General features: G+C 42.0%; 2 protein-coding genes across 2 annotated transcripts; one reads left to right on the top strand and one right to left on the bottom strand.

Moving 5' to 3' along the window:
• Positions 1-7,965: 7,965 nt before the first annotated feature.
• On the bottom strand, positions 7,966-27,414 carry LOC139465551 (cyclin-O-like). Its single transcript, XM_071247272.1, has 5 exons — positions 27,307-27,414; positions 19,979-20,281; positions 17,222-17,407; positions 15,619-15,824; positions 7,966-8,248 (listed from the first exon to the last, which is right to left on the bottom strand). Exons 1-5 carry the CDS (start codon positions 27,412-27,414, stop codon positions 7,966-7,968), a joined length of 1,086 nt encoding a protein of 361 aa, XP_071103373.1.
• A 4,634-nt stretch (positions 27,415-32,048) lies between these two features.
• LOC139479391 (cartilage oligomeric matrix protein-like) lies at positions 32,049-67,371 on the top strand. The gene is made up of 24 exons (XM_071262248.1): positions 32,049-32,342; positions 33,537-33,704; positions 38,619-38,833; positions 41,889-42,291; positions 42,917-42,996; positions 45,204-45,264; positions 45,969-46,145; positions 48,182-48,405; positions 48,912-49,052; positions 50,074-50,148; positions 52,498-52,653; positions 53,482-53,586; positions 55,508-55,615; positions 56,214-56,379; positions 56,506-56,624; positions 57,658-57,710; positions 57,980-58,065; positions 58,830-58,925; positions 59,097-59,275; positions 60,371-60,419; positions 61,939-62,210; positions 63,457-63,554; positions 65,491-65,630; positions 66,974-67,371. The coding sequence occupies exons 1-24, from the start codon at positions 32,261-32,263 to the stop codon at positions 67,030-67,032; spliced, it is 3,312 nt and encodes a 1,103-aa protein (XP_071118349.1). The 5' UTR covers positions 32,049-32,260; the 3' UTR covers positions 67,033-67,371.
• Positions 67,372-72,089: the final 4,718 nt, after the last annotated feature.

Raw genomic sequence — 72,089 nt, 5'->3', positions numbered from 1 at the left:
ACGAGACTGAGCCAGGAATAACATGTTTTTACTGGAATCACAAATGAAACCAAGCGTTTCAATGATGTGGAGATACTGGCTTCAACACAAAACATCGGCGACAGGACTCACCCAAGTGTTAATCATTGTAATTGGATGTAATCAAATTAACTCCCTGTTCCATGCCATACGACTAAAACAAGTCATGTTTCTGATTTTCGGCGTTGCACGAGCAACACCAAAAGAGTCGAATTCAAAGTTGAGTACCTCCAAAATTATCTTGAAGAAATGCAAATTAATTTTACGCAGTGTACAATTGTTCAGTTCTAAACACCAATTTTGAAATACCAATAAGGCATTTCTCGTAAAACAAATAGTTTAAAATTAGTTGGGGCGATCAAATAAGGATGTTGAAACCAAGCACTTTACTCGATGTAACATTTTATAACATATTTAATAATAAATGGACAATTGAAAGGGATAATTTACGAATTTAAAGTTAATTAACGAGGGGAACACAGCGAAAATATTGACGATGGGCTGTGTACCGTTTCATAAGAAGCATGAAAACAGTTTATTATAACATGAAAGGGTGATAACACAATATACCATCAAACAGAACCCTTTGTCAGACAATTCCTCACTTAGCACATTAAATGACAAAATAGGTCGACAACTTTTGAAGTGTTTTAACAAAGTTTGGTTGATAAATTTTCCATTACTTTTTGTACATTTTCCCCTGAACCACGCACTGACATCTATCATGCGGTTAAGACTAGTTCTGGCAAAGCGTGCCAGTCTGCATTACGCGCCCATAACGTTGTAAATCGGCCGCCAGTTACTTTATCGCCCCTAATTAGATCTCGCGGGATCTCGGGAACGGGTCAGATGGTCACAGGCTCTAAGTACCCGGATAATCCCCGCCTTGCCTGAGCTGAAATCACTTGTGTTGCTAACGAAGAAGAAAGAGACATTTTGTCCTGTCAGCGCTAGATTCAAACGTAGTTAAGTCAAATTAGACTAACCTCGTTCGCGTCTTACACACCACAAGGAGTCCCTCCTAGGTAATTTGTTTCCGATTAATTGACAATTTAATCTTTTCCCTCTCAAATCTTGATGGATACTGTATGTGGCAGCGAGCGGGTTGGGTCTCCATTAAACTATACTGTGGTAAAAAGCCGCTACCGATCACCGACAATAGAAGAGATGAGTTCTTGACAGTTTGAAATTATAAAATAGCTTAACTTGACACGGGCTGTGAGCACATTTGTGCTTTTCCCAAACACCGCCTGAACACTATTGTATATTAAAACCCTAACTGAGAAACATTAATTTCATATGGTGGGGCTTTTGTATGGCTATATTAGCCGATAATTTGGATTTAATATGACCATGCGAATGGTTTCGAGTTACCTTTTGAGAGTTGGGGCTCACAATTGTGCCTCGAACACAGACAGCTGGTAAATAAAAGGCGGACAGAAGACGCTGTATTATTCTTTAAAAAACTATTATCTCTTTAAAATTTGATTAAGAGGACCGCCAAGTAACTCATAATTTACATGGCCATACTCAACATAGCTGAGAAAATGAGGTGTAATCTATGGCCATATAAAACTACTGGATCACATATTCGTATTTGAATAACAGGGGCGAGTTAGCTTTCATAACCTTTAAGTCAAACATACATCTTTTAGCTTTGCAATAATGTCGATAAGAAAATAAGATAATTTCATGTAAATGTGTTTTGTTTATATATGTTCTACCTGATGACGTTCCGTGTTATTGCATACTTCTGAAAACTCGAATCAAATTTAATTAAAGATATTTTAGTTTAAAACCTACCTGAATTGATAAAGGACGATCTTTTTTTAAATTATTAATTCACTGTAAATTATAATTGAACATAATGAGTTTTAAATCAGTATTGTAAAACCGTCGTTTAGTTGGTTTGGGATAACGATTAAATTAACTTTTTCAAATAATTATTTTTATATGTAGAATGAAATAGGTAATAGAACAATATGACCGCAAACAGCCCAAACAAACCACAATAAAGCGTTCTAGAAATAATTTATTTTCAAATTGAATAGTACTTAATTATATTCATAAAAAACCAGACATATATTTTGAGACTGTAATGTATTCTGTTTCTTAATTGAAGCATAACCATGTTGACGGTCTTAACCGAACATATAAATAATTATAGCCTTTGCTCGGTGACAATGAAGTAAGCATGGTTGTTGGTGCTACTTTCTCAATAATTTTATTGCGTTTTAGCAATCCTCTCTACTCAACCTTGACAATGGCTTAACACACAGATGATCATTTTGTAAAAGACTAATCACGAACCTCAAAGGCTAACAGATTTCTCCTTTGGTCATAACGATGACCTCAATAACATTAATTAGCTCTTTGATCAAGTCCACAGTGCGCAACAGGAGGCGCTGACCTGTCAACTCCAGCCAATCACGTAGAGCTTTGTCATTTACTGCGGAAATAATTAGAGATCCGCACAAACACATTTGGCGCTGAGTTGAATGGTCATTGATTGTATGCAGTACAAACGGCATGATTGGAGTGTATGACAAATGGCGTTTGTGTAGGTGTTGATAACCATCTGGTCAGCTGGAATGGACAGTCACAGGTATTGACATCTGACAAATGATTTCATTAGCTTTTGTAATGATCTAATACAGCAGGGAGAGTTTGGCAAAAATTCACGGACCGACAGAAACATGGCCATGCTGCACCCCACGTTGCTCACCGTAGGAAACGTGAATACACACTTCAAACCTGTATTATAAAATATGACGTATATGGTTTTACCACTGCAAATGAGGACGCTTCGAGACAATAGTCTATACTCCCCCCCAAAAGGACCATCTTACATTTAACGTTGTGCTCAGAAAGAACCTAAATATGGACTACAATGTTTTTGCATAAATATATGATATATACTACTCAAAAGAAGATAAAGAACACTCGATCCCTTAAAGTAGTATTTCCTTCTTTTAAGTAGTATATATGGGTTTACCCTTCCAAACGAGGACGCTTCAAAATGACAGTTGACACACGGACTGACCAAAATACTTCAATTTGTTTGTTTGCAAACGTCTTCAGAACAATATATGTAATTCTGTATACTGCGAATATGCTGAATTCCGAGGAGCCCTGAAAATATGTTCTTAATATCCGGTGTTCGTGATTCACACGAAATAAAAACACGTTTTCAAAAATAAATTGGTTATATGTTTGTTTTATTCGGGATTGGCTGTGTATCCAAGTCTGTTGGCTATTCGTCAGTTATATCGACGTCATCACTGCTTCGTGAATGCAAACGTTTCGTTAAATCCTACTTCGTTTGATCATTTACTGTGACTCCTTCGTGAATGCAAACGTTTCGTTAAATCCTACCTCGTTTGATCATTTGCTGTGACTCCTTCGTGAATGCAAACGTTTCGTTAAATCCTACTTCGTTTGATCATTTACTGTGACTCATTCGTGAATGCAAACGTTTCGTTAAATCCTACTTCGTTTGATCATTTGCTGTGACTCTGAGTGTGTTGAACAGGTATATCAAGGATTAGTATGGGAGGAAAACCCAAAGTGATGACTGCGACTTTTGGTGCAAACAATCCATGGGTGAGGTGAGGTGAAATGGGGTTTAACGTCGCGTCCAAGATTATTGCACTTATATAGCGACGTGCATGTACCTGTGTGTGTGTGCGACTGATGCCGATTTATAGTGCTAGCTCATTGAGATACCATGCCGCAGTTTAACATGAATACAGTATACTGGCTCCTTGTTTTAGCCTCTTAATGCCAAGCGCCAGACAGGGTAACAAGTACCATCTTTTAGTATGGCGCGGCCAGGGATCGAACCCCGGACCTTCCGCCCTCCGGGCGGACGCTCTACCACTAGACCACGGAGGCGGTCAACACTCCATGGGTCCTAATCGGGGTGAATTATTACAGTTATATCACGCCGTATTAGCTGATTGTGGGAGAAAAAAACCCGAAGCGATGTAGGTCGGAGAGAGAGAAAACGAGGCAAGAGGCATACTTCGGAATATTTTTATTTCATTCTCATATTTCATAAATAATATGTAAAGTCAGAAGAGATATCACCATGAGAATGTTCAATAATTATTTTATAGTAAAGTATTGGTAAAGTATTCAAAACCTTGGCCTTTGATGACCTCATTTCAAAACAGGTTGTTCAGTCACTGTACCAGTCTAATGGCAGAACCACCCGACGCTCTACAAACACCAGTCGATGCGCATATTAAACTATGAGTTCGCGGAGAGGTAATTAGTGAGTGAGGGAGTTGTGTTTAACGACGCTTTTAACAGTATTCCAGTTATATCACGGCTTGTCAGCCTAATGTGGGAGGAAAGCCCTAGGTTATGCAGGTCTCTGACGTTTAACATGTCGGTGAAATCACGAGCACAGCGAATTGTGGCGCCTTAGACGACTGGGCCACCCCCGTGCCCCCAGAGGTAGAGGTACACGGAGAGAGAGAGAGAGAGAGAGAGAGAGAGAGAGAGAGAGAGAGAGAGAGAGAGAGAGAGAGAGAGAGAGAGAGAGAGAGAGAGAGAGAGAGAGAGAGAGAGAGAGAGAGAGAGAGAGAGAGAGAGAGAGAGAGAGAGAGAGAGAGAGAGAGAGTTTATGTAAGAAAGCAGTATATATATGGTGAAAAATTTATTCAAAGACAGTGTGGTATAATTATGTGATACGTTTTCATTATCATTAGTTTTTTGTTTTACGCTGCACTCAGCAATATTGCAGCTATGCCATATGGCGGCGGTCTGTAAGTAATCCAGTGAGTCACATCAGGAGCATCGATCTGCGCAATTGGGATACGAACACATGCATCAGCCAAGTCAACAAGCCTGACCACCCGATCCCATTAGACGCCTCTTAAGACAAGCCTGGGTTGCTGAAGACCAATTCTAACCCGGATCTACAACGTTTTTGAGATAGGTACCCATGAGGGACTGACAATGTAACCTCGAAAAATATTTGGGAATAAGATTTGGGAAATACGGAAATTACTGAATTTCTTGGTGAAAAAATACATTCTGACATCGTTGTTGAAAGTAAACAACACGAAAAAGAGAAATTTGTCTGTAGCAAAAGCAAATGTCCATTCCAAACGCCATGCGGGTCAATACCATTATATTTTTCGGAAGTACAAACCACAGATATCCCTCTTAATTGATAACAATAAATATATTAAGTAAAATATCTATATTTAACCATAAGGAAATATAAACGGAATGCCCCTTACCAAAGAAGGAAAAAAACAAATAATATCTTCATAATGTTTTACAGGTCGTACGGTAGTTGGTTTTCTATGGATCATAATAGTATTGATATTGGTCGGTTACATTCAACTCACAATCAGTAAAATTCTGTTAACAAAGGCAACACATTACAGGAGTTTACAGGGTTGTTGGGGTTTTTTTGGCGAAAAGCCGAAAAGTCGAAAAATAGAAATATATTTCTACAAATAATACCAAAAGAAATTACTACGTTATGTAATTCATTAATGCTTTAAATCGTAAAATTTATCATGCAGTACTTTGGACTGAACACAGATGAGAACAAATACTTTTATGTGAGTAGGAGTGCTTGTTAATGTACAAATCATGCAACATTAAACTTAAAAGTATGCAGAGTCAGCGAGTATGGTTTTACGCCGCTTTTAGCAATATTCCAGCCATATCACGGCAGGGGACGCCAGAAATAGGCTTCATCCATTGATCTCATGTGAAACGTTTTTAGAATTTAGTTTCAAGCACATAGGCCGACAGAATGTTGTACCGATTGCGTTGAAAAAATATTCTAATACACATATTTTATGTTGTTTTTATTTTGACCAGTGAAAATTCCACAAACACACATACAAGAAAAGTGTTACCGAACGGGTCAATTAGTGCAATGCAGGGAAAACAAGTGTTATGTGGTGAATACAATGACACAATGTGGTGGGAAACAAAAAATGGCATGTGGTTACAAAGAATTACAGTAGAATATAGCGGGGTAGCAAAACGTTTTTCACAATACATCTGGAGAAGCAGCGCGGTTTTAAAAAAAAAAATTGTATGGAGAGCTCCAATTGGGAAGAAAAAGGGTTGCAATACGGTTCTAACAGTTACGATAGCGAAGAAACACATTACCGATACATTTATACACAGTGTTTTATAGAGACGAAACAGTAGAAACACACTTGCAATGCGGTTAATGAAGGGTTATAACATAGAGGAAACACATTCGCGATATATAGAGGGAGGAAACAGAAAAGAACACAGTTGCAATAAGGTTCATGTGGAGTTGCAATACGGTTAATGCAGTTACAATAGAGAAGAACCACAGATGCAATAAGGTTCATATAGAGTTGCAATACGGTTATTGCAGTTACAATAGTGAAGAAACACAGTTGCAATACGGTTAATGCAGTTGCAACAGAGAAGAACCACAGATGCAATACGGTTAATGCAGTTATAGTAGAGAAGAAACACTGTTAGAATAGAGTGTATACACACTGACAAAGTGTGTTATAGAGAGGAAATAGAGAAGAAACACAGTTGCAATACGGTTAATGCAGCTATAATAGAGAAGAAACACTGTTAGAATAGAGTGTATACACACTGACAAAGTGTGTTATAGAGAGGAACTAGAGAAGAAACACAGTTGCAATAGGGTTAATGCAGCTATAATAGAGAAGAAACGCTGTTAGAATAGAGTGTATACACACTGACAAAGTGTGTTATAGAGAGGAACTAGAGAAGAAACACAGTTGCAATAGGGTTAATGCAGCTATAATAGAGAAGAAACGCTGTTAGAATAGAGTGTATACACACTGACAAAGTGTGTTATAGAGAGGAACTAGAGAAGAAACACAGTTGCAATGCGGTTAATTCAGCTACAATAGAGATGAAACACATTGGCAATATAGTTTATACAGTGGCGTTGTGTGTTATAGAGAGTGGCAATAGAGAACAAACACGGTTGCAATAAGGTTCATATAGCGTTGCAATAAACAACTCAATACAGATGTGTCGTGTTTTATACAAAGTTGCAACATAAAATACAGTTGCAACTGACAAGAAACATCTTTCCGATATGGTTAAACTGTGGCAATGGTTTTACAGAGTTGCAATACAGAAGAAACACGTTTGCAATACGCTTGATACAGAGTTGCAACAGAGAATAAACAGTTGCAAAACGCTTCATAAAGTGTTGCAATAGAGAAGAAATGTTGCATCAAGGTTCATACAATGTTGAAATAGGGAAGATGTAATGTAAATATATATAAAGGCAACACACTTTATGTATATTTACATTACAAAGGAAACAGCCATAATAAGACAAATATAATAGGGTTGCAATATAGTAAATTCAGCTTTAATGCTCCTGATAAACTGGCTTGTTTCAAATGTATATCCATTTGGGGGAGGTCATTAAATCTCGTCACGTTGCAACACATACTTGCGACAGTTTATACAGCTGCGACTAAACGGTTTATAAAAACCTTGCAACACAATTTAACGCATATCTTTTTTAAACCCGTTGTACCTTCGGAACAGAAAAAATCACCATGTTATTTGAAGTAGGTGAGCAAGCGGACTAACAACAGTAGGAATCACAGATCTGCTAGCACTTTTATAAAGACATTAATAACTGTGAATTTCATTGCTGCAAAACAACATCCATGGAAAACTTTACATGACATAATAAATATATTGTTTGTATACAAACATGAGAACAAAGCAAAAAAAAGTCTTAATTTTTTACACATACAATCATTCGCGAATACACAGCACTATCATAATTTCATTTACACTTATTTCATGGCAATGCATAAAATGTGATTCCGCTGATTAGGGGTCAATTAGTCGGTCAATTAGTCTAAACCGATATACTCCTCGCCATAGCATCAGCATGAATGGTCCTGACTTATGTCTTATCTTAAGATGGCGTTAGTCCAAACCATTGAGGTTCCGGAAGTTGTCGCTGATGGAAACGATGTCTGGGAAGCTGTATTGGAAGGTTTCTGTGAACGCTCGGACTTCACGAAGGCACCGGTCAAAGCGTCCCCTCGTGCAGTAGATCCCCGGGGGGTAGTAGTTGTCGTCGCAGACCCCCAGAACTCCGACAGCTGTTTTCCAAGCACAGAGCGCCAGCAGAGAGGGGCTGTATTGGCAGAGTTGATAGTCTTGTAGCGACATCTCTAGGATACAGCGGGACATGGCTCGGCATTGTCTGCGTGCAAATGCATAACCGTTAGTGTTTGTTCACATTTGAGAAAGTAATGCTTTAGGGGGGGGGGGGGGGGGGGTCTTCAGAGGTATGACAGATTAAATTTTGTAATATGAACGAATAATGTGTTCTTCAATTCATTTGAGTAGTATATATGAGTAAAGCCCCGCGCCATCGGGGTACTGTGACGTGTCATTCAACCAGGTCAACGAGCCTGACCACTTGATCAGGAATGTCGGCTCTTACGACAAGCAAAGGTTGCTGGGGACCAATTCCAATCCGGGATCCCAATGTGTGTTTCAGAGTTCAAGACGAGGAGGTTCCGTTTTGGCACACAAGATCCGGAATCCGCAAGGGTTTATTTATTTGAGGAATTGTGACAGTAATAATTGTATAACGAATTTCTAAACTAACTCCCCAACTAAAGACGTCTTTCAAATGTAACTCCATAACTAATGAATAGTAAACATAATACGTCTACATCAACACCAGAGTTAACGAAAACCCTAACGAACGACAAGTGAGAAATCATGCTGTGTTTTCAGTTTCATAAGCGCCCAAACTTGGTCTACAAGACGGTTCCATTCCATTGGGTGAGTGAGTGAGTGAGTTGGGTTTAACGCCGCTTTAACATTATTCCAGTTATGATGCGGCGTGTCAGCTTAATGTGGGAGGAAAGCCCGAAGTGATGCAGGTCTCAGACGTTTACCACTTCGGTGAAACCCACGAGCACGGGTATGGTGCTGACAAACCTAGAAACATAATCGGTGCGAACCGGGATTCGAACCCACAATCATAGGTTTCTTGAGTGCCCAAGGTACGCAACTCTGCACAACAAAGTCAGCGAACCTGACCACCCGATCCCGTTAGTAGCTTCGGACGACAAGCATGAGTTGCTGTTTCAGGAATTGAAGAAATCTTGAGTCGCCAAAGTAGTGTAGGCTTGCTTGGGGAAATTTAATGATATTTAACAACCTTCTCCGTGGGCATTAATCAGCAGAAAAGCCAACCACAAAAAGCTTCATTGGGTAATTACGCGTGCTGTTTCATACATTTGAGTTTTTCATTTAATGCATGCGTTTCTGTACGCAAGTTAATTGAGAGGAATTCGGTTTTGAATATTTTTTTACGCAAATACGCTGCTTATCTGTAGTTGTTAAACCACAATCAGTTACGGACGAGTATACCAACGTAATTGACTAATCATACACGAGGAGGACAGCTGAGGAAAATAAATAGGAGGGCAATTTGGTTAATATGGGGGGGTAGATATGGGTGAAGCCACATCCTTTGATACACAAGGAGGGGTGTATGGGTGGGCCGACGGGACGACGTTCATAACGTGCTAGCATACACACTACTAATCCGGGGGATAATACCGGTCAATGTCAATCTTCAACGCAATTTGTTGGAAGGAATATGGACGAACACGCTGTACATATTTTGCAAAGTTATCATATTTCAGCGTCACAATATCAGGCTACGACGCTTATTGAACTGAAGTTTTTCGCACTCAGACCATAGTCTGTGTCATAAAAGGTGTAATATAGACCATGCAATTAAACAAATATGTTCAGTTTATCCAGTTACATAAGACATTAAGATTTTAATATTATTCCACGTTTGAAACAGTTTGTGCCGGTCGATGCTTAAAACCAAACGATGAAAATATCTTCAACCGAATATTTGTTTAATGCTTGATGTGCCTTAACAACTTGACACACGTACGAAACATCTTCCATATCAGCAGCTGAAGCAGGTAGGCAGTACAAACGTTATAATGTTGTCGGACATGTTATTTTAGTTAATAAGTGTTCAGGAATCCACTTCAACCCCCACATATCACCCACACACGCCTTATTTTCTATTTAAGATTTGTAAATATTAATAAGATCTTTATCTGACATCGAATCTTTGAACTGATCCCTTTGTGGGAACAAAGTTCGAAAAAAATATGTAAGGGTGCATTATTATCTAAGAACGTGTTGTCATCCTATTCCATTGATGTTATCCTTTATAGCCATAACCGATCGTGAATCTTCAGCATTAAGCATCCATCTCATGACTGCTTTTCACTCTTTTCTCTTCAGCATTATATAAATAATGTCAATTTCATTCAAAGTGTCAAAATGTTAACAATTCAGAAAGTGACACTCTTTAACGAGGGGGCAAGAGTGCACTTTTTAAAGTAGGCAAACGTTTATTTAAACATTTCAAGTGTGATTTCAAAACTAAATTTGTACTTTTTTCTCTAAACTAACGAAGCGCATGCTTCAGGAGACGGTTACTAAATTAAAACACTTGAGGTGGAGAAGGTGCTCACTCTGTTTGTATGCTACGAGGTCTGTGATTCAAGTGTCACACCAGAGCGACTCCATAACGCGAACAACCGAACTTGAATCAATTCACCTCCGTCTAACCAAGCCTTCCACACCATTAGACTTTCTAGCCTTTTAATAAGCATACAAGAGTTGCCTCAATCCACGTTGGCTACACAAAGACAGCAATAACTGGGGTATAATGGCCCAACACTCGTCCGGAGCCGCCAAGTAGAGGGGGGAGGGGCCGAGACGCTGCCACAAACACGATGTGTTAGACCTAGTCTTCTTCTCTTCAAATGTACAAATACAACCAATAATCGGGCTGAATAACATTTGAACGGGCAGAAAGAAGCACTTGAGAAATTGTGTGCGCCGTAATCACGGCCCAGCGGAGAGGTAGTCAATTAGCGAAGGGGATTCAGATCTGTCAATGCGTGTCATCCGTCTTAGGAAAATTCGGATTTATTTTTTTCAAATTGTTCTAGAGCAAAATATGTACGTTATTTTCCTCCCGACTGCCTGCCATTATATGCACGGACACGCTAATCATTGGACACACCAGGGGGCGCTGTGCCTGTGTTTAGCAGCGCCCCCTACCGGGTTACCTGGAGGCTATTTTCCAGACAACTCTTGTTTAGATGGGGCATCTCGAGTTACTAATACTTAAAAAATTACACGATAATTTACAATATTTTGTTCAGTTACATAAGTGGCATAAGTATGATGGCCCGGAGCCAATGAACTAGCTCGTACTATAACAAGCTCGGCCCCGCCTCGTTATCATCTCGCGCTCTTCACCTCATTCATAAGTGAATTTAATGTGCACAAAAACATCCTTATAAAAGAGATTTCCTGTTTTCAATTCAACCACTTAGGACACAGTACCTGGACTGTTACAGGAAAACGAACTTTAGAATTCGCCCATGAAATGCTGACTTCTTGAACATACCAAGATTGTCGAGTAGTCCACTAGGCACCCTTGAGTCGGTAAAGTTTGTATTGCTCGACAAATATTGAATACAAAGGAATGCTGATGTTATTTTAATATTTGTATGCTGTCATCAAGCAGTTCAATGTTAGCATTCATCATGTATGTTCATCGCAAAACACTTGACCACCACACGACATGGGGCAAACTCATCTCGGTTATACATCACAGCCGTATCTTCCTTCTATAGTACTGGTACTCCTGCTTGTGTGAACTTCGTTGGACATTTTACAACATATTCATCTGCAATTTTCACATATTCTGTCACAATTCAGTATATAAACTGATATAGTAGACTTCTAATGAGTTTTGTTTCAAGAGTGAGTTGGGTTTAACGCCGCTTTGAGCAGTATTACAGTTATATCGGCGTGTCAGCTTCATGTGGGAGGAAAGCCCGAGTGAGTGAGTGAGGTAATGCTTTACGTCACATCGGCAATATTTCAGCCATATCGTGACGAGAAATTAGACATGAAATATACAAAGATTTAAACTTTATAAAAATCTGTCATCAAAGGAAAGTATGAGAACTAGAATATCACAGATAAGATTTAAAACTAGTTGCAGAACAGTTAAAAGCATTAAGTATTAAGGATAAACACAATATAAAAATGGGCTAGAGATCGTCAGTAACTAAAGGGAGATCACCACACCAGGGACCATGGGAAGTGATGCAGGTCTCAGACGTTTACCACTTCGGTGAAGCCTACGAGCATGGGCATGGTGCTGACAAACCTAGAAACATAATCGGGGCGGAACGGATTCGAACCCACTATCATAGGTTTCTGGCGTGTCCAAGGGATGCAACTCAGCACAGCGAACTGCGGCGCCTTTGACGACGGGCCACCCGTGCCCAATTGTTTAATGAAACCGTCTGCAATATAACAGTTTAATTGTAATTTGTAAAAAAAAAACCCGTCCCTGTTGGATTTCTCTGGCTTTGTTGTTTAACGCCGCACTCAGCAACATTCCAGCTATATAACGGCGGTCTGTATATAATCGAGTCTGGACCAGACAATCCAGTGATTGACATCATGAGCATCGTTGCCATGCAGTCAAAGAGATCCTGACCACCCGATCCGTTTAGTCGACTCTTACGATAAGCATATCTTGCTAGAACCTGTATTCTTACCCTGAATCCCGACGGATCAGGCCCGTGGTGCACTATTAGATAGCAGTTGGTTGGTTGTGATCATACTTTGGCTGTTGCTGAGAGTTCTAAACTGATGAAGGTGTGTATGAAGGTGTGTATGAAGGATGCCCCAAGAACATCTATCTCTTTTAGTTTATACTAAACCTTACAAAGATGAAGAAGATGTCAGCCTTGGTGAGTGAGTAAATGTGGTTTTTAGACGTTTTCAGCAATATTTCAACACATAGGACTCCACACACGGTACCATCTGGAAAATCGAACTCCATCGTGGCAAGTGAACGCTTTAACCCCGCTTCCCCAACGCCCCAGACATATGCCTGCGAGAATCAGTGAGAGGTTGGTTTAATGCTGCTTTTATGAATATCCCAGTAATATCACGGAGAGGGGCTCGACCACGTGTCCTGAGATATTAGCATTGATTAAGTCAGAGAATGTTTGTTTGTTTATTGTTAAACGCCGCACCCAGCAGCAATATTCCAGCTATATGACGGCGGTCTGTAAATAATCGAGTCTGGACACTCCAGTGATTGGCATCATGAGCATCGATCTACACAATTGGGATCGGTGACATGCATCAACCAAGTGAGCGAGCCTGACCACCCGATCTCGTTAATCGCCTCTTACGACAAGCAAAGTCGCCTTTTACGGCAAACATGGGTTGCTGAAGACCTATTCTACCCCCGAATCTTCACGGGTCAAGTCAGAGAATGAGTGAGTGAGGATGGTATTAGGCTGCTTTCAGGAATATTTCAGCAATATTACGACCACGCGTCCACAGCGTGGTGATCGTACAGTTAACTACTAGGCTATCTCGCCGCCCCTGTCGGCTTGTGGCCAAGATTATTATCTCTAGTTCTGATTTTTAACAGTAAACGACCGTCAACATTATATGCCAATACCAATGATAATGTTGTGAATGCCAGTGTAAATCTGTTCAAAACGCATACACGTGTTTGTAAATGAATGATGAAGAAAGACATTGTTTGACATGGCTAGCCCAGTAAATGGTGACGCCAGTAGCAAGATAGTTGGCACCAAGAAGAGAACTCAAGTGATGAAACCCGCTTGGTATTCCCGAAACCTTAGCTTACCTGGTTACCCAAGTCATCCCGCCACCATCTTCATCTTACCTGAGTGATACTCCCACCCCACTCTATCCCATCTATTGCTTACCCGAATCATCCCGCCACCACCTATAGCTTACCTGAGTGACACCCCACTCTATCCCATATATTGCTTACCCGAATCATCCCACCACCAAATATAGCTTACCTGAGTGACACCCCCACTCCACCCCATCTATTGCTTACCCGAATCATCCCGCCACTACCTATAGCTTACCTGAGTGACACCCCCACTCTATCCCATCTATTGCTTACCCGAATCATCCCACCACCAAATATAGCTTACCTGAGTGACACCCCTACTCCACCCCATCTATTGCTTACCCGAATCATCCCGCCACTACCTATAGCTTACCTGAGTGACACCCCCACTCTATCCCATCTATTGCTTACCCGAATCATCCCGCCACTACCTATAGCTTACCTGAGTGACACCCCCACTCTATCCCATCTATTGCTTACCCGAATCATCCCGCCACCACCTATAGCTTACCTGAGTGACACCCCCACTCTATCCCATCTATTGCTTACCCGAATCATCCCGCCACCACCTATAGCTTACCTGAGTGACACCCCCACTCTATCCCATATATTGCTTACCCGAATCATCCCGCCACCACCTATAGCTTACCTGAGTGACACCCCCACTCTATCCCATATATTGCTTACCCGAATCATCCCGCCACCACCTATAGCTTACCTGAGTGACACCCCCACTCTATCCCATATATTGCTTACCCGAATCATCCCGCCACCACCTATAGCTTACCTGAGTGACACCCCCACTCCACCCCATCTATTGCTTACCCGAATCATCCCGCCACCAAATATAGCTTACCTGTGTGACACCCCCACTCTATCCCATCTATTGCTTACCCGAATCATCCCGCCACCACCTATAGCTTACCTGAGTGACACCCCCACTCTATCCCATATATTGCTTACCCGAATCATCCCGCCACCAAATATAGCTTACCTGAGTGACACCCCCACTCTATCCCATCTATTGTTTACCCGAATCATCCCCCCACCAAATATAGCTTACCTAAGTGACACCCCACTCTATCCCATCTATTGCTGACCTGAATCATCCCCCCACCAAATATAGCTTACCTGAGTGACACCCCCACTCCACCCCATCTATTGCTGACCCGAATCATCCCGCCACCAAATATAGCTTACCTGAGTGACACCCCCACTCTATCCCATCTATTGCTTACCCGAATCATCCCGCCACTACCTATAGCTTACCTGAGTGACACCCCCACTCTATCCCATCTATTGCTTACCCGAATCATCCCGCCACCACCTATAGCTTACCTGAGTGACACCCCCACTCTATCCCATATATTGCTTACCCGAATCATCCCGCCACCAAATATAGCTTACCTGAGTGATACCCCCACTCTATCCCATCTATTGCTTACACGAATCATCCCGCCACCAAATATAGCTTACCTGAGTGACACCCCCACTCTATCCCATCTATTGCTTACCCGAATCATCACGCCACCAAATATAGCTTACCTGAGCGACACCCCCACTCTATCCCATATGTTGCTTACCCGAATCATCCCACCACCAAATATAGCTTACCTGAGTGACACCCCCACACCACCCCATCTACTGCTTACCCGAATCATCTCGCCACCACCTATAGCTTACCTGAATGGCACCACACTTCAACACGTGGATTGCTCACCCGAGCCATCCCGCCAGCATCTATTGCCTACACGAATTATCCCCCTCCCCTCGAACATAGATTACCTGACATCCCCTCCCCAACCTACCTGAGTGATTCTCCATGTTGCAGATCCACGCATCCGCCAAGGCAACATGCGGAGAAGTATTCCAGGAAGAAGCGAGAGGTCGGCACCAGGAGGTCGAACCTCAAGGCCAGAAGTACCAGTGTCTCCAGCTTCTTCACTTGTTCTCTGTTGTATTTGGAGTTGCAGCAATCAAGCAAGTCGTTAATCTCCGGGGGAATAACCTCCTCCTGAAACCATGTGTCTACATCAGAAAAATCATTAATCATCTCGAACAACCACTTGCCTTCGGATAAAAGTCACACACAGAGGATAGGGTGTGGGCTGAGTAGATCCATACTGTATCCCGAAGCGTTAGTCAGTATGGTTTTACTCCCCTTTTAACCTCATTCCAGCGATCACGGCAGAGGACACCATAACGTGCGGAATCGAACCCAGGCCTTCGATGTGACGAGCGAACGCACGCTTTAAACACTAGTCGAACAGCCTGCCCTCGCTTCAGTTTAAGGTTATTAAGCTACATTAAAAGTCTGGAAGACCGAACATTACAAGTGGCACAAAAGGCACAATGGAATGTCCTTTCTGAAAACGACACGTGTTTAACTACCTCGAACCAGTGTTTGTTGTTTGTTGTTTGTTGTTTAACGCCGCACTCAGCAATATTCTAGCTATATGACAGCGGTCTGGAAATAATAGAGTCTGGACCAGACAATCCAGTGATTGATATCATGAGCATCGCCCCACGCAATTCGGCGAGGTGAGGTGAAATAGGGTTTAACGTCGCGTACAAGATTATTGCACTTATATAGCGACGTGCATGTACGTGTGTGTGTGTTTGTGTGGCTGCTTTTACTAGTCCAGACTGATGCCGATTTATAGTGCTAGCTCACTGAGATACCATGCCGCAGTTTAACATGAATACCCCACTCAGGCACAGTATACTGACTCCGAGCCGACCAGTCCTTGTTTCAGCCCCTTAATGCCGAGCGCCAGACAGGGTAACAACAAGTACCATCTTTTAACGTCTTTTGGTACGACGCGGCCGGGGATCGAACCGCTCTCCGGGCGGACGCTCTACCACTAGACCACGGAGGCGGTCCACGCAATTAGGATACGATGACATGCATCAACCAGGTCAGCGAGTCTGACCACCCGATTCCGTTAGCCGCCTCTTACGACAAGCACTGGTTGCTAAAAACCTATTCTTCCCCGAATTTTCACGTGTCACTGTAACCAGTGAATGTTTAAACTACCAGTGAACGATGATGAGGATGATGATGATGATTTTTGTTGTTGAACGCCGCACTCAGCAATATTACAGCTATATGAGGGCGTTCAGTAAATAATCGAGTCTGGACTCGACAATCCAGTGATGGGCATCATGAGCATCGATCCATGTAATTGAGATACGATGACATGCATCAACCAAGTCAGCGAGCTCGTGAATGAATAATGTTTATCGCCGCATCAGTAATCTGACAGCTATTCCCGGCGTATCAAACATTGAAAGTACATGTATGTACTTCTTCCTCGACAAAACGCGGTCCCCAAGGTACAATAACCACAATAACATTCGCGATTCAATTACCAAACGACACTGACCCATGGGAGGTAACTCTAGACTTACTATTTTTGCTGCGATTAGTAATGCAGTGATGCCGAGGAGCGGTAGACATGGAATGTCTACGTACATAGCCGCCATGGTGCGGTCGATGATGTTGACAGTAACGAAGAGGCTGTCTGGGTTGAGACAGTGGTCGCGGTGAACTTTGGTCACCCAGCTCACCATGACAGCCCGCATCCCTGGCGTGATCTGAGAGACAGAGACAGACACAGACCGAAAATATTACAATTATAAAACATACCTATAAACATCAGTGACTCTTTCATGAAACCTATACTCAAATGTAATGGCGATCGTATTTTTGCATATCATATTTTATTTTGTTTTTGCAAACTCAAAACTCGTCTAATTGTTTGAAACTGAAATTGAACTGGACTTTTTGGTTGTAGGTTGTAGATGGATCTATTAGCCTTCTTAAGATGTTCATTTCTAACATTAAAACAAAATTAAATTCTGCCCAGCATTGTGTATGTTCTTCAAACAAATTGTCAGGTGTTTTCTTGTTATTTTTATTCCATGTTAGAGATGGGTAGTAGTTTGAAGGGAAAGTCTTCTTTTAACCAATAGCATACTGCTCGTCACAAGTGGTTTGTTGTGTAGAGACTACTGAACATATTGTACACATGTGTACAAACATTGTACATATGTATATTTCATTGACGTCAATGTCTTGCTATTCCAAGAAGAATATGTGGCGACTTTGGCGATTTTTCAATAAAAAATGCAACAAAAACTTACAACCTGTTACTCCATAGTTTCAGTTTTGAATAAATGTATGTGCTCACAATTACTTTACATTTTTTATAAATTCAAATTTTCTTTTCACCTGCATCATTTTCATTTTTCGATCACAAAAACAGTTGTCAGGTTAAAGAGTGTGTACCTTCATACACAAATATAGATGCCATTTCCAGGTTCAAACATGCACGAACAGAGAGCCGATATACAATTACATAAGTCCCGATGCGTATGGTACATGATCATAGTACGTAGTTATGGCACATGGTCATGGTACACTGTCATGGTGCGTGGTCATGGTACATTGTCATAGTGTGTGGTCATGGTACATTGTCACGGTACATGGTCATGGTACATTGTCACGGTGCATGGTCATGGTACATTGTCACGGTGCATGGTCATGGTACATTGTCACGGTGCATGGTCATGGTACATTGTCACGGTGCATGGTCATGGTACATTGTCACGGTGCATGGTCATGGTACATTATCATAGTGTGTGGTCATGGTACATTGTCACGGTACATGGTCATGGTACATTGTCACGATGCATGGTCATGGTACATTGTCACGGTACATGGTCATGGTACATTTTCACGGTGCATGGTCATGGTATATTGTCACGGTGCATGGTCATGGTACATTATCATAGTGTGTGGTCATGGTACATTGTCACGGTACATGGTCATGGTACATTGTCACGGTGCATGGTCATGGTACATTGTCACGGTGCATGGTCATGGTACATTGTCACGGTGCATGGTCATGGTACATTGTCACGGTGCATGGTCATGGTACATTGTCACGGTGCATGGTCATGGTACATTATCATAGTGTGTGGTCATGGTACATTGTCACGGTACATGGTCATGGTACATTGTCACGATGCATGGTCATGGTACATTGTCACGGTACATGGTCATGGTACATTTTCACGGTGCATGGTCATGGTATATTGTCACGGTGCATGGTCATGGTACATTATCATAGTGTGTGGTCATGGTACATTGTCACGGTACATGGTCATGGTACATTGTCACGGTACATGGTCATGGTGCATTGTAATAGTGTGTGGTCATGGTACATTGTCACGGAACATGGTCATGGTGCATTGTCACGGTACATGGTCATGGTACATTGTGACGGTGCATGGTCATGGTACATTGTCACGGTGCATGGTCATGGTACATTGTCACGGTGCATGGTCATGGTACATTGTCACGGTGCATGGTCATGGTACATTGTAATAGTGCGTGATCATGGCACATTGTCACGGTACATGGTCATGGTGCATTGTCACGGTACATGGTCATGGTACATTGTCACGGTACATGGTCATGGTACATTGTCACGGTGCATGGTCATGGTGCATTGTAATAGTGTGTGGTCATGGTACATTGTCACGGAACATGGTCATGGTGCATTGTCACGGTACATGGTCATGGTACATTGTCACGGTACATGGTCATGGTACATTGTCACGGTGCATGGTCATGGTGCATTGTAATAGTGTGTGGTCATGGTAAATTGTCACGGTGCATGGTCATGGTACATTGTGACGGTGCATGGTCATGGTACATTGTCACGGTGCATGGTCATGGTACATTGTCACGGTGCATGGTCATGGTACATTGTAATAGTGCGTGATCATGGCACATTGTCACGGTACATGGTCGTGGCACATTGTCACGGTACATGGTCATGGTGCATTGTCACGGTACATGGTCATGGTGCATTGTAATAGTGCGTGGTCATGGTAAATTGTCACGTTGCATGGTCATGGTGCATTGTCACGGTACATGGTCATGGTGCATTGTCACGGTACATGGTCATGGTGCATTGTAATAGTGCGTGGTCATGGCACATTGTCACGGTGCATGGTCATGGTGCATTGTAATAGTGCGTGGTCATGGTACATTGCCATAAAGCATGGTCATGATACGTGTCATGGTCATGGTGCATCGTCACAAAAGAAAACGTCCACTGCACTGTGTACATATCAAATTGTATCAAAAGTAATGACCTCTTTCTGTCGGTTGAGGCTTTTCAAAGGATGGACTCGTTTCTCCAGGGCGAGTCGATGTAAGTAAATCTCGTCTTTGTAGGGTTCGAAGCCCGCGTGGTTGACGTCGCCCAGCGGCCACAGAGGTCCATGAGTCATTGGACTGGACAGAGGCAACTTCTTGAACTTCCGCTCAATCAGACAATCCGGACAGTCGAAACACTTGCGCTGGGTTGTATCCCCCAGACCGGAGTCATTCCCCTGGAGAAGAGTTGTCTCCCCTTCCATCGGCGTAAGCGTCTGGGCATGGCTATGCACTTCAACCTGAGAGTAACAAAATGTTTTCTTACGACAGATATAGGTTGCTGGGGCCTATTCCTGTACCCATTGTTATCAGCTTTTCTTCGTGTATATGATAATTCGAGTCTGGTAAGGTGAGGCTAAATGGTGTTTAACGTCGCGTTCGCGATTAAAGTAATGTAGTGTGCGTGTGCGTGTGCGTGTGTGAGTGTCTGCGTGTCTGCGTGTGTGCGTGTGTGTGTGTGTGTGCTTTCATAGTGCTAGCCCACAGAGATACCAAGAAGCAGTTTAACGTGAATACCCCACCCATTTCCCAGACACAGTATACTGACTCCGAGCCAACCAGTTCTTTTTTAAGCCCCTCAATACCGAGCGCCAGGCAGGGCAGCAACAAGTACCATCTTTAACGTCTTTTGGAACTTTAACGGACCTGTCGCTCTTCGGGCGGACGCTCTAACACAAGACCGAGAAGTCGGTCAATTCGAATCTGGGCCAGATCAGGTGATGTGAAATGGGGGTTAACGTCGCGTTCAAGATTATTGCACTTATAGCAAAGAATGTACACGCAAATCAACCAAGTGATACATTGTGTCCACCCGATCCTCATTTAGTTACGGTCTTCATGGATCATATTGGGATGCATGTGTATCTCTCCTGTGTCGAGTACAAACAGTTAAGGAGATTTCACTGATGTCAGCTGACTGAGTGAGTGAGTGAGTGAGTATGGTTTTACGCCGCTTTTAGCAATATTCCAGCAATATCACGGCTGGGGACACCAGAAATGGGCTTCACACATTGTACCCATGTCGGGAATCGAACCCGGGTCTTCGGCGTGACGAGCGAACGCTTTAACAACTAGGCTACCCGACCGCCCCTTAGCTGAGTGAGTGTCCACTGTTCGGACCAGAAACGTGATATGTACTCGCAATTTTGGGTAGAGGACAAGTATTTTTTTATAGAAATAATTGTGGATTGGTGTTATTAAAATTGCAACATAATACGCCTAAAATACTGTCTTGTGTGAGTTTTAATGTACCATTTTTTGTGGGATCACTCACAACATATTTAAAAAAGTATATTGGTGTCCGAACATAGTGTATGCCTCATTTAGTCTTAACATAAAATTATCAAGAAATAAGTATCACAGTAAAAAGAGCTCATACATTTTTCAGCATCTGGAGTATTTATTTTACAAAATAACTTACAAAATGTGTGTGCGCGTGCGTGTGCGTGTGCGTGTGCGTGGTTGCTGAGGACCCATTCTAACCCGAAATCCCTAAGGAGATACTTAAATAATGACTGATATGTTGCACTTAATATACTACTGAGTGCGTAAGTATGGTTTTACGCCGCTTTTAGCAATATTCCAGCAAAATCACGACGGGGGACACCAGAAATGGGCTTCACACAGTGTACCCATGTCGGGAATCGAACCCTGGTCTTCGGAGTGATGAATAAACGCTTTAACCACTAGGCTACCCGACCGCCCCTAATATAATGAGAAACTACTTTAATACATGGTGTGAGAGTTTCAAGGTGTACACCACGAAGGACGGAAGGCACATGGCAGCAAATGAACCATACAACCGGCACTGTATTTTACAGATCTCACCAGTGGCGGGTATGGGGCACCGTAGTATTTAATCCCCAACCACGTGTGTAACATGGACACAAAAACAAAGGACACAAAACTGGAGAACCGTTGAGCTGTATTAGTCCAGATGCTTATCGACACCCAATTCTCATATTAATCGGCATGGTCTTGGCAAATTGCGTAACAACAACGTCACCGTGGGGAATTCGGGGAACACAGATCCCCCATTACCCCATGCGACCCGTGAAGATCCGGGGTAGAATAGGTCTTCAGCAACCCATGCTTGCCGTAAAAGGTGACTATGCTTGTCGTAAGAGGCGACTTACGGGATCGGGTGGTCAGGCTCGCTGACTTGGTTGATGCATGTTTTGCATTCCAAACATGTTAGTGGGCATGCTTTTAGCGATGATTCTACGGCGCTTTATTAACTATCAACGCCCCGTTCCACATTGCAATGACACCTCAACTTCAAACTTATTTTATCATATAGTGGATAGGGTTAATGATGAGACAAACCAATTAGATAAACTTGGTGTCACGGTACGATAAATATGACTATAAGTCACCAAGCAGGAACTAATTTAAATACACCATACAATAATTCAATGCCTACATGCTCACATCAGGTCTGTCATTCAGACTCCATACAAATATATCCAGTACAGCCCATGCAAGTCTATCATTTATGGCAAGTCTAGATTACTGCTGTGAATGAGAGTCACTCGGCTTGTTTAAATTATATCTATGACTACAATTCAACAAAAGATTTATCTGTAAAATAAGTTCATTTCAGCGACTCGATGTCAGTCTGTAGCTCCAAGCTATTGCCTGACGTTACCAATATGCTCAGATAGCGGCTTTAAATGATCATGCGGGTGTGTTTCTTTCAATTAAATGGCTGCAAATCATTTGGCACTATACCATAAATGACGGTTCACTTTAACATTGTCAGCGGTTCCTAAGGTTACTCCAGTGAGTGAAACTAGATATTAAATATTGATTATTTTAAGGCATGATATCATAACCCGCGTGAGTATCCGTATCCGGCGTATCGCACAGTTTATTCGACATTTCTTCTGTCAGAAATACTCGGCTAACAATATATGTGATGGAAGTGTCCATCTTCATTTCGTAACACCAGTGAATTAAGTTTAACGCTGCTTTAAAAAATAGTTAGGCCATGGAGTGTCAGTCTGGTTCCCTGGGTATCTAGCGCCAGCGCAGCACACCCAGGGAACCAGGCTGATGGAGTGACCGCTCTGTGAGGGGCGTGCTATCTATTGCTTATCTTTAGTTTCCCTCCACTAGCAAATAATCTCTGGGTTTACTGGGGGTGCAGTGAAACCTCGCAATTCCTGACCCCGTTTATACGGACACTAGGACAGCGATTAATGTTGGGAACATATATACATATATATCACTGGGGATTAATACACTGTACACACAGGATCCGTGAAGATCCGGGTTAGAACAGGTCTTCAGCAACCCATGCTTGTCGTAAGAGGCGACTAACGGGATCAGGTGATCAGGCTCGCTGACTTGGTTAAAGCATGTCATCGTATCCCAAATGCGTAAATCGATGCTCATGATGTCAATCACTGGATTGTCAAGACTCGATTATTTACAAACAGCTGTCGTGTAGCTGTAATATTGCTGAGTGCGGCATTAAACAACAAACAAACAAAATGTACACACAAACGCTTGCCATTATAATTGTCCCCACAGGCAGAAAACAAATATTTTTTCGGACATCGTTTTCATTTTAGAACTTATGCACAGGGTCATTTTATTTCTATTTTTGAAACAATTAAATTATTTTCTATTTGCTGCATATCTTTTTGGTAGTTCAATCATACGTTCACAAACTCTGCTTCATGGATCTGGTTGACTGTGTTACAAAGAAGGGGTAACGGGGCGGTGGGGTAGCCTAGAGGTTAAAGCGTTCGCTCGTCACGCGGAAGACCCGGGTTCGATTCCCGAAATGGGTACAATGCGTGAAGCCCATCTCTGGTGTCCCCCGTCGTGATATTGCTGGAATATTGCTAAAAGCGGCGTAAAACCATACTCACTCACTACAAGAAGTGATGGCAGAGCGTCCATGCTTCTAATTAACAAGAGACAAAAAGAGAACAATCGATTATTTGCTGCAAAATTAGTGTTTTAGTCAAAGAACTAATAGGTTGACCTGACTTGTCTTGTTTGATTTCAGTGGATAACAAAATAATTGTTGACATCCCTGCTAATTGTGTTCGTTAGTGATTTCTTTTTGCATAATAATCCCACCTTTTCATTCATCAGTATATGTTTATATATATTTTAAAGTTTTAAACCTAAGTGAAAAAAATGATACTTTCATGTATACACAGGGGTCCATGCCAAACCGCAAGTTGGTAAGAAGCAACTACCATTTTCTCGCCTGACATTAAAAAATGTGATATCCCCAAAGTACATTAATCACAATTTAGGCGGGCGGTCGGGTAGCCTAGTGGTTAAAGCGTTCGCTCGTCACGCCGAAGACCCGGGTTCGATTCCCGACATGGGTACAATGTGTGAAACCCATTTCTGGTGTCCCCCGCCGTGATATTGCTGGAATATTGCTAAAAGCGGCGTAAAACCATACTCACTCACTCACTCACAATTTAGGCAATTTTTCAGCCTCTTTGATTATTATTATGAACGAAATCGAAACCATTTCACTCACCAAAGGGCTTCCAGACTATAATCGTTACAGTATGTAAATACGACTCTCTATAAAAAGTTCCATATTTCTATCTTCACTTTTTGAAACTAGGTGCTTATCAGCGTTAAAACGACATTATTGATTCATACTAAGGTCAATTTTAGCAGCATGTATTTGAACCATGGCAGATTTGAGGAACTTTGAACATATCTTAAGAGGGAGAACATCTAATTTCTCGTCAGGGACCATAACAAGAAGTTTACTTGAAACAATTGACCTTTCTACGCTGGAGAGATGACAGGAACAGGGTGTTGAAACAATTGTTTAAATGCCTTTCGCATGACTGCGTTTTCTTCAGCTGAAGTCGTGAAAAACGTGCGGTTCCTCGTCAAAACAGAGTGAGTTTTCGGGTAACCGAGATATGCAAGTTGCACGGTCGACGCTGGGGCGATTGTAGTAAATGTTGTTTTGACGTTACAGTCCACTATTCCCGCTATATCTCGACCGGTTGAAATAATGAGTATGAGCCTGGCACACCAGTGAGTGAGTATGGTTTTACGCCGCTTTGAGCAATATTCTAGCAATATCACGGCGGGGAACACCAGAAATGGGCTTCACACATTGTACCCATGTGGGACTCGAAGGCACGCCAGTGACCGACAGCATGAATAAAACGATGACCCACCTATACAGCAAATCGCAGGCACACGTACGTGTGTGTGTATGTGTGTGTGTGTGTGTGTGTGTGTGCGCGCGCGCGCGCGTGTACGTGTGCGTGTGTGGTGTGTGTGCGTGCGCGCGTGCGCGTGTGTTTGAGTATCCCCTTAATGCCGAAAACCAGGCAGGGTAACAATAAGTGTCATCTTTTGACGTATCTTTGTATGACGCGGCCGGGGATCGGACCATAAACCTTCCGCTCCCCGGGCACACATTCTATCCACTACACCATGGATGCGGTCTCAGAAAAGGAGAACCAATGAATACTGACTTTAAAAACATGTAAGAGTGAGTGCGTTATCTACAACGCCGCCAGACGCCAAACGCTTTAACACCAACTGTAGGCTTCCCCACAGCCCCACAAACTTCAGCATAAACATACTATAATTACTCTTTGAAATGCAAGTAAAAGGTCCTAAATAGAATCTAAGTTGGGATGAGTTTGCAGCCTGAGCAAGTCTACCACAAGCCATATAAAATATATGTTTAATTGTGGGCGAACTCCAGCAAGCAATACGCTATAATACAACACTGATAGTCCAGCCCCAAACTAGGATTGGCCACCGGAAACAAGAGTGTGTTGAGGTGCATAATTAAAGCTGCAGTAGGCATATTTTTCAAATAAGTATTATTTTGCACTTAGACAAAGTCTTTAGGCAAAAGAAATATTTCGCTCACACATCGAACCTAATCTGTCTTACATACCCCAGATCATATATTTAGTAAAACAATCACCCCCATTCCACTATCATCTCATTTAGCCCTAGCAGCCCCAAATCGCCCCCTCTTCAGCTCTTGGCCCTGAATTTAAGATACTTAATATCACCATTCGAAGGTTGCTTTCTATAGCTATTTTTAAAAATTAAATTTACTTTATGAACAACCTTTTTTCAGGGACTATATATTACTTTAACAACAAACTTTATTCTTTATGTCAAATTTAATGATGAACACAAAGTTGAAACGATACGTGAACACTGGAGGTTCATACGATAAAACCAAAATGTCGATCAAATTAAGTAGGTATTTATTCGGGTCGTTCTAATAATCTGTGAAACAGTGCGTGTTCGTACATAATGAAATGCACCGTTGAGATACATAAATCACTTCTGTTCCACTTAAATCACTGACCGTCAACAATCGTGACGTCATGTGTACATGGAATTCCCTGAGCTCCGCACAACGATATATGACCCTTACCGAGTGAGTGAATGTAGTTTTACGGCGCAGGGTACCATATTTAAACTTCATCAATGCCATCTGTATTTGAACCTTGTTCATACAAATCGGTGGCCGTGAACATGAGCGAAGAATCAATCACGAAAAGGAAACCCGTTTACAGACTGGTTTCATGCTCGATGTGCGCTGCGACAGTTTTATGATTTGTAGAGACATACTCTTTTCGACACTTTTTTTCAGCCCATAAACAAGCAGTGGCATCCTTCGTTTACCGCCAGATACCTTCGAGAGGGAGCAGGTTCCACGTGTTACATGTATATGCAGACACTAAGACAATATAGCAGTACTAGTGCCGCCGCAACTGTCATTAATCTTAAAGCATTTATTATCACGGCACTGGGAGAGTTAGTGAGTGAGATTCACGTTGATTTCCACATACGATTCATTCATATAACTTAAGTTAACTGTCATGGTTTTTTCATAATTTGGCAGATTAATTATTGTTATTAATGTGAAAGAATCGGAAGGTCCTTAACTTTTTTTAGTAGTATAATTGAAACACTGTTCAAAGCTGCGTCAAACCTAACTCGCTCATTGTATTTTTATGTTTTTGTCTGCGCCCTATGTTTACCATTCCAGAAAGGATACAATGGCCAAATTATAAGTTTTTCCGCGTTGCAGATCACGACATTTTTAACATGCTATACTCTGTGGCCATTTGATCTCAGAATCCACTACAAAGTATATTCCTCACACCTCAAATGTACCACCCTGATATCTACATTCGAATTATGACCGTCCCGTCTCTGGCAACAAACTGAAGCAATGTCACTATACCCAGGCAAGTCAAACCGTCAGTGTTGTGTGTGGGTTGCCTACCTGCCTCACCCCTGGGTAGCCGCAGTCCACTATCCCCTCGTCCAGCAAGTCATCAGGGTCGTAAGAACACACCGTGTCAAGATGACACATCGCACAGTCCGACGACATCACAGATTTTCTTCACACTCTCAATCGAAACGCCGATTTCCTAATCACCTGTACCTGGCGTTACCTGTTTCAGATCCACATACTCTTGCCTTTCTGTCTGCATGGCTCTCGGCAGTGTTTACATTTCGTGGGACAAACCATTTTCTGATCACGTCACTTGAAACTTTGAAATCGTCCCGCGGGTGAATAAACGCAATAATATATATTATTACATATTTGTGCAAATTGTAATTTAATATTAAATGTTCTCATATGTATTCTTATAAAACGTAAAATTTTGTTAAACTGTTCTCTTAACTTTAACACCCCTTTAACGAATAAACTCTACCATGCACGAGCAAGTGTCACGGCATAGTTGGGATGTTTGAACTGGGTCTGGTAAGGTGGTAATGAATTATGATGCAATAGACAATAATCATATAACAAAGATTAATAATCAATATATTTTTCCTTCCAAATTCCTAAATTTGTTAGAATTATTTCAAACTTTCTCTTAACCTTCTTGTTTATTTCTCTACTGTGTTTGAAAAAGGCTTTGAAGTGACACGTACCGTGCACGTGCTTCTCGTGGGCTCCACGACAGAAAGATCACGAGCTTCACAGAGCGGCACACGCTGACCGCGTGACAAATGGTTTAAACGCATGAGTTTTAAATATGGGAGTAATTTACATTTTTCTTCTTAAGATGTAGTTTAATGATTCATCAGAACAAACGCTTAAATATACCAAGAGAAATTATATAATAGGTCAATAAGACTTTAATGTAATCGAATACGCGTTTTGCTTTCTATTTATCTGCAGTAAATATATGTAAATATAAGTGTCTAAGAAGTAAATACTTTGAATGCAAATGCTATGAAAACAACTTTTCATTAATGAACTGTACCGCTCTCTTCGCTCAATATCTGCAGTCCAAAAGAGTTCCATTGACATACATCATGAAGTGTTAAAAAGATCCGTTATATATTATTATATAAGACAACCATTCGCAAAGATATGTACAAAGGGCCTGTAGCCTTCTGTATTGAATTAAATATACTACTGCTCTTAATATGTTATCGGGGACGTGGGTGGCCCAGTCGCCTCAGGCGCTGGAATTCCATGTGCAGAGTTGCGTCCCTTGGTCAAGCCAGAAGCCTATGATTTCTGGGTTTGAATCCCGGTTCGCTCCAATTATGTTTCTAGGTTTGTCATCACCACAGTGGAAAATTACTTTCCTCCCACATTAAGCTGATGTATCTGAAATATTTTTTAAAAGCGGCTTTAAACCCATGTCACTCGATCACTCTCACGTGATAGTGGACCAGTAGTTGCCCCTTCAAAAGTAGCAGCTCGATGTCTCCCTGCTGTAATATTGGTATTTGTAATATTCCCCAAATAATACGTTGGAACGTGACATGGTACTTTCAGAAACATAAGTTGTCAACTTCAAATTGTGAGACACGTGAAGATTCCGAGGTAGAATAGGTCTTCAGCAACCCATGCCATCAAAGGCGACTATGCTTGTCGTAAAAGGCGACTAACGGGATCGGGTGGTCAGGCTCGTTGACTTGGTTGATGCATGTCATCGATCCCAATTGCGTCGATCGATGCTCATGATATTAATCACTGGATTGTCTGGTCCAGATTCGATTATTTACAGACCGCAGAGTGCGGCGTTAAACAACAAACCAAAAATCAAATTTAAGAACTATTTGATGTTCGTTTTCATTTCACTCTTGCTTATCGGCGGTATAAGAGTCTATACCGAAACGTTGCATCATAATAGAATAAAGAAGTTGTCATCCATACAATATCTTGCCTTTTTTGTTCAAACTTAAGAAGGAAAAGACACCACACTCAGTTATTATGAAACGTTACAACCTTTTCACCACGACAATATCACGACAAAATGGGTTTGTCAGAATCAAACCTTCTTTCTCTTGTATAAGGGTCTGCACGCGCGGTCTGGGTTCGACGACCTTTAATTCAGAGCTGAGATCGCCCGACGTCATTCAAAACCTACCCACCGACGACACACAGCGTACATTGTGTGCACATATTTGTCATTTCTGACAAGTGTGGACTACCGCCATGTGTTCTGAGAGGGAGGGAAACGACAGCCTCTAACATCTGCATCCCATTTGGTGATGAGAGCACGGGTGACCCGGTCGTCTGGGGCGCCGTCATTCCCCATGCAGAGTTGCGTCCCTTCGTCATGCCAGGATTCAATTACCATGGGTCCGATAATGATCCTCGGTTTGTGGTTTCTTCCCTTAACAAGCTAAATAAGATAAGATGATACTATATTGCCCATAATTAAAATAGTTTTACATCTGAGCATCACTTAACTTTACAGATTTCCGAAATCCTGAACGAATACAGTGTGAGTGAGAGAGTATAATTTTACGCCACTTTTAGCAATATTCAAGCAATATCACGGCGAGGGACACCAGAAATGGGCTTCACACATTGTACCCATGTTATGAAATCGAACCCGGGTCTTCGGCGTGACGAGCCAACGCTTTAACCACTAGGCTACCCGACCGCCCGTAACGAATAAAAAAAGTATAAAAGTAACATAAAACAGCATAAGACCACACAGTTGAATTAAAGGTTAAAAGGTAAAAGGTTAATTCAAAAGTATAAATAAAGCTTAAGTCACTAGATGTTAACATTGTTTAAAAGTGATATGCTAACTGTCTTTGACCATTTAGATTTAACTCTTGGGGACCCGTGAAGATCTGGGATAGAATAGGTCTTCAGCAACCCATGCTTGCCGTAAAAGGCGACTATGCTTTTCGTACGAGGCGACTAACGGGATCGGGAGGTCAGGTTAGCTGACTTAGTTGATGCATGTCATCGATCCCAATTACGTGGATCGCTGCTCATGATGTCAATCACCGGATTGTCGAGTCCAGACTCGCTTATTTACAGACCGCCGTCATATAGCTGGAATATTGCTGAGTCCGGCGTTAAACAACAAACAAATTTAACACTTGGGACGAGATATCTTCGTCCAGATGGCAGAACAGAGTATAATATTTTTCAACATTATTTTTGTATAATTCGTCATTGCTCTCACACACACTGTCTCCTGAACCTTTCTTCAGTCTTCGGGGGCACGGGTGGCCCAGTCGTCTAAGGCGCCGCCATTCGCTGTGATTGTGGGTTCGAATCCCGGTTCGCCCCGATTGTTTCTGGGTTTGTCAGTACCATACTCGTGCTCGTGGGTTTCACCGAAGAGGTAAACGTCTGGGACCTGCATCACTTCGGGCTTTCCTCCCACATTAAGCTGACACGCCGCGATATAACTGGAATAATGTTAAAAGCGGCGTTAAACCCAACTCACTCACTCACTCACTCTTCAGTCTTCAGTCTATTTTGTTTTGTGAGTGATGGGGCCCTTTGTGAGCTGTGATATAACTAAACTTCGGCAACCCTTTTAGTGAATCATCATGAACTGCATCATCACAGACTCTGTTCTTTAACATGGGTGGCCCAGTGGATTCCGGTGCAGCAGCTCGATGTCAGAGGCGCAGCCATTTTGCGTGACAGCATGCGCTGGGTTTCAATCGTACGTTCGAACAAGATAAAGATTCGCCCGATTATGATCCTCGGGCTGTCGGTATCACAGCCTTTCTCGATGTTTTCAACAGTAGAGCCACTTTGGCTGGCAGTGGTATTACTGAAACAGTTGTCAAAATAACGTATACCCAATGAACTCACTCAAAGTTAGGAGAGCGGAAGGTCGGCGGTTCGATCCTTAAGGGGTTAAAACAAGAGCTGGTCGGCTCGGAGGTGTATAATGTCAGACTGGGGTATCCTTCCAAGTGTTAGACTGCAATGTGATATCCCAGTGGGCTAGCATTATAAAACCTGCATAAGTACGGACTGGTACAAGCTGCCACACAAACACGTGCATGCACGTAGCTACGTAAGCGTAATAAGCTCGGACGCGATGTTACACCATTTCTCCTTACACCTCAAAGGTGCGTCGCCACCAAACTCACCCATACACTGATCTAAGATTAATCTATCGCCACTTGAAAGAAACGGAGTGTCGCAGCTGTATTAAAATGTCAGAGAGACAAGGCCGATACCAACTGTAAGTTCAGAGGAAATCCGTTTCCGACAATACGTACAAACAAAACAACGTTTGGAGCCATGCATAGTCGGACAAATTTAAAAACTGTTTCCTTCCGATGGTTCGCGTTTTAAAACTCCACCAAATAAGCTTCGCAGGGAACTGTAAGTCATACGCAACACATCGCCCCGGTCGGCATGACAATGCCTTGTGAAAACTTTCCCACACACTTCGAAATTGTACTTCATTTATTTTCAAAATAATTAAATTATTCCACATTCTAAGACACGACATAATGACACGGGTTTTCGCGGATGCCATTCAGACTTCATTCTTGAAGTCATATTTCAGTGCATGTCTTCTACAGCACATGGGATACTCCCATATTGGAGACATTAGCAGTGACAGAAACAGGTTACCGCCCCTCCCTTATCGCGGGGGGAACAATCGACGTCTGAACGCGGACACCCCGGACCTTGCAACCAATTGTTCTCAGGTGTACGAATCGCGGGAAAACTATAAATAATTGGCATGGCTGTTGAAATTCTAGCCCGAGACAAAGTGTGGATTAGATTTATAATGTTGGAGGTTGTCGCGGAGAGAGGAGCTCCCCGTCCCTTCCCCTAGGTCCAGTCTAGTTTACCCCCATTAGTAAATCCCTCACCTCACCTCAGTAGCACTGGCCGTTACCCCAAGACCAACTGGCCTGTTTCTGCGGATACTGCGAGGCGTTGAGTGAGAGTGATTATCTGAATGGTGACGGCGTGAGGACAGTCCACCATGCAGTTGTTCACGTCGCTGATGCTGGCCATGCTTGCTCAGGTCATCCACGGTCAGCGTAGTAGGGAGAGAGTCAGACCAGGTGAGAATTGCATAGTCTTGGACACATTGATGTGATTACTTTTGTCCTGAAAAAGTCATCGTATGACGACCAGTATTGTATCGCAATGAGTATGCGTGTGCTTGCGTCCCCATGGTCACTAGTATGGTGTACCGACCTTTGTGAGGCGATGAGGCAGTATAGTGGTTGAAGCGTTCGCTCGTCACGCCGAATACCCGGGTTCGATTCCCCACATGGGTTGAATCTATGAGACCTTTTCTGGTGTCCCCTGCCGTGATATTGCTGGAATATTGCTCTCACTCACTCACTCACTCACTCACTCACTCACCAACCATTGCTGATTGCTATATGCAGACCGAATTTTATTGGGTGTCGTGTAATAGTCTCATAAATTATCTCAAACTAACGTTAAATGCAAATGTGATATTTTGCAAGTTACTTAACTATCCTTTAACGACATACTATTGCCTATTATCCGGCCCCAAAGACATTCAAGTCTTCAAGATCAGTGAAGAAAGTTATGGACACCCTATGATGGGATGCAAAGGGTGTGATCCTTGTTGATTTATTTAGAAAGTCAAAAGACGATTACCGGTGCCTACTCTGCTGATTTGCTTAATCGCCTGAGAAATTCTATCAAAGAAAAGCGGCAAGGGATGCTGACTGCTGGAATTCTATTTTTTCATGACAATGCCTCTCCTCACACCCCTCGACTTGCAAAGGCTGCTGTGCGACAATGTGGGTTCGCAGAGCTTCCTCACCCTCCATACTTGCCAGACCTGGCACCAAGTGATTTCCTCAACTGAAGGACGCTTCGTCTAAAGCGCTGTGACGGCAACAATGACCTCAAAGCTGCCGTGAATGGGTTTTTCATGGTGACTTCAGAAAACTGACTTCCTGACTGGAATTGAAAAGCTTCACTATCGATACGAGAAGTCTTTTGAAAAGCAGAGAGGTTATGTTGAAAAATAACATTAAAAACATTTTCAAATTGTTGGTTTTGTTTGTTTGGCTTAGAACTTTTGACCAGCCCTCGTAGTGTCGACAGAAAATGCACGGGTTTTGTTGACCTGATGGCCGAATATATGTCCCTTCCTGGTGGGTTTTGACCACGAGCAGCCGCGTGGTCAACCATAGTGTTATTGCACATGTTATGTAGAATCGGTGAATTCCCTTATTTTCCCAATGCCAGCTGATATATTCTCTTCGTTCCAGTGCCTGACGCACGACTTGAAGAAGCGTTCGCAACGAGTAACGAAATATTCTTCGCTGGACAGTTCAGTGCCCCTCGTGACACCAGACGTAGCCTCGTTCTGGCTAGAATCCAGAGTCCTCAGCTCCAAACACTGTTTGAGGTGTCGGTTGGGTTTACTCAACCACAAGGTGAGTTAATGTGCATCTATGTTGGCGTTCCCATTTCACATTCATCTTGGAGTGCATGGTTGCCTAGTAGTCTATGGCGCCGCAATTTGTTTGTGGATAGTTAAGTCTCTTTGTCGTGTAAGGATCTGCTGTGGGTTCGAATCCCCCAGATGTGTATTGATAATTATACTTAGTTTGTTTGCACCATACCCGTGACCGCGGGTCGGTTACAACATGATAACAGCGTGGTGTTGGTGTCTCTGACGTTTACCTTTTTGGTGAAAGCAACGAGTACGATTAAGGTGCTGTCAACCTATAACAAATTCAGGGTGAACCGGGATTCGAAGCCACAATCGCAGGTTCCCGCACAAAGGGACGCGACTTTGCATCCACGCCCCTCCTCTCAAATTAAGCTGACATACATGAGCTCGTGGATTTCACCAAAGGTGTAAACGGTCATAACAATTATTCCCCATGAAGACCTAGTTTACAGTTGGTGATCAGAAACCCATGCTTGTCTTAAGAGGCGACTAACGGCATGGATGGTTGGTTGATGCATGTCATCGTATTCCAGCTGCGTAGATCGACGCTCATGACGTCAATCACTGAATGCCAATCGCCGTCATATAGCTAAAACATTGCTGAATGCAGCGATAAACAACAAATAAACAATAATACATAATCATAATCATAATCATAATCATACCAGGGTTGCCAATTACCTTATGGGGCACTGATCTGTAGGTCATTTGGTTGATATAAATCATATATGCTGTATTCGTCCGTTTTCACAATGCAGCTATACCGATAAGCAATATATGTTAAGTTTGCTACTATGGTGTACTCTATCCCGTGTATACAATAACACCAGATTGATCTGTAGATCATAACAAAGCTTTGTGTCCGATTACATAATGATAAGGGTGAATTAAGTTGATAGTGTAACGCACTGTCTAACAGTGACTCGTAGCTGAGCAGTTCCCCACCTTCCCTCATACCAACCTCTAGTTGTCGACCCACAAGCATCTGTCACTAATCACGGTATATGTTTTGTATTTAAATTCACTTCGTTCACTTCCGTTGTATATGTATGTAGGACGGAATTACGCAGAAAAGTTGCAAACAAGTTTTACGTAAGCTAGTACGGACTGTGCAGCCTCTGTTTGTTATTTCTTACGAGTGTATGCACAACTGTGTGTTCCGTGTCTCAGTTTAAGAACAATAAATCCTACTGACCTTGATCTCGTAACGTGGGACGTGACCGCACGTGCTGCGTTAGGTGGTCGCGGCGGGGTGTGGCGAACACCTGTAGACCCAGTCAAGGCAACGCAAAGGGGAGTTTATAACAACAGAAAAGCGAAGAACAGGTCTAAAAAGATGTTCTGAATGATGTGGTGTTTAGTTTGTATGTGGGCTCCAACACGCCTTGACTTGCATTCGTTGTAAGGTCAGCCATGCTAATGACAACGGTTTAGGATGTCTGTCTTGTCAAAAAGTTAATGTTAGTTCCCGATGTAGAAGCTGGAGTTTCTATCCCAGACTTTAGAGAATAAATTGAAAAATGAATCCAACTCAAGTCTAGAATGGTTTTGCAAGTCTAGACTACCTCAGTTCTGGTTGTACTGGGCTCCATTTCGACAATATTTTTTCTACCGGATAGTTAGGAAACGACAAGTCCGTATGAGGTCCACAACGTTTTATTCATTTAGAAGCTGTCCAAGTCTCTGCTGTAGATCCATTTACTTAAGTTGCTGACGATGTTCCTAATATTGTTATATCATTTGACCAGTAGCACCTCGTCCATAATCCCCATGCCTCTCGTGCATCTTACTCCTGACCTTATAAGTCTTGAACTGATATTAATTATCCAAGCCTTCAAGAAACGTACAAATATATGAAGCCTTCAAGAAAAATGTATGTGTGACCATTTATCCAATAATGACCCACGCCTTCAAGAAACAGATGCATGATCATTTATTAAATAATGATCAAAGTCTTCAAGAGACATATACGTATTACCATTTATCCAAGAATGATCAAAGCCTTCAAGAAACATATATGTATGACCATTTATACAATAATGATCCACGCCTTAAAGAAACATATATGTATGACCATTTATACAATAATGATCCAAGCCTTTAAGAAACATAGATGTATGAACATTTATACAGTACTGATCCAAGCCTTCAAGAAATATATATGTATGACCATTTATATAATAATGATGCAAGCCTTCAAGATGAATATGTGTATGACATTTTATACAATAATGATCCAAGCCTTCAAGATACATATATGTATGACCATTTATTCAATAATGATCCAAGCCTTCAAGAAACATATATATATGACCATTTATCCAATAATGATCCAAGCCTTCAGAAAACGTATATACATGAGCATTTCTCCAATAATGATCCGAGCCTTTAAGATACATACATGTATGACCATTTATCCAATAATGATCCGAGCCTTCAAGAAACATATGTACATGAGCATTTGTCCAATAAAGATCCACGCCTTCAAGAAGCACATATGTATGACCATTTATCCAATAATGACCCACGCCTTCAAGAAACGTGTATGTGTGACCATTTATCCAATAATGATCCGAGCCTTCAAGATACATATATGTATAACCATTTTTCCAATAATGATCCACGCCTTCAAGATACATATATGTATGACCATTTATACAATAATGACCCATGCCTTCAAGTAACATAAATGTGTGACCATTTATCCAATAATGATCCACGCCTTCAAGAAACATATATGTATAACCATTTTTCCAATAATGATCCACGCCTTCAAGATACATATATGTATGACCATTTATACAATAATGACCCATGCCTTCAAGTAACATTAATGTGTGACCATTTATCCAATAATGATCCACGCCTTCAAGAAACATATATGTATGACCATTTATTCAATAATGATCCAAGCCTTCAAGAAACATATATATATGACCATTTATCCAATAATGATCCAAGCCTTCAGAAAACGTATATACATGAGCATTTCTCCAATAATGATCCGAGCCTTTAAGATACATACATGTATGACTATTTATCCAATAATGATCCGAGCCTTCAAGAAACATATGTACATGAGCATTTGTCCAATAAAGATCCACGCCTTCAAGAAGCACATATGTATGACCATTTATCCAATAATGACCCACGCCTTCAAGAAACGTGTATGTGTGACCATTTATCCAATAATGATCCGAGCCTTCAAGATACATATATGTATAACCATTTTTCCAATAATGATCCACGCCTTCAAGATACATATATGTATGACCATTTATACAATAATGACCCATGCCTTCAAGTAACATAAATGTGTGACCATTTATCCAATAATGATCCACGCCTTCAAGAAACATATATGTATAACCATTTTTCCAATAATGATCCACGCCTTCAAGATACATATATGTATGACCATTTATACAATAATGACCCATGCCTTCAAGTAACATTAATGTGTGACCATTTATCCAATAATGATCCACGCCTTCAAGAAACATATATGTATGACCATTTTTCCAATAATGATCCACGCCTTCAAGATACATATATGTATAACCATGTATACAATAATGACCCATGCCTTCAAGTAACATAAATGTGTGACCATTTCTCCAATAATGATCCAAGCCTTCAAGAAACATATGTGTATGACCATTTATATAATAATGATCCAAGCCTTTAAGAAACATAAATGTGTGACCATTTATACAATACTGATCCAAGCCTTAAAGATACATATATGTATGACCATTTATACAATAATGACCCACGCCTTCAAGAAACGTGTATATGTGACCATTTATCCAATGATGATCCAATCCTTCAAGAAACATATATGTATGACCATTTATCCAATAATGATCCAAGCCTTCAAGAAGCACATATGTATGACCATTTATCCAATAATGATCCACGCCTTCAAGAAATGTATACGAGTATACATGAGCATTTGTCAAATAATGACCCGGGCCTTCAAGAGATATATAGGTGTGAACATTTGCCCAAGACAAAAATGAAAAAAAAAGAAACAAGTTTATTTGTCAGGATTAGAAGAAATGAACTTTCTGTAGTTTTTTAAAGAAAGTCAATAAGTTTTGCCTTTCCTAATGCTGACAATGTATGCCGTACGCTTCTACAAAATAAATTTAGGCAGCGAATGAACTCATAATTTGTAGTGTTCAGCCACACGGACAATTATACAGCCAAATGGTAGACACACGGACACGATTTTACATGGGTACTATCTTTTCATTGTTGGGGTAAATTTCTTTACATCGCTCTGATATTTCTTAAATAATTTCGGCATTATGCATATTTAGACTATCAGGCTAGTTCTTGGTAGTCCCCGTTTGATTAAACTTCAGTTTCCTATTGATATGTAAAGTTCAGCGGATAAGAACACAGTTTGAACATATTTGTGCATGTTTAACACCCACGTGATCACGTGCTAATATACAAGCTGGAGTCATGTGTAAAATGGACAGATGTTTCTAAACACCCACGTCATATATTCGGAAATGTGGGAGTGGCGTTCAAAAAGTTCTGCAATTCTTTTTAAAAAGTATGAAACACAAAACTGAACTCATTTCTATATTCTAACATAATGACCCTCCTTTTTAATGCACTCAAGATGCATTTGTCCTTCCTATTTGTTATAGGCCGTTAAAATATGGTACTTGTTTAAACCCTTCGCTCGGCATTAAGGGGAGAAAGCATGATGGTCGGCTTGGAGTCTGTGGCAAAATAATTTACACGCTTTCTGCCAGCCGTTACATAACATGCGTTTGATTACATATTCGTGACTTTAGTATCAGGTTGTAAATCTTAAATTGAAAATGAAATTAAAGCCAAATGGTAATGATTGGTCATCGTTCTCTTTCTTCTTCAGTGGTCGTGCGTCTCCGCACACGTGACAGGCGGGAATACCAGTTGACCTTCCCGACGCGTGCCCTACACCAGAATGACCGGAAGCGCTTCATCCTCCATTTTACCGAGATGGATAAACCTAGCAATGGTATTCGACTGTTCGTGGACTGTCAAAACATCGGCCTGGATACAACCGAGATCCCCATTCGGAGTTTACTCAGGGGGAACCTCAATGTTGTAAGTGTTGTCACTCGGATGGAACCAGAAATTTCAGGTCTTATAACTCAGCGGACACTCCAGGATTGTAAGTCTTGTTATTTAGGTGAAACTTTAATAAGGTAACTCGTGTTACAAGGGAGAATACTTAATGTTGTAAGCCCTGTTACTGAATGGCAAATGCAATGTTGTAAGTCATGTTACTAAATGTATTGAAACTCCCCTTGCCGTAAGTCCGGTTATCCCCAAGTTGTAAGTCCAGCTATCCCCATGTTGTAAGTCCGGCTATCCCCAAATTGTAAGTCCAGCTATCCCCATGTTGTAAGTCCGGCTATCCCCAAATTGTAAGTCCTGCTATCCCCATAATGTAAGTCCGGCTATCCCCATGTTGTAAGTCTGGCTATCCCTATGTTGTAAGTCAGGTTATCCCCTTGCCGTAAGTCCGGCTATCCCCAAGTTGCAAGTCCGGTTATCCCCATGTTGTAAGTCCGGCTATCCCCATGTTGTAAGTCCGGCTTTCCCCATGTTGTAAGTCAGGTTATACCCATGTTGTAAGTCAGGTTATCCCCATGTTGTAAGTCCGGCTATCCCCATGTTGTAAGTCCGGTTATCCCCATGTTTTAAGTCAGGTTATCCCCATGTTGTAAGTCCGGCTATCCCCATGTTGTAAGTCCGGCTTTCCCCATGTTGTAAGTCCGGCTATCCCCATGTTGTAAGTCAGGTTATGCCCATGTTGTAAGTCAGGTTATCCCCATGTTGTAAGTCCGGCTATCCCCATGTTGTAAGTCCGGTTATCCCCATGTTTTAAGTCCGGTTATCCCCTTGTTGTAAGTCAGGCTATCCCCATGTTGTAAGTCAGGCTATCCCCATGTTGTAAGTCCGGTTACTAATAGAAAACCGTAATGTTGTAAGTCCCGTTACTAATGGAAAAATCTCAATATTGTAAGTCATGTTACTGGTGGATAACCTCAATGGTGTTAGTCTAGTTTGATACATGGGGAAAATTAATGTTGTGACTCGTACTTTAAGCAAGAAACCTCAATGTTGAGCTCGAGGTCATTTTTGGAACACCTCAATGTTGAATCTCGTGGTCCCTTTAGGACACCTCAATGTTGAAGCTCGTTGTCCTTTTGGCACACTTCAATGTTGAAGCTCGTTGTCCTTTTGGCACACTTCAATGTTGAAGCTCGTTGTCCTTTTGTCACACTTCAATGTTGAAGCTCGTTGTCCTTTTGGCACACTTCAATGTTGAAGCTCGTTGTCCTTTTGGCACACTTCAATGTTGAAGCTCGTTGTCCTTTTGGCACACTTCAATGTTGAAGCTCGTTGTCCTTTTGGCACACTTCAATGTTGAAGCTCCTAGTTCTCATGGGAATCCTCAATATTGTAGCTCGTAGTCACATAGAAAATCTTGAAGACCTGCAACAAGAAAGGTTTCTTTACCCCGCAATGGTAAAGACTTTTGACTTTTCCTTGTTACTGGACTTATCCTGACAACATTGCACACATGGCTTGGACTATTGCGAGTTTTAGAAGGCACCTCGACACAACATGGGGAGCATGCAGGTTCTTCATGTATGTTTTCCACAAAGAGGGACTTCAAACAAAACCTGATTGTGTTGTTTAAGTGGCTTTATGGTCTCCACATGTACATCGGCGACAACTGGTATGTAATTCCACACCTATTTCCCGCTGTGGTCACTTCAAACAAAGACCTTTCATTCTGCCATGAACATGAAATCTGCAAAGAGCTACATACAATGGCGGGTGTTTAGGTGAAATAGACACGCCACCGGTCAAGTCTTTGACAACTGAAATACTCCCACATGGAACGCCTTAGTGAGATTTGTGAATATTGAAATGCGTGCCACATGTGTCAATATTGCTGGGTGACATCGCGAGCTGAGGAAAGTGGTAAGGGCAAGCAGTTTGCCTGAAGCAGAGAATGCAATTTCTTCCCATACATACCACACAATAGAAGCTAAAGAACTCCCGATTCTTTCATATTACTAGTCGTCTAAGGTGCTGCGATTCGCTGTACAAATTTGCGTCCCTTGCATAGTTGCGAAACCTATGATTATGGGTTCGAATCCCGGTTCGCCCGGATTATGTGTCTAGGTTTGTCAGTACCATACCCGTGCTCGTGGCTTTCACCGAAGTGGTAAACGTCTGAGACCTGCATCACTTCGGGCTTTCCTCCCACATTAAGCTGACACGCCGTGATATAACTGGAATAATGTTAACATATACCAATACTACAGGGACCATAGTTAGCATGGAGACAGGTTACTGTCGGGAACTATGTAAATCCAAGCTCAACAATACTTGTACCAACCTTTCTCTCTCAGAAAATTCAACAGAATGAAACAAAATTCAGACAGTTGCATCTTATACAGATATTTGTGTGATGGCAATAAAAAGCACCACAGTACCATGAGTGGCAAGTCACGTGAACAGTTGACTTGCCTTTGGATGTGTTTGTGATTGTGTCAGAGGTGGGGCAGGATACGCTCACCTTTTCGCGAATACCTGGTATCATCACTATTTGATAGTGATTAAAAGACACACATATCAACCTCGTAAACTTCATCTTAGAAATCCTTTTTATGCAGTTTTTATTATAATGGTGTATCACTCGGGATAAGGATGCTGGTATAATTTCTTCAAGTAGTAGTTAAAATGTGGGTGTGCATTTAATACAAATACACCTTATAATGCCCGCATATCGTTTGAAACGATGTTACTTTGTATAATTTCTTAAATTTGTAGTTAAAATTTGGGTATGCATTTAATATAAATACACGTTTAAGACGAAGTTACTTTGTGGTCGCGGAAGACTCCTTATCACTACTACGGTTTAATATCGGAACTTCGCTTCTTTCGAACTTCGGATTACTCGAGCTATACTCCAGTTAATCACTGTAACTGTGTTTTGTCAAGTAAACATTAAACCGATGGAAATACTATTGATCTAATCGTCATAACACTCACTTTTGAATATATAATGTGTTCTTGTAGCGATATGACTGAAACAATGCCGATGCGATATTAAATTCTATATCACTCAATATTTCAGAGACGTACCCCGAACTTTAAGTTCTACTCTCGGACGTCGTTGGACAGCATGTTGTTGTCTCAGGGCTGTGGCAGGAACGCATACAACATCCCCACGACGACAGAGGCCCCCAAACTGGAGGTTCCGGCGTGGGCAGAGGAGAGGTTCAGCCCCGAGAGGAATGTTCCTGCTGAACGATCGACACCCTCACCTGACACGTCAAGACAACAACCAGATCCGTCTAGAGGTCGACAGCCCGATCCTTCCAGAGGCCGACAACCAGACACCTCCACGAACCGCCAGCCTGATTCTGCGACAGGCCAGCAGCCTCAGCAACCGAGGGGACGACAAAATCCCCAACAGAGAGGAGGGTACAATGCTGATGATCTAAACAACAGAATTAACCCTACAGGACCAGGAGCAGGTGATTTGTTGCATACGGAATATAATGATCTGCAGTGAGGGGACATATCAGGGAAAACTTAAAGTGTTATAGGTTAGGGACAGTCACCGAGTCATACGAAAATGCTAGAAGACCTTAGGTCACACGTGGCAAAATTTAATTCTTTTATCACAGGTTCTTTTATCGAAGGTTCCACAAGGCCTACACAAGCCTTTTTTGATAAAGCTGCTTGACAGATAGCTGTTATGTTCACCTCTGTGTTCAGTAATAATTCATGAAACATATACTGGTACTAAAAACAAGCTCAAGAACACACGATTGTATATTTGACGATAGTTAATCTGTCATGTCATGTTATGTATGTTGCATGAAGTGTAATGATGTCGGGTGATGCCGGGGAAGAACTGGGTTCGATTCCTAACCCATTCTTGGTCTTCTCCGCCGTGATATTGCTGAAATACTGCTACTAGCATATTCAAATCAGAGAAACATTCGCCTTCTCGATGGTGTCTCTGGTTTCTATAAAGAACCATTGCTATTATCTGTAATGCATTTAGACAAGTCAAAGCCAGAGATATTTACAACTATGACTAGTGTCGCATGAAATTTTCTTCTTAGTCAGGATGTTACTAGAATATTGTTGCAGACCCTTCCGTACAGATGATACAGGCGATGTTGGAGTTGACGCGGACGGTGCAGGAACTTCAGCGTCAGATGCAGAACCAGGTGAGTCCATGTAACAAGGTGGGTGTTTGGCCAGGGTGGCCTGTTCTTGTTCTTGTTCTTGAGTACAGTTTCAATTTTGTGGAGATTCCAGGGTACAGCACTCACCAATACCCATGCTTGTTGGGAGCGAGTTAATCTGTCATCCTGCCTAAAACAAATATATCCAATAAAGCCCATGCAAGTCTATAATGCTTGGCAAGCCTAGATTACTGCAGTATTTGAAAGCGAAGAAAGTCTCTGGGCTCCTTTGTTTTTTTCTGTAAAATATATTCATGTCAGAGACTAGATGTTAGTCTAGGAGCGAGTGTGAAAGTTTGGTTTTAATACCCCCGACAAAAGAGGTTCTAAAGTGTCTTTACCGAGACGGGAAGATATATGGAGAACGTGAAAACCACAGAATTTGTCAGTTTTGTGAAAGTAGAAAGGGATAAACATTTCTTATGACAATGTCCGTTGTATGTTGAACTCAGAAAACAATTCATTGATAAAAATTATATATCTTATTCTAGTTTATAGAAGTTTGTTTAGTTAATGTCAAGTAACAATGTAGTGAAAACGAAAGAGCTGTCAATGACATTTTACATGGTATGAAGCTAAGAGGTTCCACATGTGTTTACTTATAAATGTATACACCCCCAATACTATATAACATGTACAGTAGGCCCATGATTCCTCAGTATTATGAGGGGACACGGGTGGCCCAGTCGTCTAAGGCGCCGCGATTCCTATGATTGTGGGTTCGAATCCCGGTTCGCCCCGACTATGTGTCTAGGTTTGTAAGCTTCATACCCGTGCTCGTGGGTTTCACCGAAGTGGTAAACGTCTGAGACCTGCATCACTTCGGGCTTTCCTCCCACATTAAGCTGACACGCCTTGATATAACTGGAATACTGTTAAAAGCGGCGTTAAACCCAACTCACTCACTCACTCAGTATTATGAATAAAGACATCTTGATAATGATACTTACGTTTTGGGTCACATTGACCACTTCATTGTGTTTCGATCATTGTTACTCGTTCAATGACAACTTGATGTAGAAAACAGAAATATGCTACTTTACCTCGAGACATTGTTATTGTACGTTATGATCAGTAAAATCTATGTGGCCATGTATGTTGAATTGGCCAGGAGTGTATGCGACCAAGCATCTGCGCGTCTTGACCTCGACGGCCTTCTGTGTCATTCGTCACAACTTGCCTATCTCTGTAAACTGTAAAGCGAACCTCCCCGGAATGACACGGGTGGTCACGAATTCACGTATCTTCCAATTTGTGACCAACTCGTGTTATTCCGGGACAATCCAAAAAGCGACCCGTGCCCCTCTCGTGGCCATCTTTGCGACCGGGTTCGGTCTAAGCACAAAAGGGCGTAGGTGAAAAAAAATTCAACTCGTTGCGTCATTCACGTGCGATTCACGAATATTTGCCCCATAGATCATATACATACCAGATGCTATTCAAAACACATCGGGGCTTGCATTTATATACAGTATGTTTGAACACATTTAACTGTATCTTGGGTATATGTTTAAATGCGAGACATATGTCAAATCTAAGATTTCTCTTGATAGATTCTTTTACCTTTCTACGCGCGTTCTGATTGGTTTGCCGTATTTTCGCACAAAACATTCATCGATTGGGGGACGAGTATTCTTGCAGGTTACGGAAAGGGGCGAGTGATGACGAATGGCCCCTTCCGTAACCGGTTTGTCCCAAAATGATACGAGGACACTAAACTAGTTGTCTGCAGGTACTATAAGCCGATACATATTACAGAGTGTGATTCTCATCTCCATGCTAAGTTTCAGTGGAAGCGGGCAATCGGAAGATAAAACATGTATGGTTCACAGAAAGATCAGTGATGTGCTACATTCGAAGTGCAACACTTGCTTTATAGCTGTTGAGAGCTTTAAAGACACTTTAAGCAGAAACCTTTAGGATGATTAAAACAATAAGCAACCTTTTCGATATAATAAAATCTTCCAGTAAATAAGCAACCTTTTCTATGTAATAATATTTTCTGAAACTGGAAATTCGTTTATGCATTTCGATGGTTGGATGATATGTATTCAACGGGGGAATGGCTGGATATTAAAAAAAATATTTCTTTTGGCGGGACGGTTCTTTATGACCAGTGGGAGATGAGAAAAACAAAATAAATAAGTCAGGGGTTAGTACTTTACGTCATTAATGTATTTCTTTTTCAGGAACGTGAGACACGCGCTCTGAGAGAGGTGCTTGCTGGTTGTGCAATGTGTAGAGGAGCGAGTGAGTTGAGATAAACTTGTCCAACACACAATGTCTAGTCATCATCAACAAATCTTCACTTTTATTCTTATGTAAAAATTACATTTTGGGGTCCACCCATCCAGTTTTAGTTCAAAACTGTTGGAAACATTCTTTGCTGCACGCCTTTGATTAGGGATTACTTATGCACTGGTATTTAATATTACCCTGATGCCATTTAATATTTGTATACAGTAAACTACGTTTATAACGAACACGCTTATAACGAACTGACGGATATAACGAACTTATATTTTTGTCCCGGCCACAGCTGTATATGTGCTATAGATATGCTTATAACGAACTAAGGTTATAACGAACTAAAATTAGTGGCCCCTTTGAGTTCGTTATAACCGTAGTTTACTGTATTACAATTGAATAACAATAAATGTAATTATTTATAATTTGCTCCATAAAATACGGGGAAAATAATTTTAGCCCCAAATGAAATTGTTCAGCTTCTCCGTTCACGGAAAAAAACAATGGGTGTTTAAAAAATTAAAAAATATATTATCTTCTCTCAAGTAAGGTACATCCATAAATTAGTATTTATCAAGAAAATATTTGAACATCAATGCTAACAGCAACATGTAAGTGGTTGTCTTAGTTTACATATAAGCTGTTGACTTCATATCCAGGTGAGCTACAGTGCCATGACACTATATTTTCTCTCTAATACCTTCAAGATGATCAACCCTCGCCCTTGAACGTAAGACGATGCTCGTCCAGTCCATGTTTCGAGGGAGTCAGGTGCGTTGATACGGAGACCGGCTTCCGGTGTGGTGCCTGTCCGCGTGGTTACCATGGAGATGGAGTGACATGCACGCGTCATACCTCGTGTGCAGACAGCCCTTGTTATCCAGGTAAAGACATATGCTGGGTGAAAATGAATTAAGAAGAAATAAATCTACCGGAGAGTTGTCACATAGATTGAATAGATAACCTTCATTTGAAACCGAAATGCCAGCGGAAACTACGAGGGGGCCCCGGACAATCCGACTAAATAGCTAACTATACACCTGATGTTGCATGCATTGTGATGTCTATCCCGAAAGAGGGGTGGGGGGCTACTTGTTTTTGGCTCTGGTCCCCTCGGCTTTTTTCTCAGAGGCGTTCCCATCCCATTCCGAGGCATAACTAGAAAGAATTTTCAATGTTTTCAACGAAACCTGGCATATGCCTTGCTCAGCATCTTAATTGGTGCCTTTTATATTTTAGAATTGTTCAGTTTTTTTACAATTTCGACTTAGTCTCAAACGAGGGTATGGTTCGTTTCCGGGCCATAGCTTGAAACCTTTCAACATATTTCAAAGAAACTTGCAATATGCATTGCTCATCAGCTTAACTGGTGCCTTTTGCTATTAAGGCATTTCTAAATTGCATGTTGTTATATTTCCAGGGAAACAATTTGGACTAACTCTAGGCCTTCGTTTCCGAGCCATAACTCCTACACTAATAACTATTTTTGCAGTGAAACTATACATGTGCAATGACCACATGCTCAACTATTGCCTTTTCATATTTTTAACTATTTTTAATTTCTTGTGCTTACTCCCAAACAATTGGCGTTTGTTTCCCTCCTAAACTCTACAGCTTATGAATATTTCTATATGAAACCATTATCTTTCCGTCTACAATTTGCAGTTGTTGTTTTTCGGATTTGCAAACACATTCATAGTAACAACTTGAACTAATGTATCAAAAAATGGTAAGTGGAGACATCTGTTTTCATAAGAAAAAACACATTCTTGTTACATGATGTGTTATGAGACCAACAATCACAAGGGACAAACGATGATTAAGCACTCGTGGAAAACGACGATTTTAAGGCGATTTCGACGTTTTCCTAGTGTTAGGCGTCTCATAACAAACGCATATGGCAGATCGATGTGTAAATTCGAAGTATATTTCAACTAAGATTGACGGTGTTTGCGACATTGTCAACTTTTGTATATGTGCGTGCCCTACTACACGGGGCGGGAGACCCATGCACCTACAAAGCAGTGCAAATAGGTACCCATACGGATGGTCTGTCTGTAAAATCAGCAGTTTTAGTTATGTATTAGAGATGTTATTGCTATTTGATACTTCTAACTGACCAATGACAATCAATTATTCTCCCATGTACAAATACCGATAAACAGTTACAAAAACTGCGATATTAGTAAAATTGTATTTATTACCAGACAGAAACAAATAAAATTTGGTATTGATCGCCCTGAAGAAAGATCTTTCATGTTTCATGCGAAGAAAAAATCGTAACTTTGATGACCTGAAGTGTTGTTCCTTGGTGCTTGAACTACCATTCATCATCATTGAGGTTGGTTGGTTGGTTGTTTTACGCCGCACACAGCAATATTCCACCTATATGACGGCGGTCTGGAAATAATCGAGTCTGGACCAGACAATCCAGTGATTGACATCATGAGCACCGATCCACGCAATTGGGATCGATGCCATGCATCAACCAAGTCAGCGAGTCTGACCACCCGATCCCGTTAGTCGCCTTTTACGACAAGCATAGTCACCTTTTACGGCAAGCATGGGTTGCTGAAGACCTATTCTACCCCGGATCTTCACGGGTCTCATCAATGAGGAAAAGTATTCAAACATGGAGAAACTGCATCATCAATAGGTGTGTAACGATTTATCTCGAGTACTATCGATAGTCTATGGAGTGATTCTAATACGTCGATAGCAAGTTGAAATATCGATAGTTGTCATCGATACATAGTTGACTATTAACAGTCTCAATAGATGTAATGGAATAAAAATAGAAAAAAAGCTGGTTATATGGTAGCCATGGTGACAATTTTTACAAAGTTCACTGCATTGAAAGAACCATCGAAGTCCTGATAAAACCTTTACGTTAATCTTGCGACTTTTATCCTGTGTGTAGGTGTCCGGTGTGTAGACGGGGAGCGAGGCTTCCGCTGCGGATCCTGTCCCCCCGGGCTGACCGGTGACGGGTCACGACGAGGATGCCAACCCATCAAGGTCACATGTGCAGCGAGACCCTGCTTCCCGGGCGTGACCTGTGAAGATACAGCCAGTGGCTACGTGTGCGGCCCCTGCCCCACAGGCTACTCCGGCAACGGCACCGTGTGCGAGGACATCGACGAGGTCAGTCATCTCTGGGTTGTTTGCCATAAAGGTTCCACGTCAAGATTCATGTGTGGCTTAGAAACAAAATTATATTACATGTGGATTTTTAAAAAAAGAATATTCCTAAAATATTTAATCATATGGTCTGTTGGTTGTTTGGTTTATAGTCAATCAAGAGCCTCTTATTTCTTTTGTTTGTTTGTTGTTTAACGCCGCACTCGGCAATATGCCAGCTATATGACGACGGTCTATAAATAGTCGAGTCTGGACCAGGCAGTCCAGTGATTGATATCATGAGCATCGACGTACGCAATTGGGATACGATGTCATGCATCAACGAAGTCAGCGAGCCTGACCACTCGATCCCGTTAGTCGCCTCTTTCGACAAGCATAGTCCCCTCTTACGACGGGCATGGGTTGCTGAAGACCTAGTCTACCAGGGATCTTCACGGGTCTCAGCCTCTTTTAGGGCTATCAATGAAACTAATTACATTTCAAAATCGGGTATTATGTTTTCTTTACAGTGTCGATACAGCCGCCCATGTGATGACTTGGCCATGTGTGAAAACCTGTCCCCCGGGTTCACGTGCTCAGCCTGTCCCCCGGGCTTCACTAGTCCAGAGATTCAGGGGGTGGGGATCGCGGCCGCTCAGCGTCAGAAGCAGGTATGTATACAACGGCAATTATATAATCAGTACACAAACGTATTCAAGTTCAGGTACGAAAATTATCCAAACCATTTATTGTTAATTGGCCACCATCAAACTTACTTGCATACTTTTTATTGTCTGGCAGTTTAGATCGAATATTTTTTTATATTTGAGTCAGTTGAATGTCTTAAGAAATGAAGTATATTATACTTGATTTACACATGTCAGAGGGGTACACAAAGTACGTGATCTAGACTACCAGTTGTCGGACTTTCATTTTGTGTGGAAGCCTCGGTGGCTGAGTGGGTTACATCGCTGACTTTGCTGGCGATTAGGGGCCTCACTCTGGCAGTGTTGGTTCGAATCCCGGACGAGACTCAGCCCTCAAAAAGTACGAGAATCTGTACTTTACTCAGAAAGTGTTATCCCAAATATAACATGTGTTATACTTAATTATTGATAGAGAAGTTCCTATTTATCCTTGGCACACGTAAAATCGTTATATCAGACGATGTAATTCTATGGCATGGTTATGGTCGCAATATGGTCTCACATCGGCACTCCATTTTTCTCGAACGAGATGGGGGACGGGTGGCCCAGTCGTCTAAGGCGCCGCGATTCGCTTTGCAGAGTAGCGTCCCTTGGGCACGCCAGAAACATATGATTGTGGGTTCGAATCCCGGTTCCCTCCGATTATGTTTCTAGGTTTGTCAGCACCATACCCGTGCTCGTGGGTTTCACCGAAGTGGTAAACGTCTGAGACCTGCATCACTTCGGGCTTTCCTCCCACATTAAGCTGACACGCCGTGAGAATAAATGGAATACTGTTTAAAGCGGCGTTAAACCCAACTCACTCACTCACTCGAACGAGAATGAACAACATATATGTTCGACGGTCCCTGGGACTTGGCGTTAACGAGGTTTCATTGTATATGTAATGTACACGTGTATAGCATGAAATAGTTCGCTGTCCCTGTCAGAAATTGAGTTGTGTATATGAAGTAATGCAATATGTTGCAACTTTTTACCTGCCCAGGTGTGTACGGACATAAACGAGTGCGAGGACGGTAACGGCGGCTGCGTCCCCAATTCCGTCTGTGTCAACACTCCGGTGAGTTTATAACATCGCTGGCATTATACAGTGTTATGCGTAAATGTTGCGTAAAGCTGCACTCAGCAATTTTACAACTGTATGATTGTGACCTGTATATAATGGAGACAAACAAGTGACCCCGTGGGGACTTCGGGTTACAGTTGGTCCCCAGCAACCAATGCTGGTCATAAGAAGTAACCAAATAGGTCGGGTGGTCAGGTTCGGTGATTTGATTGATTGCGTGTGTTCGTACCTGGATGGATGGGATCGTTCCTCACAATATCGATCAGTGGCTGTCTAGAACAGACTCGATTACCCACATAGCCGTCATATGGCTGGAATATTGATGGGTTCGGCGTTAAAAAACAGACAAGCAATTAAATCAGTAAACAACTGCCAACGCCGCCGGGGTACGATGACACGACATCACCGCACCTGGCCACCCGATCCATGATGCATACGAGAATCGTGGGGACGTATTCTAACCAGGAATCTCTAGGGTGGGGTAGCCAAGTGGTTCAAGCGTTCGATCGTCACGCTGAAGACCAGGGTTCGTTTCCCCACATGGACACAATGTGTGAAGCCCATTTCTGGTGTCCCCCGACGCGATGTTGCTGGAATATTGCTATAAGCAGCCTAAAGTCATACTCAGTCACTCACCCTAAACATTTTTATCATCATCATCATCATCATTGTGAGCAATATATTTCACATCAATGTGACAAAATGGGATAACATCAATTACTAGTGACTGTGGATAGTATTTGATATCCGTGACTACCCGTGAAGATTCCCGGATAGAGTAGGTCTTCAGCAATCCATGCTTGCCCTGAAAGGTGACAATGCTTGTCGTTAGAGGCGACTAACGGGATCGGGTGGTCAGGCTCGCTCACTTGGTTGATGCATGTCATCGATCCCAATTGCGTGGATCGATGCTCATGATATTAATCACTGGATTGTCTGGTCCAGACTCGATTATTTCCAGACCGCCGTCATATATCTGGAATATTGCTGAGTGCGGCGTTAAACAACAAACCAATGATATCCGGTGTTCACACCGACAACAGGTGCGCCTAGTCAAGGTCCGATCATATAGTCGAGATGTAGCTGGGTCGATGTTTCGTCATTTAATTTTCAAAAACACCCAAATCATTTATACGAAACAGGACTTTTATGTTTTATCTCATTTCTTCCGAAAGTTGGTGTTCATCATTAAAATTTACTCTGACCGGATATTTTAAAATATTTTTCTGCATAATTGTTTTAGCATTTAAGGAAAATTATTCAGAAATTATTGCATTTAACTCGTGGCAGTGTTGTACCTTTCAATGTGCATCGTTTAGTTGATATGACAAAATATTTCAAAATGAAAAATGTTGAGAAAACTGGGAGATCCAATGAAAATCCATAAGCTCCCAGACACTATTCTAAACTTCGTAGTTTCTTTTCCATTATCTTGCATATCAACTGGGTCGTGATGATATAACTCCATCTGTGATGTTACGGAAATCAGAACAGATGAAGCGCTCGTAAAATAATTGTCGCCAAAAAAACATGGCACATAGTCAAGCCATGGAAATATTGAAATTTGGAGCTGAACTAAAATATCTACACTCGCTGTTCATAGTGTCATGAGCCAGCTCCAAGTAGAGAGCTAACCTTGGTATCCACCATCCAGTTTCAGTTAGTAATGGTTGCGGTTACCGTATCTCATTATGTTACATTAAAGTTGAGCTTTAAAACTGGATTCCAGATCGATAACCGGGTACCTGAGTTCATATTACACATCAAAGTAGACTTAATATCACATTTCAATCATCTAAACGACACCCGAATCCCATCTAAGTGACAGTGATGACACACAGTTCCCATCAAGGTTACCTTATGGACACTCGATCCCTTTGTGTCCCACCCTCATCATACCCGGTCCGGGGGCACGGGTGGCCCAGTCGTCTGAGGCGCCGCGATTCGCTGTGCAGAGTTGCGTCCCTTGGGCACGCCAGAAACCTATGATTGTGGGTTCGAATCCCGGTTCGCCCCGATTATGTTTCTAGGTTTGTCAGCATCATACCCGTGCTTGTGGGTTTCAACGAAGTGGTAAACGTCTGAGACCTGCATCACTTCGGGCTTTCCTCCCACATTGAGCTGACACGCTGTGATATAACTGGAATACTGTTGAAAAAGGGCGTTAAACCAAACTCACTCACTCACACCCGGTCCCTATCTAAGTTACCTTGATGACACCAGTATATGGTAAACCAGATCCTTCGCTTTGAATAGTGGTGGAATATTGTTGTTCGTGTACTATGCTTACATTTGAAAATCATATAAGAAGTGGAGAGTTACCAACACTGTTTTCACTGGCAGGGTTCAAGGGTATGCGGCGAGTGTCTGCCAGGATTTATAGGGAACCAGACTGTGGGATGCCGTGAGGGCGGCCTTCTGTGTCCTGACGGGAGTACGAGGTGCCACGGCAACGCTAAGTGCGTCCGACGACCAGGACAGGAGGGCTACTTCTGCCAGGTGAGAAGTTTGTTTGTTTGTTTGTTTGTTTGTTATTGTTTTTTTGTTTGACGCCGCACTCAGCAGTATTCCCGCTATATGACGGTGGTCTGTAATAATCGAGTCTGGACCAGACAATCCAGTGACTGACATTATCAGCATCGATCTGCGCAATACGATGACATGCATCAACCAACTCATCGACACTGTCCGACCAATCCCGTTAGTCGCCTCTTACAGCAAACATGGGTTGCTAAAGGCTAATTCTACCCGGGATGTTCACGGGGACCAGCTGTATGTCAGAACACATACTGCTTCAATATCTGCCAGAAAAGACTGCCGGTCCAAAGAAGGTATACACCCATGTTTGATGGTGACCAAAAATGAAACAAAAAAGAAATGGTTAATCGATGGTGATGTATTTGAAACTTGTATCATAGTTGTGTTTTGGCATTATGTTTCCAGCGTTTCGGCGTCTGTTTCAACCTCATGAGGTTTTGAAAACGTTTGTAATTTTTGGGTCAAATCCAGATTTCATATAGGTTCTTTTGCCTTCCAGTTAAGTTATCATGTTGCAATATGCCTTAACACGTTGTTCTCAGACGATCACCTATAAAACAAAATGTTTAGTATGCTTCATATTTCAGAAGTTCTGGGCGGTCGGGTAGCCTAGTGGTTAAAGCGTTCGCTCGTCACGCCGACATGGGTACAATGTGTGAAGCCCATTTCTGGTGCCCCCGCCGTGATATTGCTGGAATATTGCTAAAAGCGGCGTAAAACCATACTCACTCACTCACTCATATAAGTTCAGATAAATATTTTCATGTGTCTCTTCACTTTGTCCGACAGTGTAAAGTCGGCTACGCCGGGGACGGCAAGCTGTGTTTCCGCGACACCGACTTGGACGGCATCCCGGACGAGGACCTGCCCTGTAGTCACCGACGGTGTAGGAAGGTGTGTACAGCTGCTATGGTTGCTTCACTCAGTGGGAGCTCGTATCTGTCATAAGCATGGACTCAACAAATTAACAAGTATTTTCGCTGTTTGATTTGCCAAGGATACTCCCCGGGGAGCTGAGAATAAAAAAGAGCGTGGATTTTGATCTACTGACAGCGGTAATAATGTAGTGCATATTAGTGTTATCATTATCGATGTTATTATTATCATTAAGTACGTAATAATCAGCGGTAATAATGTAGTGGATATTAGTGTTATTATTATTGATGTTATTATTATCATTAAGGCTCAGGGTTAAAGGGTGCAGTGTGCGCATGTGGTCCCATGCAAGCGACCTGGAGTCTCTAAAAGTAGTGAAATGGGGTTTAACGTCGCGTCCAAGATTATTGCACTTATATAGCGACGTGCATGCACGTGTTTGTGTGACTGGTGCCGATTTATAGTGCTAGCCCACTGAGATACCATGCCGCAGTTTAACATGAATACCCCACTCAGACACAGTATACTGACTCCGAGCCGACCAGTCCTTGTCTTGGCCCCTTAATGCCGAGCGCCAGACAGGGTAACAACAAGTACCATATTTTAATGTCTTTAGGTATGACATGGTCGGGGATAGAACCCCGGACCTTCAGCTCTCCGGGCGGACGCTCTACCACCTAGACCACGGAGGCGGTTGGAGTATCTCATATGTTCCCACAGAATTCCGATACCTGTTTAAACATAAGCATGGCAACGTTATGTACTTTATGATACAGTACTCGTGTTTTACTGTTTGGGGTGTATTTTGATCGGGATTTCTTTCCTAAAGATGGCCAATTTTTATAAATGTTCCAGCTGGTTTGTTGTTTCGAAAGTTTGTTATTTATGTTTCATATTCTTGTTAACCCTACTATCGTGAAATTAGGTAAGCTGTTAGTGATATCAATACTTGCAAAAACAGTTGTAACAATAGTAAAGTTTTTTCTTAAATCTGTACCAGTTTTAAACGCCAATATTGGTTGGACACTTGTGATATTATTCATGGACCCGTGAAGATTCCAGGGTAGAATAGGTCTTCAGCAACCCATGCTTGCCGTAAAAGGTGACTATGCTTGTGGTAAAAGGCGACTAACGGGATCGGGTGGTCAGACTCGCTGACTTGGTTGATGCATGTCATCGATCCCAATTGCGTAGATCGATGCGCATAATATTAATCACTGGATTATCTGGTCCAGACTCGATTCTTTACAGACCGCCGTCATATAGCTGGAATATTGCTGAGTGCGGCGTTAAACAACAAACCAACCAACCGATCATTTGCAGATGTTGTACCCGTTTGTGTAATGTTCTTATCCATACCCGTTTTACCTACTGGGGGGTGGGGTAGCCTAGTAGTTAAAGTGTTCGCTCGTCATGTCGAAGGCCCGGGTTTGGTTTCCAACATGGGTATAATGAGTTAAGCCCATTTCTGGTGTCCCCCGCCGTGATAATGCTAGATTATTGCTAAGGGCGGCGTAAAACCATACTCACTCACCGAAGTACCTGTTACCCTCTGTAAAGTTGTTGTTGATAACGGGCGGTCGGGTAGCCTAGTGGTTAAAGCGTTCGCTAGTCACGCCGAAGACCCGGGTTCGATTCCCGACATGGGTACAATGTGTGAAGCCTATTTCTGGTGTCTCACGCCGTGATATTGCTGGAATATTGCTAAAAGCGGCGTAAAACCATACTCACTCACTCAATTTTTGACTTACTCAATGGTAATGCTGGTCCACAGTTTTATGTGGGTGGTTAGGATGGCCCAGTGATGGATGTGCCGGTGCACATTTCCCATGATTGATTACCATGTGATCAGATATAGTTTTCCTGTCACACTTATAATGTTTCTCGTGAGACGGATTACTGAAATGAAATAACATTCCCTTACTAAATCTGATTCCAGGACAACTGTATCGATGTGCCGAACAGCGGCCAGGAGGACGCCGATGGAGACGGCATTGGCAATTCCTGCGACGAGGACATGGACAACGACGGTATCATCAACAATCCGGTTAGTGGTCCTCTAGAATTAATATGATGCTGTATACACATGTTTTGGATTTAGAGGACAAACTGAAATGATTTCAGAATATTGCTAACTGCGAAGTAAAACAACATGCATTCACTAACAACCTCGATTACGTTAAGTAGATATTGTCATCATCTTGATCTGGAATTATTAAACAATCCGAAACATTTTCACACAACCCATTAATTGTCTTTTTTCATACCTTATTGTCTCTACTGTGACGTAAAACAACATTCAATTCAACACAGGTACGACAGGTATATATTGTCATCATGCTTTCTCAGGATGGGGGCACGGGTGGCCCAGTCATCTAAGGCGCCGCGATTCGCTGTGCAGAGTTGCGTCCCTTGGGCAAGCCAGAAACCTATGATTGTGGGTTCGAATCCCGGTTCGCCCCGATTATGTTTCTAGGTTTGTCAGCACCATACCCGTGCTCCTGGGTTTCACCAAAATGGTAAACGTCTGAGACCTGCATCACTTCGGACTTTCCTCCCACATTAAGCTGACACGCCGTGATATAACTGGAATACTGTTAAAAGCGGCTTTAAACCCAACTCACTCACTTACTCACTCATTTCAGGATAACTGCCCCTTGGTAGCCAACCCTGACCAGAGTGATTCAGAACGTGACCCGGACAAGAGAGGGGACGCTTGTGACAACTGCCCCACTATCCCCAACCCTGACCAGACGGACACCGACACAGACGGCATGGGAGACAACTGTGATCCGGACATCGACAACGACGGTGAGATCTGGACTTCAGTGACTTTAATGAATAAAACTTAACTTTAAAAAATATGTATTCATCAATTATAATTTGTGCTGAAAGATCGTTTCTCTTTACCTATACGTGTTTTAATCACTTTGACAGGTATTCTTAACGAAGACGACAATTGTGTACGTGTTAAAAACGTGGACCAGGCTGATATCGACAGCGATGGAGTTGGCGACGCTTGTGATAACTGTCCGAACATCAAAAATAAGAATCAGGTTCGTGACTTTAGAGCAAGACTAAACTACGGATGTAACGAAGGGGTTTGTGAATGTCACTTCGTTACATCCGGACTGTTGAATTCCAATTGCATTGGCTCCCAATAACTAGGATTGTTTAACCTTTGCAAGGTCGAATTTTAGACTCATGTGCACAATTTAGTTACGCCTTCTTAATGGACTCGATGTTGTCTTGCTTGACAATGGTATAAAGATCTACACCGAAACGTCGCTTTTTTCAGTATTAAATAAGTTGTTATCCATAAAATTGTGTCTACCTTGACTCGATGTTATTGATGCATATTCAGCGAGATGAACAGCCAGGTCAGGTTCGCCAGTAAAATGGGGTTTGATGTCTCGTTCAAGATTTTTGCACTTGTAAAGCGACGTGCAAGCACGTGTGTGTGGTTGTTAGTACCAGTATGTACAGCTTGTACAATATACTGACGCCAGACCTGAAGTCCTTGTTTGAGCCGCTTAATGTCGAGCACCAGGCAGGGTAACAACAAACACCATATTTTTTCGCCTTTTGGTTTGATTCGGCCGGGAATCAAACCATCGACCTTCCTCTCTTCAAAACACTAGGCCAAGGAGGCGGTCAGTTCATTTGTAATATATGTTTCGTTAAAGCCAACCTGTACAAATAACATATTTCATATTTTGGCCCACCGTGAAGACCCGGGATAGAAAAGGTCTTCAGCAACCCATGCTTGCCGTAAAAGGCGACTATGCTTGTCGTAAGAGGCGAATAACGGGATCGGGTGGTCAGGCTCGCTGACTTGGTTGATGGATGTCAACGTACCCAAATTGCATTGATCGATGCTCATGAAGTCAATCACTGGATTGTCTGGTCCAGACTCGATTATCACATACCACCGTCCTAAAGCTGGAATACTGCTGATTGCGGCGTTAAACAACAAACATACGTATTTGTTCGTATTTGTCCAACTCACCCACTCCACTCAATCACTTACTCAACCACCCCCTCAACCACCAACTCAACCACCTAAACCTGTTTCTTCTTGTCTGGCAGTTCGATAGTGACAACGACCTTGTGGGAGACGTGTGCGACACCAACAATGATGAGTAAGTCTATTTATAAGTCTATGTTTTCACAGAGCGGGGTTGCGTTCTTTTGGCGTGCCACAAACTTATGATTCCTCATTATGTTTCAAGGTACTATACCCGCGATCGTGGGTTACACCAAGGTGGTATATGTCTTAACCCTACATCACTGCGAATTTTCCTCCAATATCATGTCATAACTGAAATACTGTCCAAAGCAGCGTTAACCCCAACTCACTCACTCATTGCTTCTTAACTTAAATAATGTTGTGTGTGATGTTGTTGAACAGCGACCGTGACGGCATTCAAAACAACAAGGACAATTGCGTGGCGGAGCCTAACGCTGACCAGGTGGATGCTGATAAGGATGGTCAAGGTTAGTGGACGTGGGTCACGTCTGGTCAGCAGTGACGTTCAGGCTGCAGTAATCACTTGTACACCCATTGCATTGTGGGAACGTCTAGCAAATACCACTTCCTCCCATTAAAACGAGAACCTGTTGCTCATCTTGAGTATGTTAAGTATTGCTTGGAAAGTGTGTCATGAGTTTGAACAATGTACCTGACAGTTTAACGTCGCCATTTGCAATATTCCTACAATAACAGGGCTCAGGACACCACAAATGGGCGTCACACATTATACCCATATGGAGAATCGAACGCGGGCCTTGCGCGCGACGAGCGAATGTTTTAACTACTGGGCTACCCCGCCGTCCCTTTTGTACACTAGGGGGCACGGGTGGCCCAGTCGTCTAAGGCGCCGCGATTCGCTGTGCAGAGTTGCGTCCCTTGGGCAAGCCAGAAACCTATGATTGTGGGTTCGAATCCCGGTTCGCCCGGATTATGTTTCTGGGTCTGTCAGCACCATACCCGTGCTTATGGGTTTCCCCGAAGTGGTAAACGTCTGAGACCTGCATCACTTTGGGCTTTCCTACCACATTAAGCTGACACGCCGTGATATAACTGGAATACTGTTAAAAGCAGCGTTAAATCAACTCACTCACTTTCTCACTCACTTTTGTACACTATGATTGATGCTCACACTTTTGACCACTAGTTTGCCTGTACATGTGACTCGCTCCACGTGACACGGGACCCATGTATCCATTAAGCCGTTCTCAATGATGTTTCCCTGTTGTAGGTGATGCTTGTGACAGCGACGACGACAACGACAAGATTCCCGACCCCGTGGACAACTGTCCTTTAGTGCCCAACCCTGACCAGTTGGATTCGGACAGTAAGGAAAATATTTATTACCATCAATTTGTATACCAAAGCAGTTAAGCCATACTTAGGGGGTTGTGCAGAACCTGTTGCCTTAGACATAGCTGTTTCAATATCACCTCACTTTGATGAAAAGGTTCTAAGAACAAAAATACATATTTAGTAATGAATACATCCTAATCAGGGGACGGCAAAGGTGACGTTTGCCAGGACGACAACGACGGCGATGGTCAACCGGATCAGCTGGACGTGTGCCCCGACAACGGAGACATCTACGCCACCGACTTCAGGGCATACCAGACAGTGATCCTTGATCCCGAGGGAGACTCGCAGATTGATCCTAACTGGATCATTCTTAACCAGGTGAGCTACGAAAGGATGACAAATAGACCCTACCTGGGATGGAGATCCTGAAAATGCTGTTCTACGAAAGATTTTGTCTGGGTATATTCATTTTACGGAACACTTATCTTATATATTCTTATTATATTCGATAGTACTTGCAAGGTTGGAGCTTATACAATGATCAGAAACATCGCAGAAAAGCAAAAGGTTGTTTATAATGGAATTCTTTTTTTTTTTAAATTGAAACTTGTCTTAACTGCCTTTACACACATCACGTAAGCAAAACATCTCATATTCAAAGATTAAAAATCCATATTTAGTTTTCTACACACTCAAGCTTTATTTGTTTTTTCGATGTCTACAAACTACAAGTATCTACAGACCCGTGAAGATCCGGAGTAAAATAGGTCTTCAGCAACCCATACTTGCCCTAAAAGGCGACTATGCTTGTCGTAAAAGGCGACTAACGGGATCGGGTGGTCAGGCTCGCTGACTTGGTTGATGTATGTCATCGATCCCAATTGCGTGGATTGACACTCATGATGTCAATCACTGGATTGTCTGGTCAAGACACGATTATTTTCCAGACCGCCGTAATAGCTTGACTATTGTGGCGTTAAACAACAAACAAACCCGTATCTGAAAGAATAAGAAAAACTATAATAACACTTCTGATGATATTCACAGAATAATTCTGGCCCAGAATCGATTATGAACAGGGCGCCGTTATGTCGCTGGAACATTGCTGCGTGTGGTTTAACAACCTACAAATTTGTATAACTCGAGCAGCTCTTCTGGGGTCATTACATTGCCCCGTATTGGTTGATAACCAATCATATATGTCAGACACCGTGAAGATCCATGTTAGACTTGATCTTCAGCAACCAATGCTTGCCGTAAAAGGAAACTAACTGGATCGGGTGGTCAGGCATGTCATCGTATTCTAGTTGTGTAGATCGATGCTCATGATGTCAGTCACCAGAGTGTCTGGTCCAGACTCAATTATTTACAGACCGCCGTCATATAGCTGAAATATTTCTTAGTGTGGCTTTAAACAAAAAGATAAACATACATGTAAGAATACACTGTCACTAAAGTTGGATACCATTTCAGGGTGCTGAGATTGTGCAGACAATGAACAGTGATCCGGGCGTAGCCGTCAGTGAGTGCACTCCAATCTCTCATATATCAACATGGTTATAACAATATGCTTATGTCATGCTTATAGCAATACGCTTACATGTAATTCAATATGCTTATACCATGCAGGTGCCATGCTTACATGTATATCAACGTGCGAATACCATGCAGGTGTCATGCGTACATGTAATTCAATATGCGTATATCATGCAGGTGTCATGCTCACATGTATATCAATATGCGAATATCATGCAGGTGTCATGTTTACATGTATATCAACATGCGAAATCCACGCAGGTTTTCATGTTTACAGGTACCATGTTTACATGTATATCAATATGCGAATACCATGCAGGTGTCATGCTTACATGTATATCAACATGCGAATACCATGCAGGTGTCATGCTTACATGTATATCAACATGCGAATACCATGCAGGTGTCATGCTTACATGTAATTCAATATGCGTATACCATGCAGGTGCCATGCCTACATGTATATCAACATGCGAATACCATGCAGGTGTCATGCTTACATGTAATTCAATATGCGTATACCATGCAGGTGCCATGCCTACATGTATATCAATATGCGTATACCATGCAGGTGCCATGCTTACATGTATATCAACATGCGAATACCATGCAGGTGCCATGCTTACATGTATATCAATATGCGAATACCATGCAGGTGCCATGCTTACATGTATATCAACATGCGAATACCATGCAGGTGCCATGCCTACACGCACGCTCACACACACACACACACACACACACACACACACACACACACACACACACACACACACACACACACACACACACACACACAGATAAAACGATGTTAAATATTGCCTTACGCTAAATCAGCCTGTTTTATCTATTAACGAACAGTGTGTCTTGGAAATGATATTTCATACAATTAATAATATATTTACTGTATCCACCTTTTGTTTAATAAGCGCCCTCACGTGTTGGAAATTACTTATGAGCATCCTTAAGAGAGCACACAGAGATTTCCTTTCCTTCTGTGGTTTGCTTTTGTTCTTGATATTACTCACCGTAATGAAGTGTTCAAGAGCTAAGCCTACATCAAGCAAAGTTGAATGGGATTTTTAGTTTATAACGTTACACCACTGGAAACATATAATGCGCTCTTGGCGGTTAATACGTTGTAGATGATGTCCTTACAAGAATGGTGCCATATGGAATAAACATATATATATATATTGCAATTGATTCCGTTGCATTTGATTGGCTAACCATGCAGATAATTTGCGTTTATATTTCCATAAACCGAAGAAACACTAGGGGCACGCCCACTAAAGAGTTTTTTCCTCATAGGCTGTTAATAGAATGGGCGGGGCTTGCGTTGCATTATTGCATGCGATGTCACTGATTTCGTATTGTTGTCTGCAGTTGTTGTTTTGTGATGTTAGTGATATAATAAGCAGTCTTTTAAGTCAATTACATCTGGGTCAGCTCACTCTTTCATGGACATACCTGTGATGAATAACACCTAAATACATTCCGAACAGGTTTCAACGCCTTCAGCGGAGTGGACTTCAGCGGCACGTTCTTCGTGAACACCGAGGTGGACGACGACTATGCCGGCTTCATCTTCAGCTACCAGGACAGCTCCAGCTTCTACGTGGTGATGTGGAAGAAGAACACCCAGACGTACTGGCATCCCACCCCTTTCAGAGCCAAGGCCGAGCCGGGCATCCAGCTGAAGCTGGTCAAGTCGGTGTCAGGCCCAGGCGAGGTGTTGAGGAACTCGCTGTGGCACACGGGCAATACTAAAGGACAGGTGGGAAGATCATCTTCTACACCACCCTCCACATCAATTCCTAAACCTACACTTACCCCTTGATACATTCCCGTAGTGGTCCCAAATTACCCGCCCTTGATTTCCTTTAGCCAATTTGATTGGCTACGCTCCTCAGTCGAGCTGGCCAATCAGAATGCGAGTTACAAACCAGCCTCGATGTTGGGTTGGCGATGTCAACAACATGGCGGCCAGTCCCATCGATTTCGATGGAGTTTCCGAGAAATTCCAACATTTAAATACTCACTCGCAAAAGCAAGACCTCAAAGATCATTTATGTGGAAAGACGTCTTCATGTCCGTTAAAACTGATATGGAAAGCCCCTTACCCATTCCCTTTTCCTTATCTCGACGTTTGATTGGTCGGTATAATGTTAATGAAAATTAAGGGCGGACATTTTTAGATCTTGAGAACCACGGGAATGTTCCAGGGGTCAGTGTAGGTTTACCGCAATACGAGCCCTGGAGATATAGAGAATGTGGGGAGGTCGATGATTCACTCAATATGACCTTCCTAATCTTAATAGTTCCACTCCATCAATAATTGGAAATTTCCAATTCCAGTATGGATCCCCAGTAACCAATATTTGCCGACAAATGAGGATCGGGTGGTTAGACTGAATGAGTGAGTTGGGTTTAACGCCGCCTTTAATGGTATTCCAGTTATATCACGGCGTGTCAGCTTAATGTGGGAGGAAAGCCCGAAGTGATGCAGGTGTCAGACGTTTACCACTTCGGTGAAAGCCACGAGCACGGGTATGGTGCTGACAAACCTAGAAACATAATCGGGGCGAACCGGGATTCGAACCCACAATCATAGGTTTCTGGCGTGCCCAAGGGACGCAACTCTGCACAGCGAATCGCGGCGCCTTACATTGTGGGACCCAACTTCGTGTGTTGTTAAACGTGGGTTGTGAGCTGTGGCGTTAAACAACATTCACTCACTTTCATCTCTCCACTAAGTCCAATAATATTATTTTCTCTGCTTTTGTTATTATTATTTCGTGGCAAAAATTATATAAAAAATGTATGAGGGACTGTTGTTTACAAATAAGGATGCAAGCGGGGACGTTTCAAAAAGCCACATTCAGTTTTGTTCTACATTTGACGGTAAATATTTATCAATTATAATTCTCGATTATGTTTCATAGTTGAAAGCATAAACAGCACCCTCGTCTTAAATACCAAAGTTTATTTTGTGAGCTTTTAACAATACATTGTAATTTCAGGTGAAGTTGTTATGGAAGGATGAGAGGAACGTCGGCTGGCAGGACAAGACGGCCTACCGATGGGAGCTGATCCATAGGCCCCACATTGGCCTAATCAGGTAGTGTATTGAGCTGATCATCACACGTACCATAGGCCTAATCAGGTAGTGTATTGAGCTGATCATCACACATACCATAGACCTAATCAGGTAGTGTATTTAGCTGATCATCACACGTACCATAGGCCTAATCAGGTAGTTTATTGAGCTGATCATCACACGTACCATAAGCCTAATCAGGTAGTGTATTGAGCTGATCATCACACGTACCATAAGCCTAATCAGGTAGTGTATTGAGCTGATCATCACACGTACCATAAGCCTAATCAGGTAGTGTATTGAGCTGATCATCACACGTACCATAAGTCTAATCAGGTAGTGTATTCAGCTGATCATCACACGTACCATAGGCCTAATCAGGTAGTGTATTCAGCTGATCATCACACGTACCATAGGCCTAATCAGGTAGTGTATTCAGCTGATCATCACACGTACCATAGGCCTAATCAGGTAGTGTATTGAGCTGATCATCACACGTACCATAGGCCTAATCAGGTAGTGTATTCAGCTGATCATCACACGTACCATAGGCCTAATCAGGTAGTGTATTCAGCTGATCATCACACGTACCATAGGCCTAATCAGGTAGTGTATTCAGCTGATCATCACACGTACCATAGGCCTAATCAGGTAGTGTATTCAGCTGATCATCACACGTACCATAGGCCTAATCAGGTAGTGTATTGAGCTGATCATCACACGTACCATAAGCCTAATCAGGTAGTGTATTCAGTTGATCATCACACGTACCATAGGCCTAATCAGGTAGTGTATTCAGCTGATCATCACACGTACCATAAGCCTAATCAGGTAGTGTATTGTGCTGATCATCACACGTACCATAAGCCTAATCAGGTAGTGTATTGTGCTGAACCACACACGCAACATAGGCCTAATCAGGTACTGTATTGAGCTGATCAACACGTACCATAGGCCTAATCAGGTAGTGTATTGGGCTGATCCACAGACTCAACGTAGGCCTAATCTGGTTGTGTATTTTGGTGACCCACAGACCCAACGAAGGCCTAATCAGGTAATTAATTAAGCTGTCCACAGACCCAACGTAGGTCTAATCAGGTATTGAATAGTGCTGATTCACAGACCCAACGTAGGTCTAATCAGGAAGTGTATTGGGCTGATCCACTCACCAGTCCCAGGCCTAATCAGAAAGTGTATTGAGCTGATCCACAGACCCAACGTAGGCCTAATCAGGAAGTGTATTGGGCTGATCCACTCACCAGTCCTAGGCCTAATCAGGAAGTGTATTGGGCTGATCCACTCGCCAGTTGTAGGTCTAATCAGGAAGTGTACAGAGCTGATCCACAGACCCAACGTAGGCCTAATCAGGAAGTGTATTGAGCTGATCCACTCACCAGTCGTAGGCCTAATCAGAAAAAGTATTGAGCTGATCCACAGACCCAACGTAGGCCTAATCAGGTAGTGTAGAGAGCTGATCCACAGACCCAAGGTAGGCCTAATCAGGTAGTGTTTAGAGCTAATCCACAGACCCAACGTAGGCCTAATCAGGTAGTGTATGGAGCTGATCCACAGACCCAACGTAGGCCTAATCAGGTAAAGTATTTGGCTGATCCACAGACCCAACGTAGGCCTAATCAGGTATTTATTGGGCTGATCCGGAGACCCAACGTAGGCCTAATCAGGTATTGTATTGGGCTGATCCACAGACCATTGCCGAACAGATGATCTAATAAGACCTTATCAGCAGTAGCTCTCGCTCTGAGTATATTTATGAAATCATCTACCAGACCGCCGTCATATACCTGGAATATTGCTGTGTGCGGCGTTAACAAACAGACCAACAATTGTTAATATTGAGCGTACTACTATAACAAAAAATTTATTGAAGATGGTTACTATTACCTGCAACTTTAAGTAGTATATTAGTATCTTACATGTCGTGGACGTGGCGTTGTAGGGTGCTGCTGTTCAAGGAGACGGAACTGGTGGCTGACTCCGGCAACGTGTACGACACAACGCTGAAGGGGGGACGTCTGGGTGTTTTCTGCTTCTCACAGGAAATGGTCATCTGGTCTGACCTGGTCTACAGATGTAACGGTGAGGGGTTACACTGGTCAATTTCGGAGATGAGAACTATTAAAATCGTCATTCCCGACCATTAAAAGCATTCCATAAACAAAATGGTAACGCATTACATACCATTTTGAAGAAAATATTTGGCTTTAATTATCTTCTGCGTTACTGAAGAAAATTTGTATCGTGATATGATTGAGTGAGTGAATAGGGTATGGTTTTACGCCTCTTTTAGCAATATTCCATCAATATCACGGTGGGGAACATCTACCTTAATATTACATTTGACACTGAAACCAGTTTAAACACTGAAGGTAACTCACTTTGTCAAACTCAGACAATTAATTGATGACTATAGAAACATAAAAATAAAGATCAGTCTGTTTGTAGTAATTATCATCGTTTTCATGGTCATTGCCTAATGTTATCCTGCAATCGTTATCACCACGGGTGGGTGAGGGCGTGGTTTTACCTGGCTACATCATTTGATTACATAATGGATCAGGCTATCGATGCGATAAAATATCGAATACATTTGATATCACGATCTGACAAATATGTAAATGGGGTCCCAAAATAGCTACTAAAAATAATAATCTTAATAAATTTAATCGATGCAGGGCCCGATCTTCTAAGGCGCCGCAATTCGCTGCGCAGAGTTGCGTCCCCTGGGCACCCCAGAAACCTATAGTTGTGTGTACGAATATCCGGGTTTTGCCCGATTAGGTTTCTTGGGTTTCTTGGTTTCACCATACCCGCGCTCGTGGTTTCACCAAAAAGGCCAATATCTATCCTGCATCACTTCGGGCTTTCCTTTCAAATCAAGCTGGCATAACTGATATAACTGGAATACTGTAGGAAGAAGCGTTAAACTCAAGATCAATGTCTACTGCCAATTCCCAATACGTTTGTGGAAGTGTTTCTCTATGTGTTGGTGTTCTTCACACAAACATGGCTTCAAATCATTTGGCACTCTTTCGTAAATAGGACAGTTCACTCCAGCAATGTGTTCATACGCGATGTGTAAAACTTACTTTAGTGGGTGAAGTTACGTCTTAAACTTCGTTTAATGTAAGAATAACATTATGTGACAAAGGTAGTTTTACACCCGTGTGTTTCCGCAGAATTAGGGTCATATATCAAGAATACAAAACGTACATTATTAGCTCGCATAATACAATTTGTATTCATGATTTTTTCTATTTACAACACTGTATATATAAGCGACCAAACCATTTCCATAATAAAAGTGTCTACTAACACATTAAACTAATGATCACTATATATGACTGTTTGCTCCATGTTCTTTTGTATTTTGGTTGATGTTTCAACGTCATGACGATTAGAATTTATTGTGTTTCTTTCAGAATTTATCCCCCCTGGGCTTCTGGAGGATGAGGATGAAGAGTATGAATACTATGAATAGGTGTCACATGATCTTGATCACGTGTGAATATATTAACTGTAGACAGATTGTCACATCAAAGTTATATTAATATTCAACCACCAAGGAGAAATATGTGCTTTCTCAACTGTTCTTACATTTGAAGTATTGTCCCTCGCTACGCGACCCCGATAAAGATGAAACTGCAGTCGGCCATTTAAAGAGATGGAGATATGGAATGTACATACATTTTCCTCATATTGAAATGTAATTTCATTAAGAAGAAGCAGTTATTGTGATTTTTATTCAACATTCACAACAGGTTATATTTTTATGATTCATATCCATGTAAATTTTTACATTTTTGTTTTTGTACATAAAACATAGGTAGAGTAAAGAGATCGATCTCAAATGTGTGTTGTTCTTTCTTTACAGTGAAACCTCATTAGTCCGAAACCCCGCCTTTAGGGCTATTCATGTCCTGGCGCCGGTGCCTATGCAAAGGTTATTAATGTAACTTTGATAGGGTAATCAATTCGATAATCCGGAGGGATTGACTGGTGGTGCTATACCCCTATTAAGAATATTGCATTTCCTTTGGTTAATCCGAACCACGTGACGAAATAATTCCTTTCAGTGAAGACTCCCCAAATCACGTGACTGACACTGACCTCGAATATTGTTACGTCACATGATCAGTATTGACTTAATACATATTGACACGTCTGCTAGAAAACAAGATGCGCGGCAGTAACAATACACGGCGCGCCTCTAGGTTACTGTAATGAAACAGAGGGCGGTTTAAAGGCGTCATAAACTTTAAAGTTCGGCATAACAAAACGAATGATTAGTACGAGGTCAATATACGAAAACAAGGACCCTCAATAAAAATCCAACTGCCTTCCTTTGATAAAGGGCAGTTACTCTTGTGTTCGGACCGATAGACTGCAGCGAAATGTAAGTAGAAACGATATGTGTAGGTATTTCTTAATTTGGCACAATATGATGTTTCGTCACTGTCTAATACCCCGTTCACATGCACAACATTTACCAACGTAAGTAATTTTACACATGTGTAACTATACATACATGCGTATATGTAAATTTACTATGCGTTCACATGAAAAGCATCTTAGGTGTGTAAATAAAGTATGTAAATTGTGTAAGGCACACATATTCGTCAGTCTGTTTACGACGTTCAACATAAAACAGGTTGTTATCCTATCAAAGTTGAATGAGAAGAGAGTTACTTCACCGAAAATTTTCGCGTGAAGCAACATGTGTTTGATTTTTTGTAAACAAAGTTTTGACTCCTTGAAATCAAAAGAAAACACCGTCCGCTCAACATGCACTGTATATACGCATAAAACTGTTGACAATTTGTTTTGGTGTTGTCAAAAGAACAGATATTAGTTAGATCATCCTCTCACGTTGACATAAACGTTCACATTGTAACATATACACACTTGCATTTGCACCTGCTCCAGACATGATGCAAATTTGCTCATGGTGTAAATATACACAAACGCGTTCATATGACAAGTATACTCACGTATGTATTTCTACACACGTATGCACATATGTGAACGGGGTATTATTAAGAAACAGGAACTATGTTCACTTCTGTCACTGTCCGTCCGACAAATCACTGACCTTCTGACGTAATATATATGTCCTCAGATCTTTGTCGGTAACGAGAACAAAGATCTGAGTTCAATTAGATTATATGAGACACCAAGCCCAAACTTCATCTATTTCTCTGCTCATCAGGTCTTACCGGGAAAACCCTCATACCCAGGATGAGGTTTTACTTACAAATGGTAATTTAGCCCCCCAAGAGGTAATGGTGATCAAGTAACATCCTAATAGACAATGGTCAATATCCTTCATTTAAGACATATACGGGGAGGTGGGGTTGTTTATCGTACAATAAACCGCTGCAGGGAGAATCAACTACGAGGGGCGCAACGTGGTTTATTCTCCCTGCAGTGTTTTATTGTACGATAATCAACAACCACAAGTCGTTTATTTCTCATATAATATGTCAACTTTATTATCTCTTTACGGATGTTCTTAAAATTTGCCATTTTGGTTGTCAGTAAAACTTTGGGGCAGCAGTTAGTTTTTGTAAGACACTCGAATTTAATCATTTACGGGAATAAACTGAACTGAACTTTTATTTACACTTAGGGCGCTATCAGTGGCATCAGAGGTTGATGATCATTTAATGAACATATACATGTATAAATATAAAATAAATACAAAACATACGCTTCATAACTCCGAATCCTTGTGTTAACCCCTACAGAGAACTCGAATTTGGGAATTTGAAACACTTTAATTCGTCATTGGTAGAAACTGAATTCACTAAAATAGGTCTCTGCTGTATGTAAAGGAAATGCGAACAAAGCCATGAAGTGGACCAGACAATCTAGTGATTAATATAATGAGCATCGATCCATGCAATTGGGGTCGATGCCATGCATCAACCAAGTCAGCAAGCCTGACCACCCGATCCCGTTAGTCATCTCTTACTAAACACCGGAGTAAAATCTTCAAACTGACAAGATATCTAGAGTCCAATAAACAAATCTACTCAACGTGGACATATGGTGGACAAGTTTACATCAAAGAACAAGAACTATCAACATTGGCTCTGATTTCCACAAAATCCTGTTGTGAATCTGTCAGTTTGTGTGTCACTTTATGATTGCAACTTCTGTATCAGAAAGGATTAATGGCACTTTAAGACCAGAAAGCTGCGGACGTAAGTACGTTGTCGTTTGTTGTTGTTGTTGTTGTTGTTGTTGTTGTTTTGTAATTTGTATGTATCTTTAACAGCGGGGTTGTCAAAGTTGACAAAAACGGATACGATAAGTGATCATTCATATTTTGAAGACCCGTGAAGATCTGTGGTAGAATAGGACCTCAGCAATGGCGGCTATGGTAAACTAAAGTGACCTATGGACGATACAAAATCGCAAGAAGTTTTCACTTAATGTTCAAATGTAAATGAAAAATGTGAACTGTTTAGTAAGATATTAAATAGCTATGTCCAAGAATGCGTTCCACCAAAGGTAGTTTGGCCATGGCCATGGTAGTTTGGCCAATGACAGGCCATGGTACGAGTCTCACTTACGAAGGGAAGCAGAAAAAAAGATAGGGTGAGCGTAGAGGCAAGATTTGTATGCTAATATAGATGAACAACTAAACTCGCTTAATAAACCTTCTTACTGGAATATTTTACGTTACGTGGTAAATAATTCCGCCACATCAAACCGCATTACAGCTTTGAGAGAAAACACTGATGAAAATCTCTGATATCGACAAAACTGTAAAATTAAATGCATATTTTGAGTCCATAACACAAATGAATAACGAGGTTTAGATTTTGATAGATATTCTATTTCGTACAGGATATACACTTCACAACTTGAACACTGGCGTTATAAATACTTTTATACGAATAACTCCTGCCTTTTCGCAAACACCTGGTGTCTTCACTATTTGATAGTGATTCATAAACGGCTTTGTCGCTTTTATTATTGTATTAGTATCAATCGGGTTCCAAGGGGGCCACCGGTGAAGAACCGGGGTAGAATAAGGGTCTTCAGCAACCCATGCTTGTCGTAAAAGGCGACCAACGGGATCGGGTGGTCAGGCTCGCTATATCGATGCATGTCATCGTATCCCAATTGCGTGGATCGATGCTCATGACATCAGTCACTGGATTGTCTGGTCCAGACTCGATTATTTACAGACCGCCGTCATATAGCTGGAATATTGCCGAGTGCGGCGTTAAGCAACAAACAAACAAATTGTAAATCAAATTGTGTAAATACCTGAGAGAAGGTGTCCTCAGTTGGAGAACTTGTACCCAATCCCATTCACGTTTTGTGAATAAAATATGTTTAAACTTGATGAATATTGATGACTGTGGCGTTAAACCTCAACCAACAAACCAAACAGTAACTGACCAGTAACTGACCAGTAACTGAGCGTGAGTTTTGCTATTCATGTACCAGTTGTAACATTTCAGTATCACTGCATTTACATTGTCCTGGAGTAATGCTAATTGTGTAAATATTATGTATTTTTACATAGGAATTAAGTATCGTCACATTTGCAAAATAATTCAGCTCTAAGGTTTTTGGAACGTATATGAAGACATTAAAGTTGGCACAACATTGCTATCTCTGTAGCATGTTCTAAATGAACACGACTTACTTTTTTCATGCTATTTTAGTAACTTTAACATCACTAAGTATTTGACGACGGTCGAAAACGGCGACAACTTCAAAAAACACGTTAACATTCGCGAAATACTCACTTCAAGAAACTCGACCCGAGTTGAAGGCTTGAAGGCACGTATTAAAGAAGGGTTGTCAATATACTGTAATTTCCATCCCAAGACTTGACACACCATAGGCTAAGTTCAATACGAACACGTCTTACGGAGTAACGCATTCTTCGGTAGACAGTAGTGTTACTTTGCCACGTACTAAGCCAATGTTTAGATATAGCTGTAGTGACGTAACAAGGTCACAGACTGACCACAGGGGATCGAGTGAGTTGTGTTTTACGCCGCTTTTAACAGTTTTCCAGTTACATCACGGCGTGCCAGCTTGATTTGAAAGGAAAGCCCGAAGTGATGAAGGATAGATATGTGCCTGTTTGGTGACACCACGAGCACGGGTATGGTGCTGACAAACCTAGAAACATAATCGGGGTGAACCGGGATTCGAACCCACAATCATAGGTTTCTGGCGTGCCCAAGGGACGCAACTCTGCACAGCGAATCGTGCCCCCAACAGGGGATCGAACATACGACATAAGCCTCTCTGTAGATGAACCGTTATGTAACGGACAGTGGTAGGCATCGAACTCAGAGTGTGACGAAAGTCAGGTCGACACGTTGCTTATACACACGACAACAAATGAATTAACAGAAGTACGATACCACTGGTTATCGATGGAAACGGAAAATGCTACACTCTGATTCGACAATATATGCAATTAATAATATACAATTTCATTTGCATTATCATGACATCGTTGACTTTAACTTGATTGACAGTAATGTTTTAATATAATAATCA

Source organism: Haliotis cracherodii, unplaced genomic scaffold, assembly GCF_022045235.1.
Source record: "Haliotis cracherodii isolate W230 unplaced genomic scaffold, xgHalCrac1.p SCAF_1, whole genome shotgun sequence".
Lineage (NCBI taxonomy): Eukaryota > Metazoa > Mollusca > Gastropoda > Lepetellida > Haliotidae > Haliotis > Haliotis cracherodii.
The sequence above is the reverse complement of the archived record's forward strand: the minus strand, read 5'-3'. Positions and strand labels throughout refer to the sequence as shown.

Coding starts and splice junctions, on each gene's coding strand:
- LOC139465551 (XM_071247272.1), bottom strand. CDS start 27,414: ATGTCGTCGGACTGTGCGATGTGTCATCTTGACACGGTGTGTTCTTAC. Junction 20,282..27,306: donor GCTACCCAGGGGTGAGGCAG/GTAGGCAACCCA, acceptor TGTTACTCTCAG/GTTGAAGTGCATAGCCATGC. Junction 17,408..19,978: donor GCCTCAACCGACAGAAAGAG/GTCATTACTTTT, acceptor TCTGTCTCTCAG/ATCACGCCAGGGATGCGGGC.
- LOC139479391 (XM_071262248.1), top strand. CDS start 32,261: ATGCAGTTGTTCACGTCGCTGATGCTGGCCATGCTTGCTCAGGTCATC. Junction 49,053..50,073: donor CCGCTCAGCGTCAGAAGCAG/GTATGTATACAA, acceptor TTACCTGCCCAG/GTGTGTACGGACATAAACGA. Junction 62,211..63,456: donor CGGGCAATACTAAAGGACAG/GTGGGAAGATCA, acceptor TTGTAATTTCAG/GTGAAGTTGTTATGGAAGGA.